The sequence below is a fragment of the Carassius auratus genome, unplaced genomic scaffold, assembly GCF_003368295.1.
Source record: "Carassius auratus strain Wakin unplaced genomic scaffold, ASM336829v1 scaf_tig00018464, whole genome shotgun sequence".
Lineage (NCBI taxonomy): Eukaryota > Metazoa > Chordata > Actinopteri > Cypriniformes > Cyprinidae > Carassius > Carassius auratus.
The window spans coordinates 128714-185079 of NW_020524892.1; the positions used below are offsets into that span (position 1 = coordinate 128714).

A 56366-nucleotide genomic window follows, 5' to 3' on the forward strand; every position below is an offset into this window, starting at 1 on the left:
CAGAAAAAAATGGTGAAAATGAGCTTGGGTGTCACATGTAACGAAATGTGCCGATTAAAAAAATAGTCCTTGAGACTTAGTGGAATGTATAGTTTGGGCTTTAGTTTCTTGTACAAGATAGGAAAAAATGTTTTGCAGTGTTACATTCTCACCTGAGATCCATTTCAGACAGATTCCTCATACAAATAGCTGTTTTCAAGCAGACGAGAACACGAAGGCTTTATGCTTCCTTTATTGATCAAGAATAAATGAAGTCACCTTTAAAAGTTGTCAAACCAATAACATTAAAACCACCCACTCCAAACAAATCTGCAGTAGGCAAAGACATTATACGAATCCCTTTTACAGACAATCGTGAAACATGAATACATTTGTGACATAAGTGCAGTGACTACAAAACGGTACAAGCAACAGAGACGAACTATTATTAGTAGACAATCATCACAAAGAGGAAAAATACAATATTTACACATAAATATAGACAGAAGGAAAGATTTACATATAGAAGTGATTCTGGAGAATAAATATGGCAGGCTTACCGCAATAACTCTCTTTAGACTTGTAGAAACCAATACCCTAAATCAACAATAAAAATCACTTCTAAAAGTATGCAAAAACATAAGGCCGCTTGTTTAAACCAGACCTTACTGTGGCAGCTTTTTGCATTTCCATTTAAATGCAACAGCTAGATGTGTATAGCTTTATAAAAGCTGAAAACTAGATTAGTTTAGATTAGGGCCTACCTTGTAAAACATTAAGAAATACTTTCAGTGGTTAATAACTGTGTGAAAACTCTACCCATCTAATAAACATCAGAACATGTCAGTCAGAAATGTCTCTTTTATGTTAATTAAATTGGACATCGACATCAACACAAGCCATCCTTCATTTGGTGGGTTCTGGACCTGTAAATTAAACCCAGATGGGGGGATTGGGCTGTAGGCGTCAGCCGGACGTGGTACCGTAGTGTGGAAATTAATTGCAACACTGGATGCAAAGTTCAGTACAGGTGAGTTGTGGACCGGCTGAAGGTATGATATTTCCTCTCAAAGGCAGAGGACAGGTTGATCATGGATGGCGAATGAACAGCCTGGAAAAAGAAATTGTAATATAGCGATGAAAAGAGAGTTTTAGGGTTATTCCAGGTTATTTCTATTCCAGTCTGTAATTAGTTTAAGACTCAAGAGTGCTGAATTGTAAATTGTGGATGTGTTAACCTTTGGTGCATTTTCATACCCAGAAGACCTTGTTAAAGATTCAATGCAGAGACGAAGTGTTGGTTAAAGCTGTAATGCACTTAGGAATAATATTTTTTACAAACTATTCATACTGCAGTCTAGAAGTTGGCGGTGTGAGCTTAATTTTATTTTATTTTATTAATCATGGTGAGTGATTTTATAACATAATTATACCATGATATAATTAAAATAGTTGTTACATTAAATACCCAAATGCTAATGCCTATATTCTTTATTCCAGCAAAAATAAAATAAAAAATGTAATCAATTTTTTAAAGCTTGGATGCAATTTTAAATGCTTATAAGAAATTAAAAACAATGTCACATTATGTAACATGAATTAAAAAACAACTAATAACAGTAAAACTAAAATTATAAAAACTGATCAATCCAACCCTAAATTCTGATTATTTGAGCGCAACAAGGTTTTGTAAAAGCAACCAAGAGTTGAACAAGATGAACTGAATTTATTGAATTTGCACATGAACTGAACATTTCTACCAATCACATGGAATTTATGTTACTTTATTTTTTAATTATCTTCTAGAGCAAAACATACTTTAAAGTGAATAAATTACAAAATATGTAATAAAACTAAAGTTAGTGTCATTTATATTGCTATGCAATGTTTTGCAATATGTTGGCAATAAACAGTTCTCACAAAAACATGGGGCAAATTTTTCAAAAAAAAAAAATTAACCTATGAATACATTAACCAGTGATTATACATGCATATATAACCTGTCAACCTTTCGGAATAATTAATTTTATATATTTTTAGATGTACATTTTTTTTAATATAATTTGCATAAACATTCTACATTGTAAGCACATTAATATCCATTACTTTTTTTACATTTCCAACCACAGTTTACTATGATGTGCCATTTACATCTAGTCTTCATTATCAAAATCTTTTTCCAACCAACATTTTATCAGTAAATTTGTTAAAGAGAATATATTTAGTGTCTACATAACTACAGCTCATCTTCATGGGTTTAGGGGTAGGAACTAATCAATAAACAGCGTTGAGATTTTCTGTCTTTTGACCAAAAGCCAGTGTTGGGCCTTTATTTCAATGCAAGCGTTCTCGCAGAACCCTGAGGTTTCACAGGTTTTTGTGATAGTTTATTCAAAAGGGGCGAGTAGAGGCGAGGAGAGAAATCCATGTTAATGATATTGACTTTACAAGCTCGCTGTGGTAACAATGCACACGGTTGACCCTTGTTAAGCGTTCACCATTCAGAACCGAAAGCGTTACCCGAAGGAGTGTTAACCTCCATGCAGAGAATAATACTGTATTCTTCCCTTTTAAACAAAGATGTGAGGGTGAAAAGGTTGTTTACAAAACCAATTTCTTTTGTTTTACCTTTACTCACAGATGTAACAAGCACCAGGCTGCTTTCAAACATGCACACCAATAATCCTATTACTTAGCATTGCTTAATAAGAGTTAAGGTGGCCTTGCACTGCCATTGGAGGCCTCGAGATCAATAAAAGGCGGCCAATTGCAATGAGGAGGAAAAAAGCAGTATGATGAATTGCCTCGAGTGTGCTAAACGAAACATTAAAACAAGACGAAACACAGGCTCCATAATACAGATGATAGTTAATGGGATCAAATTAGAAATAGGAGCCAATTTACGGCTGTCACGCCCATAGATCATGCCAGTACCACAGTAAAAATATGAGATTTATGAAGAAAAGAAAAATAAATTCACATCATACGTCACAGTAACAATTTTGTCTTTATATAAGAGCCATCATTATACTGAGAACTATAGAAAAAGCATCACAGATCTCATATTTCACCCAACATAAATGATCTGATGTCAGTGTTAAAGGGATGCTTCACCAAAAATAAGAATAATTGTGTCAGTCATATTATGTCACATTTTTTTGTTAAAGCAAATTGAAAAATATAGTTTTTATGCAATGGAAATCTGTTTTTTATCAGAATAAGTAGGATGACATTGGCCTTTTTTTTTTTTTTTTTTTTTTTTTACACCTGTAAAGCATGAATTATCTTTTTTTTTTTTATATAGATCGAAAAAAGACAAATTTTGAATGGAAAGTAGTATGATAAAAAATACTTCATTTGAACTGGACGGTTTCATAATTACTTATGCTACAGTTAAAATGAAGTAATATAATAGTTCTGAGCAAGAAACAGACAAAAAGTTAAGCCATCTTTACATTTTTTCCTCTGCTGTCCGAATGCCAGAGTTGATGTTAACTAAAACTATTAGAAATTGATTTAATTCATTTAAACAAAGCTGAAATTTAATTCTTTAATGAAAAGTAAAAAAAATTTCAGTTATCAATTCTCATTATTAACTACTTGCTTATTAGTATGACCATATTCTACATCCTTAATCCCACCCAATATCTAAACAACTACCTTAATTATTAATATGCAGCAAATTAAGAGTTTATCGCTTCAAAGGTCATAGTTAATGGTATGTTAATATAAGTTAAAATACTTAAAATTAAAATAAAAAATAGCTAAATCGAAACTATTAAAAAGAAAACCACACAGATCAAAATGTAAACTAAAAACTTATTCATAATAATAATAATAAAATGTATAATTTTACACAAACAATTGTAAAATAAAGCACATTCAGTCACAGCGTAGAAAGTGCGAATATGCAAAATTTCAATGAGATTATAGCGGTGTATATATTGGGTGAGGATAGATGGTCAATTTCATTTCAGTTACTATTATGGAGCTTTATTTGTCACTTGATGGATCCCCATTCACATTGGGAAAAATAGTGTATTAATAGTACACTTTTTCAACTTCCTTAAAGTCATTCTTAGAGGGTGAGTAAATGACTTTCTTTTCATTTTTAAGTGAATTCTCCCTTTCGAACCAGTCCTCAGATTATCTATAAATGAGTGCCACCATAGCCCATCCGTGCGGTAGTGAATTAGTGTCAACACCATCCCCAGATGTGAGTTAGTAAGTCACAGTTAGTCAAGAGACAGAACTGCTGTGCTCACATTTAAGAGTCCTACAGGAGGGTCTCCTGCCGCGGGGACCCAGGGAACCTGCGCTGCGGCTCGGGGGGCGCCAGCAGCTCTCGGCACAGAGCTACGGGCTGGGCCGCTGGGAGGGACAGGATGGATGGTCTGAGCTGGGTTTTGGGAGCCGCGGGTTCATCAGCCCTCTCTGGACTGCACGGAGTGCGGACACACACCGGGACCCTGGGCCGCGGGGCATGGTCCAGAGAGTTCGACCGCTGAACCACTGCGCTTTTAATAGAGCCCGTCAGACTGAACGTAGAGGCAGAACGAGACATCTACACTCACACGGAGGGAAGAGAAAAAGAGAGAGCGCATTAACCTCATCTTGCACCGCCTCTACCTCCCACGCCCTCAGAATCATTCACTTTAAAATTGAAAGAGGAAGTGACAAATTTGAGCGTGATCTCAGGATTTTTCAAATATTTAGAAGTGCATGAATCACCTTAAAGAGAAAGGTAAAATATCCTTTTTTAAACAGAGCACAGAGCACAAGACCCCTGATGCTGCAGGAAAGAAAAGCATGAGTTTAGGACCAAGGCAAACTGCGAGTCCTCTGAGAGGGAAATGCAAGCCAGCTGATTTTGCAAGTAATACTCCAAAAGGTAGAAAATAAGATTAAATGTGCATTTTGACTGTATGAGAGATCGGAATTCATGCAAATGCCGGTTTAGACCAAGTGTGATGTGAGTGAATGACAGAAGTACATATTTAAACAATTTGTGAGACAAAATTATTCTTTACAATTCAATGAATACAGTCATCGTTCTATGGGGCGGGTGGGGGTATAAAAGATGGATCATTGTAGTTTAATATTTTGTGGCTAACACCAAAAGTTACATTTTCCACAAAAAAAAAAAGGTTTTCAGTGGAAACAATGCACTCCCTTTGGACCTAAATGTTCATACTCTTACTGTTTTTACTGTATTTTTAAATCAATTAAATGCAGCCTTGGTTAAAATCAAAAAGTAAATGTTACTTATCCCAAACTTTTGAATGGTATTACACCATTTCTTTCAGTTATCAATACCAGTCACATTTCAATACCATTTGTTATTATGTACCAGTTCATGTTTTCTAAATTTTCCACATTACTTATTTTTTATTCATATTTAATTGTATACATAATAAATTAAATTAAAATCAAACAGCGCTATATATATATATATATATAAGACCAAAATAGCAATACTGTATTTTACTAAAAACATTAAATATAAAAAGATGGTGTCCAATCACAGCCATGCTGCTATTCAGAACAGCACTCTTGCTCATGTAACACTTCTATAAAAAGTTGATTGAAAATGGCCACTCTGCTCCACGCCAGCAGAAATACACACACCAAAAAAAGAGAAATTAAAACCTCACCCTCATGTCACTTGTAAAGCTGTCAAACTCAGACTTCTTCAGTTTATTCAAAGAGTGTACTGCACCCTGAAGGAGCACACAGACACATCCCGTATCATTGTGTGGTGAAAATGTGTGTGTAGACTCACAGCCAGTGTGGAGCTGCTGGACATTCGGCCCATGTGATCGCCATCTGGGCCAGGACTCTTGTCATCTGGGGTCCCATTGGCTAAAAAGGCCCTCTGGAGAACACGCTTGGGGGTTTTAGTGAAAGAAAATGCTCTTGTGACCTAAAACACAAATGTACAGAATTTGCCTGCGTTTTCTACTTTATGATGTCATTTTCAAAAAAGTGTCCTGAACGTTGACATCAAGACCAAATCAATACTTTCAAGTTCCTCTCTCTACCTTCTTTGATGTTTTTTTGAAGGCCCTGGACGCTCGGCTGAGCGTGCTGTCCATGTCCTTTGTGTTCACTTGGACGGAGTCAGGATCGGCGCTCTGAATGAGATCTTCCTGTTTAAAACAAGGGGAAATTAAATAAATACACAGCGATACTTCTGGCCTGTCAAAATGCACAGAGAAGCGTCACTGTTCAGGCTTCCAAACAGCTGGGGCTTCTTGATATTCACAGGAGCAGAGAGCGAGTGCAGCTACATTTCACGCCGGTGACGTGTGGGTAGGTTGCCACCTTATGGCCGCTGGATAAACCGCAGGTCAGGCCGAAATGCATTTAGCCACAGGGTTTGGTCTGGATGTTTGATTATAAAGGGAAATACATGCATCTGTCTGCCAGCACCAATTACATGTGCTGTTTCAGAAGGCCTGGGCGGGAACTGCGGTTCTGCAGCATGAAGATAAAGATGTCTACCTCTTAAGTGTAAAGTTCAAGTACAATTCCACTCTTAATTACATTAATCTGCCTCCCAGTTTAACCACACAGGAGCATCTAATAGGATTAGCAAACACCAAAAGGCCCACACGAACCTCTTAATTTATAGCCACAATAAAAAGAAAGCAGAGCTAATGAAATAAATAATTGAGTTCTGTTCCAGACCTGAGGGGGATGATCTGAGGAGGAAGTGGCTATGTTTTTATGTGTGTGTGTGTGTGTGTGTGTGTGTGTGTGTGTCCGCTCACCGCATCAGCTCGGCAAATCGTGTTGGCCACTTGACGACAGAGAGTTTTGAGCCAGGCAGATTTGAGCGTGTCTTCGGCCATCAGCTGGAAACTGAACAACAGGTTCTCCTGTTCTGTAGGAGGACGTACCACCAGGGCAAAAGCGTTCTGACACTCTGAAAGAGAGAGAGATAAACATGTGAGGTGTGAGGTCAGGGATGTGACCTGAAACTAAGGCCTAAATCTAAGTCCAAAGGCAAAAAATAAAAATAAACTGGTGGAGTTTGTAATATACAGTCAACTGGCCACTCATAAAATTATGCTCTACATGACCTTACCGTTTCAAATCCATGTTTTGTTATCGTCCTCTCATGGATTATTTTCTGATAATGACCAGCTGGCTATACATTAACACTTACATTTGGTTTGTGCAGAAACGGTAATAAATTAAATGAAATGTCTACGTAAAGAATATAAAACAAACATAAAAATGCCTATTTATGCTTAAACTTTTTTGAAAAAAAAAAAAAAGTTTAAAATGTTATGTAATACCATCCACCAATCCTATATGAAGTAAAACTGTATTAATATTTACTTATACAGATGTTGATTGGTTCAACATTCACGGGTTGTCTTGAATGTGTCGTGTTTCCAAGGGAAACAATATTCAATAGGAAACAATGTAGGGCAGGAGTTCGTTCCATCCACATTTGATCATATTTAAGTGCACTACAGGGAAATTAGTTGATTTGAAACATGAAATGGGTTCCAGTGCAAGGAGCTGCACAGATCTGAATCAGAGATAAATTTCCAGGCTTCAGAATGTGATCTTCATCAATAATGTGCTATTATAGCTTGAAAAATTATTGCCTTCCTGTGTCTTTAGCTCATCAAAATCCAGTAAAGCAGGTCTGAGTGCTATATTAAATATGCACAATGATTCTGCGGACAATATAAAATCATTCTGTGAATATTGCTAGCTAAGATATTATGGGCTTTTACGTGGCCATTGAATTTAGAAGACTAAGGAATCAGATTGGTTTTGTGATTCTTTCATTATCTTATTTGGCGTGAAAGTGGAAAGCCAGACGATTTAATAGCATATCAGCTCAAGACAATAACAAAAACCCTGCTGGACCTGTAAGTTTCATTCATTTCTGTGAATCGATTTCAAAGAGTCAAATCAAAAGTCTTGTTCAATGATATGTTTCCATTTTCATTCAAAATTCATTTCGTATGCTTTAATAAAACTACATAAAGGTAAATATTGCAGTTTATAATTATAGATTGCAACATGACGTGTAAAAATGTAATGCGATTTTTAAGACTTGTCATTTTTAAGCTGTTTAAACAAAAATACAATTCCTAAACTAGACTGAAAAGGCTTGAAAATTAAATAAAAATAAATAAATAAAAAAGTAGCTCTTCAATTTACAGTAAAAAGCTGTATTTTTCATTAACAGATATAATTTTGAAATAAAAACCTACTGAAATAATCCGTTTTGTGCCTTTATAATTACTGACAGCTACCAAAACGCAGATGGAAATGAGAAAACCACATGAAGAATCAGAGCTATGATAATATTATTAGTGCACAGGGTGCACAAGTGTCATGCATAACAATTCACAACACCATAATTATAACACACAATGCTAAAATCATGTAATAAATATTAATTTTAACAACAGATGTAACAAATGCACAAAACGGACTAAAAAAAGAAATTGGGTTATTTCAATGAAAAACCATCCAATGCTTTTTCAAAGGAATTCTGGTAATGCCAATTAAATTTTTGTTCCCCCACTGTAAATAATAAAATGACTTCTTATGTTTCAATTATAAATATTGTAAATGTTACAATATTTCATTAAATTATTGTTGCCGCTCCCAAATATGGTAAGGAGCATAACATTTCCGTCACACGCTTGAGGTATTCAGCCAATCACAACACATTGGATAGCTGGCCAATCAGAGCTCACCGCACTTTTCAGAACGATGATCTTCTTAAATAATTTCAGAAAGGCAGGGCAGAGAGGAGCAACAATAGTATACTGTATGTGGAAAATAATGTGTTTTTATAACCTTACACCATGTAAGCACATTGCAGTTCACAAAAAATACAAAATGTTATTTTAAGCGTCGTCATATGACCTCTTTAACCAATTAACAGGTTTTTACAATGGCATTTTTACAGTCTTTTACCTTTAAAATAGTGTTAGAACTTACTTACTGCATATCCTGGCCAGCTCTACAGTGAAGTGACACACTTTATACATAAACAGACTTCACCTCCCTCTCCAGGGTACTAATTCAGAACACAAAACTAAAATATGCACGAGTGCACTTGGTGGGATGCAGTGAGCCATGTGGTCCACTCACCTTCTGTGTCTTGGATGTCAAGGACTCTTCTGATCTGGGACAGAGGCATCAAGGCTATGTGTTTGAGATGGGCGGGCGGCCGTGTCTGACCCAGCGGACTCCGGAACGTGGTTATCACCTTGTGTCTCTTCCTTGCGATCTGTATATGAAGCCGAAGAAGGAAAAAGCACACACACATTAAACACTTAATACATGTAGCTTTCTTCATAATGCAGGAACGTAAAATGTTCTCTCCTGTACTCTGGTGGAGCAGAGGGGAGACCTTCAGGTGCTTTAGTGGAGCCAAAATATGTAATGCATATTGGGGTGACATATGCATGCAGAGGATTTCCTAAAATGAATAATTGATCACTCGGAGTCTTCTCTTCTCCCTTTTCTCATTACCAGGCCAGAACCAGCATTGGGCAAAGACGACCACAGCCACGTGCCGGCACATTCTAGCAACCTCCAAAGTGCTTAAACGCATCCCCTCTCTAATTGGGGAACAGGCCAGAGAGTTGAGTCAGCAAGCACAGATTGCACACCCATAAATTATTCACTTCTTTTTCCTTCAACGGTACCACTTGCCTATTAACTGAACAAACAATTGTTGAGGTTGCCGAAAATTTGGAGAAGACGACAAAAGCAAAATTTAAAAAAAAGAGATGTCCACTCAGGTCTATGACAAAGGGTAAAAAAATAAATAAAACACACCAAAACTTTGAAATCTAATTTAAATACATTAGCTAGTTTCTCAGACAGGAAATATTAAAAAATGTTCATAGATTTTCCAAAGTCATAACATTTTCCTGACATGTTGCATACTCGCAAACATTATAAAGTATTTTACAAATATTAATAATTTAATCATTAATTTTTTTGGGGTTATACTTGGTGCAGACCTGCCAACATCGGAAATTAGTTCTGAGTACCATCAGTGTGGTGAGCGTGGCAGGCGGGTGGTGGTTTGGTGGGGTGGAGTGGGGGTAAACAATTTACTGTTTTTTATGATATATATATATCATACTGTATAGGGCTGAACTATATATCGTTATCGTATCTATATCTAGATGTGAACTTTCAAGATATTTATATCGAAAAAAGCAACGATATAGACGATATAGATTTCCCCTCTCCGCGCTCGCCCTGCATACAACTCTGGCAGTCACAACAAACATCAGTTTTACGAGTCCCCTTGAATGCACCGCTAAAGCCAGTGCGCCCACACTACCAGTGGGAACTATATTGTGAGAGGGGGGCGGCATTTCCATGGTGACGCGTCATTGCGAATTATAATGGAAAGGATTATTATTACCTCTTCCATAGACATCAGTGTGTATTTAACAAACTCTAAATGTATTGTTTTTTAGTACTTATGTGAATTTATTTGTTTGAAAACTAAAATAAACAGTATGTGGTTGAAAACACTGAAAAGTTGTGATATATGACAGCTCTGAGTAGGGCTGTCACTTTTAGTTCGAAAATCGATTGCACAATCGATCGGACAAACCAAAAAAAGTTTTCCAAAATGAAAATAGGGAATCAATTTTAACCAAATATGTACACTATTAATTTAAAATAATTAAACAATAAAAAAAAAATAGATGTAACAAAACTCACAAACAAGCAGAAAAAGAAAAGGAAATCCGAAAGTGCAGAATGCCTTCCGAGAGCTAGACAGAAAATACCAGCAATTTTAAGCTCCTGTAAGACCCAATGACGTCGAAAGCGACCTCTTCGTCTGGCGCGAATGATTTCAATGTTAGTCAATGTAAAGACACGTTTACGCACGTCTGGAGGTCTCGCGGCGCAGTAGACGAGTTATGAAAAGGACAATTGCAAGCTGAGAGCAACCGGCTTTTGTGGTGGAAATTGGCAGTAATACCCCCACCTTGCGCAGCTGAGTGTCCCTGGGACATCAGTGCGGTCGGAGCGCATATTCTCGACATACAGTGAATAAAAAATGCTCTGCTCTGGACCCCGAAAATGTTGACTTGTTTTCCTGTCCAATAAATTTTTAATGGCCTTATTTTGCACCTTTTTGAGCATTACAATATGCCTGCCTAGTGTCGGTTACGTTCAATAAAAAACACACATTCTCAAGTCCATTTAAAGTTTCATTTTTTTAACAGTTTTTTTTAAATGGATTGAATCCTTGTTAAAAATAATCTTGGAGATTTTTGAATTGCCTAAATCATAAATGCAGCCTGGTTGAAGCCTGCAGTGATGTTTTTCTTTTGTTATGGCAGCCGTCCCCTCTGCATATGTATTTCTTCGAGAATGTTGCACTCATGACAATGAATAAGAAATATTGCTGACTTGTGCATTTCCAGCGCTCTCTTTACGTTCGTCTGTTATTTGACGTTGAAAAAGGAAACTTTTTTTTTTTTTTGACATGGAAAATCGATTTTACAATTGATTCAATGAACACTTATGTCATAAAAATCGAAAACGATTTTTTTCACAAAAGTGACCGCACTAGCTCTGAGCGCGCCTGTCTTTGGCCGTCCCCCCAGCCCCCCCTGTTCCAACGTCTATGCACACTGTACAGAGACAGCGGATAAATTAGAAAGAAAGAAATAAGTGTGTGAGATAATGCGCCCGGTGGCAGTGCAGAATCTGACTTGGTGCCAAAACATAAATCATCTTCCATAATTTGGAAGTGTTTTGGATTCAGAAAAGACGATGTAAACCAGAGTGACATGTTGTGCAGGTCGTGCTTAGCAAAAGAACACGTAGTCATATCGTATCGATATCTGGCATGAAAATCGAGATATGAAATTTTGTCCATATCGTTCAGCCCTACTACACTATATATCTTGGTATTTTGTATTTGGAGTAAACAAAGTGAATGCAAGCATGTAGGCATACAGTATATTATGTGCAAAATCAAATTACTTTGTAACACTGAAAATATATATATTTTTTGTTTTTATATTGCAAAGCAGAAGTTAAAAGTTACTAAACTAAAAATTAAAGTAATAAAAAGCACAGACTAATTGACTAAAAAACGCCATTTTGATTACCCCATTACATATCATACAAATACACTTACTTGTAGGGTTAAAATTCTACTTATGTCACATTTATTGTCCGACTACAAATATTTCAGAAAGAATATTTATATAGTATATATATATAGTAGTCAGAGTTACTGCGCTCCCATTTCATTGAGCTGTCTTTTTGGCGCTCTCGTTCTAAATGAAGTCTGTGTAGTTTAGCTGAGAAACACTAAAGCAAGAACTCATGCACTTCTGACAGCAAAATGGAAATATTTCCATGGCTTTTTTAACATTTACACATGGAGAAAATACCTGTAAAATGCAAGTTACACATTAAGGAAAACCGCACATCTCAAACACATTAAACAGTGTGCTCTGTCAGTCTTACATGGTGTTTGGGTTTTATTTATTTTTTTTATAGAAAATACTTTACGTTGGAAGAATAGGCAAAATATTAAAAAGGTGCAGGACTAAAACAAAAAACGTAACATAACCTAGATCATTTTAAATAGCCAAAAAGTATTTTAATGAAGGAAAACATGATTATCACTGGTGGGGTGTATTCAAATAGCTGTCAATTAATTAATTTTTTTTATTAAAATGTAAACTGAAATGACTGGAAAGATCCAGATACATAAACAAAAATAAATGCTAAATGTCAATTAATAGCTCCAAAAAACCAACTGTGCATAGCTCCAAAGTGCAGTCAATCTGATACTTGACATTCACTTAAATGAAATCAATTTAATCATTTATTCAAATGCAATGTGGGTGTAATAATAACAATATGGAGAAACTCTAGCTAGCTCATAAGGCTCATAATACCTCATAACGCTTTCATTAATCTAACACCATAAACAAGACCAGAAATCAAGATTAATGTCTTTCATATAGCGGCACTGCTTTGGGGAACCTGATGGAGCATTTGCATTATGAAGAAGTGATGGGTGGAGGGCAGAGATGTATATTAACGAAGTAGAACTACTTCACTACTGTACTTAAGTACTAAAAGGCGGTATCTGTACTTTACTAGAGTATTATTTTTTTCTCCTACTTCCACTTTTACTTCGGTACATATTTTAGCTGAGTTTAATACTTTTACTCCGATATTTTTTTTATGTGCTGCATCGTTACTCGTTACAATTATAATAATGTTACGAATCATTCCATTACAAACCACTGCCAGAACTGTAGATGGCAGGTTTGATGAAAGCTGGCACATCATTGAGCGAATCAAGCGAGACTGCGCGTGCTGACTGAACTGCTGTGAAGAGAGAAATGGACACCTAGCCGAGCCAGATAATGACTCGTTCACGAGTCAAGAACCGGTTGCATCGGTTTTCGGATGACCAGTAACGTTAGTTCTTTCTGACAGTTCGATTCAATAAACCAGTTGAAGAAAACAGTTCACCGATTCTTTTGCGCTCGATGCAATGGCGTCATTGGCGTTGACTGCACATGGGCTCATAACATTAACACAGAATCAGTTCAGAATCAATCACCAAAAGAATCAGTTCGGTTCCAGACGCTCTGTGTGTCTGTTTGCTTCACGCTAAATCACACATGCGCAGTATCATCAGCTCCTCGGTTCACGAATCGGACGCGTTTGACAGAAACTGTTCTTGACTCACGAACGAGTCATTATCTGGGTCGGCTCGTTGTTCATCTTCAGTTCTCTCTTCACATCAGTTCAGTCAGTGTACTGTTTGAGTCAATGAATTACTCCGGGATATTGGTTTGTTTTAACTCAGAGGGAGTGTCAGACACATTAAACAAGTTAACAGCTTAATTCATCTGTGGATTAATGCGTATTGGAGACGCGAACTGTTTAAAACGATTCAGTTCGATTTGGTGGACTGTTTCAAAAAGATCCGGTTAAATCGAATGATTCGTTCGCGAACCCGATATCACAAACTGCTTTGTTTTTAACTGTCTTACAACAGACACGGAAAAGAAGACAATGCTGAATAAAGTCGTAGTTTTTGCTATTTTTGGAGCAAAATGTATTTTCGATGCTTCAAAAAATTCTAAATGACCCTCTGATGTCTTAAAGGGGGGGGTGAAATGCTATTTCATGCATACTGAGTTTTTTACAGTTAAAGAGTTGGATTCCCATGCTAAATATGGACAAAGTTTAAAAAATTAAGTTGTATGATTGAAGGAGTATTTCTGTTCCAAAAATACTACTTCCGGGTTGTCACAAGTTTCGTAAAGTTTTTTTCGAGTATGGCTCTGTGTGACGTTAGATGGAGCGGAATTTCCGTATATGGGTCCTGAGGGCGCGTCTGCCGGAAGAGCGCGCGCTCTTAGAGAAGAAGAAGAGCGCGCGCTCCCGTATAGCACAGCACTGAGAGCACAACAGACTTCACTGATCAAAGCAAGAGCGTCGCGAAATCTCACAAAAGGAGTGTGTTTTTGGTTGCCAGGGCAAGACAACCCTGCACAGATTACCAAAAGAGAAACAGCATTAAGGGACCAGTGGATGGAGTTTATTTTTACAGAGCATCAACGGAGTTGTGCAAGTGTTTGTGTTTGTTCCCCTGCATTTCGAAGATGCAAAACAAACAAGGCCCAGTTTGACGACGGATTTCCACATCGTTTATTTCTTAAGGATAATGCAGTCCCAACGAAAAAGGGTCACAATCGTGTGTTGGAACCGCAGGCGGTGAGTAAAACTGCTTCAAATATCTCTGTGTTGTTAACTTAGCTATCGGCGCGTAAGCACATCAAGTAAACAACATGCGATGTTGTCATCAAACTGCACTTTCCACATGTACAGCTTAAAAAAAAAAAACGACAAAGTGGAACTTAATCATTTTCCAAATCCGCTAAGCAAATATATATACAGTTTCAGTACATACCACATAGAGCCGCTGTTGTTGCTGCTGCTCTTGTTAAATTTCAGCCTCTGGATCATAAATATACGCTGAATCTGACTGTTAGCCATGGTTTGTTTTTGGTTGGTTTTGTCCTCAAGCTTCCAAATGCTATCAGCGCAAAAGCCTACTGGCGCTCGTGATTCTTTAGCTCCGCCCACACGTCACGCCTACAGACGCTCGTGTTTTTCCGGAAAAAATCGGTACAGACTATCTTTCTCTTATGAATATAATAAAACTAAAGAATTTTTGGAGTTATGAAGGATGCAGTACTACTCTATAGATACTCAAGATTAACAGGATATTGAGTGAAAACGAGCATTTCACCCTCCCTTTAAGGGTTTGAAACAACATGAGGGTAAGTTATTAATGACATCATTTTGCAAATTGGGATAACTAACCCTAGTCACCGTTTTTTTGTTTACAAGAAGTTACAGTCAAAGGAATTGTGATTGTCCTTTAGGTTAATCATTTGAAATAGTAAAAACAATATATGTTCAAACTTTTGACTACTTTCTTTAATAGCTACATAACACAATACTTCTACTTTTACTTTCAGTACTTGAGTAGTAAATTTTAAAATAGACTACTTGCAATACTTAAGTACAAAAAATGTTGAATACTTTAGTACTTCTACTTAAGTGTGGTGCTTAAAGAGCACTTCTACTTCTACTCAAGTCACTTTTTTGATAGAGCACTTGTACTTTTACTCAAGTATGGTTCTCTAGTACTTTATACATCTCTGGTGGAGGGTTATGGTGCTGTGACCAAGAAAGACTGAGCTTTACCTCCAAACAGTCGTTGAACAGAAAGAGTGTGACATGTTCTCCCCGATCGCAGGGTTTGTCTCCCAGAGCAATGGTTTCCACCCTGTGAACCAGACTCCGGTGTGACGACAACAGATTGGCCTGCAGGCGCACACAAACATACAAAAATAAATAAATAAATAAGTTTCCATCCTGCAAAACATTTGCAAGCTTTTCAGCAAATGAATTAATTATAAGTGACTGGTGTGCAGAAGTTTGTTCTACCAAACACTACGGCCGATAAACACATTGCATTTCCTGTCCCTGAGCCTGCAGGTTCCTCAGAGTGCTGTTCCTGGATCAGACTCCGTTGTGTCCATGCAGCTTCAGTTCCCATGAGCTACAAAAGCCAAACTGATCCAGGAAAAGCACTCCCAACTGCATGCTCTTATTGGTTTGGCAGCCCCGTCTCTAGACGCAGCTGTTCTCTGACAGGAGACAACATGAGCTGACTCACTCGGATCCATTTAGTATTGAGAGAAAGTTTCAGACAGCACGTCTGCATCTCTCATTGCAGAGAAAAGAGGAACTGCAGCCAACGATACAGTGTCACACTTTACCATTTACTGTGAAAAAGCCACATTTGTAGCATTTAGACAAGGTTTCTAGCAGCAAAAACCGTCAAGTTAGTTTTATATGACTATTTAAAACCCGTCTGTTTCTGCTACTGTAGCTTTCAAATTTGAAATATACCTTTAAACAGACTTTGATCTCTCTCCTATGATTGGTTTCAAAATTTTGAATAATAAATGGGTATCAGGGTGAAAATGGACCGTGATGCGTTATGGTTCTGACTATGATGATTTGTGAATGACCCGTTTTCATGGTCGGGCTGGACTGGCGAGGGAGATTTGCTTGGTGAATGTTGAAGCATGCTTACATCATACTATTTAAAAAGGGCACGAAAAATTCCATTGGTCATAATATAGTCACTTCAGATCTTTTGGTTGAGGCGTAGAAATGATGTGAGGTTATTTGAGAGCTGTGACGACTTTCAGAACCTAACGTCTTTTATTGCAATTTGTTGGCTCAAAGACTTGGAAGATTGCACTGCTTGTGTAAAGGCAAGTAAATGACAGAACTGGGTGAAGGATTTCTTTGAACTCGACTGAGATGTGTGTAAATGCAAGACATTTCTAGAGAAGTGAAGACTAATTACTCACAGGGCAGCCGTCCACCTCATAAACAACATCAAAAATCTGCTTCTGTCCCTCGGTCTTCCTTTTATCTTCATTTATGTGGCTGTGAGAATTAAAAGAGAGCGGAACTTAAAGAAATCTTTGTATTAACGTCAGTTTTAGCACTATTTCAGCTAAAGCGGAAAATACATTTTCGGCCGAATCTTTTATTTTAAGGAAAACTTACGTCATCACTTCTTTGAGAGACTCGATGGCCTTTTCCAGGGTCACTTTATCAGGGTTGTCATCTGATGTGTGTTTCTTTATATCTATAAAGAACAAAATTCACTGTAATCGGGTTCTTTCATCAGCATACAGAGGTGAAGCATAACAAACCTTTTTTTAACGTAATGGGAAAACATTCATTTTTAAAACCGAATCGAACAAACTCCAAAGTATCTCTTTTCAACTACTGAAATCATCTGGATTCAGACAGATTTACTGAATTAGAAACAGCTCCAAGCTGTTTTATGTGAATTACCATTCAACAGGAGGGCAACACTCGGCAGTCTCTGCACAGGACGAATCAAAAGCTCAACAAGAGTCTGACGGCCACACTCAGGTTTAGACTGATTAATCTGGTTAACAAAATGAAAAAAAAAGATGTGAATAAACGGCATTCACAAAAAAATGCCCATACAAACCCACTCAAATACAGAGCAGAGACTTTTTCGTTTACGGTTAGCTCAAAAAAAAAGGTCAAGCTTCCATTAATTTGGCTATTTCTGGCCAATATATCAGTGTCTATATAAAACTGAAGCCTTTATGCACACTAAAAGGAGAAGATGGTACCTTGAGGAACGCATGAAACCTCGGCTTCTGTCTCTCGCATCTGACTATAGTCTCTTTGCTCATCTCAAAGAAGTTGACAAACGGCGGGTAGGCCTTCACCAGCTCTCTAGACTGAAAGAGAATTTGAAAAAATAAAGAGCGATCACAAAAGCTGCCGCTCAGTCTCTGACGGCGCTGCGAGCTTCACGCCGGAGGAGGTCGAGTTCAAAGCGTCATCACACTCACATATTTCAGGATAATGTCTCCTACGCTTCTCTCTTCAGACCAGTTCATCACCAACTCCTCGAGATCCGCCTGTCGAAGCACATTCATCAGCCAACGCTGCCTTTACTCAGCGTTTCGGAAAGATTATTGCCTACCTTTATTCTCATGTGCACTTCGTAGATGTCTGGAATACTGCCGAAGATGGTCTTGATCTCTTCCTGAGCTAGAATGGGGCCGCCCACCTGCCCCTCTTTATCCAGGGGGTATTTGAAGAGCTGGGGGGTGATGAACAAAGGAAATTAGATCACTAAGCAAGAATGGAGCCAGAGACTCTGTCCAGTGGTGCAGGACTCGACAGCAGAGGTCTGCATTCCTGCGGGATCACTAAAGGACCTGATTAGATTTGTTGCGGCGCAGAATTAAACCTCTGATTTGTAGGCATGGGAGGATGCTACTTCCAAGAGATATCAGCCAAAGCAGACAGTTTGATAGTAGAGTGGAATGGTAGTTTTTAGTATTTTTATGGAATGGTAGTTTTTAAGCATTATATCACCTTTAGAAACTACCCACAAAAGCTGGGACTGGTACGATTTTTTTTATGTTTTTGAAAGAGGTCTCTTATGTTCACCAAGACTGCATTTATTTGATCAAAAATAATCAAAACCGTAATATTGTGATTTTTTTATATGATCTATTTAAATTTATATATACACTTAAAAATGCCATTTATTCCTGGGATGAAAAAAGTTTAATTTATCCAATCAAAGCAGACATTTGTCCAATATTTAGTATGATGCAGCCTTAAAATTATTCTAATATGATTCTAATTATCCCTTATGAAACTGTAACAATGTTTATTTGAATTTTGTGTGTGTGTATGTATATATATATATATATATATATATATATATATATATATATATATATATATATATATACATACATACACACACACACAGTGGGTCCTCTGCCGAAGAAATTAAGGGTCTGTCATTTTTATTGTAGGTTTATTTTAACGTATAAAGACAGAATACCATCCAGAAATTTATTTGCATTTCAGTGATTAAAAAGTATTTGATCCCCTACCAACCAGTTAGAATTCTGGCTCCCACACACTGGTTATGTGACCATCTAGAACACATTAGTCTTGCCACTATTTATTTATTTAATTTTTTTTTTAAGTTTAATAATCTAAACTGTTGAGAACATTCAAAATGCAAACAAAGTACAGTTCTGCAGGAGTGGAAACTGGGAAAGTCAGTCTCGTACAGACCTCTATTTGACAGCTACTCCATAAACTTAATGAAGATCCAGTGGACCACAATGGAAAGGTCAGGCTATTCAGTATTGCCTGATGATCTGACTGTTCAGTGAAATTTGCTGGGCTCTGATTGCGGGCATATGATGTGGCATTTACTATGCAAGCAGACACAGAAGTATGCGTGTGCGTTCGCATGAGCTCCAAATGTAGGGGTACAAAGCAAAGCTCAAATGTCCATGGCACTGGTGTCCAAATCTAATTCATTTTCCCCCCTACTGGTCAGAGGCACTGGTTCAGTTTGATAAGGCCAGAAGGAGAAAGAGAACACGTAAGACACACACACACACACACACACACACAGAACACAAACCTGCAGGACCGTGGCCAGGATATCAACGTAGTTGCTTTCTGTTTGGTAGAGCTCCTTGGAGACCTGCCAGCGCGCTGACTGTTTAGGAAGGGCGGGAGTTGAGCTTTTGGGAAGTTTGGCATTCTCTGAAACGCATAAGCAGAGATGAGCAGCTGTAAATCACACACTGTTACTTCTTATCCTCAGATAGGTTTCATCCCTTTTCTCAAAAAATCTGCTCGAAAATCTGATAGAAAAAAATGAAATTGTAATATAAATCTCATGTGTTAAATTGTGCAAGGTTTCACGAACAAAGTATTGATAGAGGAATATAAAAAGCAATGTTCCATGTTAAAAAAATATATATTAAAAAAAATTTAATCAATCAATCAGAGCACATGGTAAAGAGTAAAATGCACTGATGGCATCAGTTAATCTTCATTCATTTCTGTTTTAAGACAAAAATCATATGCATGTTTAGTAAAGGTGATTCAATTCAATTAAACTATTTTTTTTGTTAATGTGTTTTTGTTATTTTCTGTGGTTATTCACATTATTCCATAAATGAAATATAATAAAAAAAATAACTAACTTTCTACATTTAGTAAAAAGACTATGTTAATGGCATAGATGAATGTTTGTATACATCCTAAACCCTGGGCTAAAGTTACCATGAATGTCCCCTGTCTGGTCTGTTTCCTTTCTGTACACAGGAGTGCTGATACGCTGCAGTAGCCTCTCTTTCTCTGATCTACTCTGTCTGGCACTCCTCCGTCTACCGCTGCTCCTCCTGCGCTTGCGTTCTGAAAGAAAGTGGCCTCACTCATCTAAAACACACTCTGACTGGGATCACCCTGGACCTCAGAGATCAACGTCTGGAGAGCTTTAGAACTCTCTCACACAATTTTGAATTTTATTTATTTTTTTAACATTCTTCTGCTTGTTTGTCTAACCCATGGAAGTCACGGGGCGTTTTATATTATTTGGTTTCTAGTCACATGTCATATCAGATCATTCGTTTCACCTCCGCTGGCTTTGCAGGTGTCAGGTGTGTTGGAGATGTCCAGCAGGGAGCCCATGGAGAGGGAGTGTTCAGCCGAGGGTCTTTTGCGCGGTGGGAAGGGAGAAATCTCGGTCTCCTTGGTGAGCTGAGCCAAAGTTTCTCTAAGACGGCGACGCTTCCGGCCACTGTTGGGTGTCGTGATAGACAGCAGAGACACGGCCTTCTTCATCGCAGGACTCTCAGGCTGAGAGGAAGACACAGTGACAACAGATATGAGTGCAGCGCTTTTTATGAAGCTGTTAAATCAATTACATTTCTTTACTAAATCTGATCACAAATTTGGAATGTATTCAGAAGACCAGCTACTGAAAACAAACAAATTATTTTTGGAGTGTGCAAATTATGTAGGAAACTAATCTGACATTAAAACTTTCCTTTTATTTTCGTATTTAATTCTTTAAAACCTTTTACTTGGTTTAAACTTGCAAAAAATCTTCTTTCGTGCTCAACAGAAGAAAAACTCACACAGGTTAAGTAAATGACAATATTCATTCCTGGCAGAATGATCCCTTTTACGAAATGCATTATGGGATACTTTTTAAACCATACTTAAAGAATAAGGTCCACTATTTTTTCTTTTTTAACTTTAATTAAAACTTAAGTTTTGCATTATTATGCAGAAAAAAAGTTAAATATAATTTTGAACTTTTTAGTACCTTTTCATAAGAGTACATGGTTTCCCCAGCACGGGCATCCATTTGTATACTGCCCCAAAACCACTGCAGAAAGACACAGAATGAGAAATAAATTACATTCATTTAAAATACTTCATCTGAACCTTTTATTAACGCCTTTAAATAAACACTGATGCATTCATGATCGTAACTCAGCTGAGATGTGCCAAAAAAAGACTCCCACTCCTCACAAGCTAACGTACTACAGACAGGAAGCGGTGTAAAATAACAGTGGGTTTTTAAACACTATTATTAAGGACCTGCACAAAGCCTAGTGTGTGTGCTTGTGAGACTTTAAGTCAAGTTCATACCTCCTGCTTCACTACATAGAGTCTTTTGGAGGGAGTAAAAGGTAGTTCTTTAATGGAGTTCTCCTCAACTACCAAGTGGGTGCATCTTTCATCACCCACCGCCTGGAACCGTCCACCTGGACAAAACAAACAGTGCACGCTCTTTAAAAAGCAGAAGTCAGGGGTCATTTGCTTTAACAGAGAAGGTCTAACAATAAAATACAGTATATCCTGTAGTATATCCTGAGGTCAACATCTCAGATGAATAAGAGTGAAAGGTTTTGCTTAATCGAGAATTATTTCAAAGCATGAAATTATGTTTGATAAAAAGACACTGATAGATTAGAGTTCAATACCATGTTTCTGCGTCCTCTCCTCCATGTTGCTTCTCTCTTCTTCAGAGAAGCCCAGAAAGCTCAGCACGCAATCCTGGAATGGAGGGACTTTAAACACGGTGCGGAACTCCTCGTTGCCTGCATGGAAGTTACTAAAGAAAAATAAAACAAAAAAAATCATCAGACATACCACAAGAGCAATCTTAAAATCTAAAGACGGCTTCATGTTCACAGATGCATTTATACTTATATAGCGTAATATTATTATTGTTAATTAATTAGCCAATTTTATTAACAGTTAATATTAGTTTATATCTGCATTCATAATATTAAGATGTGCTGTTTGCAAATTAAATTATTGGATCAATTAAATCATTACTGTTTTTAAGTAAGAACAAATTACTGAAAATACTAATTATGCATAACAATTGTTTTCTCTAATGATGTTAGATGTAGAAACATAACTTTGATGGCTCTAAAAAATTATTTTGTAAAAGTTATGGTGGACCCGCTGGAAAAATGCTTCCCAAACTTTTTGACTACAGTACCTGCCTTTGCCCAAGACAAGACTGACAATATTAGCGCTGCCAATATGTACCTTTAGTACATTTGTTGAAATAAAAATAAACTAAAAAGGGGGGTCCGGTTAATTTTAGACATCTTAAACAATTTTAGTAATTAAACATTTTAAAAATAATTTTATTTTCATTTTGACTTATAGATTCTCCTATGGAAGTCAGGTTTCATTTGAAAAGTCCTGGCAAAAAACCATAACCAAATAGATATCTGGCTTTTTCAGGGTTTCTGCAAGTTTTAAGATTTAAAGAACTTGGTAAAAGCAAGTAAAGAAACTGAAGAAATAAATTAAAGGGAACATTATACGTCATTATGTTCTCTAAATGTGAATGTCTAGGGAGCACACAATGAACTGTATATTAACAACATAAGTTTGAAAATACAACTTCCAATTTTTCCCCTACAGAATAGTGTGCGCTGATGCAGCATGGACAATGACAGCAGAAACAAGGACAGTACATGATCAATTTTGATTTCAAATTGAATAAATCTGTCTCCATTAAGTCTGGTGAGCGCAGAGGGGGTGAGAATGAAAGAACAATCCCTTCAGTCAACATCCAGCCAACGGTGGCAGGTCATTAATGTGAAAGGTCAGGTTCAGTGTTCAATAGATGTGTAGAAAATGTCACAACCCGTTGGAAGTGGGGAGGCGCGCGCACCAGCAGCTGTTGGACATTACAGCCTCATCATTCACACTGTGAGCGGGATTGACGCAAGAGAGATTTTTATGCCTCACACACACACACTCTCTTACATGTCATCTCTGTGCTCCCATGCCTTGTGTATCCACTCAGGGGTGAGGATGGGTGTGCCCATGCAGACTGCCAGCTGAAAGAAAAAAAGAGAAAAGAAAGCAGTGAATAGCATCTGGAGGGAAGAGATCCTCTCACCAAAGCCTGGTGCATGCATTATGCATGAGACTAATGAATGATTCAGCCCAATTCAGCACACTGTGAGGAGAGATACATGAGAACGGTTTTAATCAAACCCTCTCTAAATAACACAGACACGTCAGCTGCAGACAGTAGACCCTGTTACGGAGAGCACACCTGGGGTTGGAGGAACCACCAGGAAACAGTCATCACTGACTAAAAGACAAAAGACTCTTCAGCTAGACTGATTTTGAAGAATTGATATATTAATAATGAGAAAATGAAGGTCAATCATTTAACAGCTTTCTTCAAACAAGACTACAAAGGTTTCTGGGATTCGAAAAAGCGAGATGGAATTGACCAAACTCTACTGAAGCGGCCTGGTCGAGGTCTTTTTAGTATAGGGTTTAATATTTAAAAACATACATTCACATAATTGCATGCCAATATTACAGAAATGTACATAGACTATGTTTTAAGAATTTTTCTATTTCATTAATATATTTGAAAATGTCATTTAATCCTATGACTTTTCAGCATCATTACTCTAGTCTTCAGGGTCACATGATCCTTTAGGAATCGGTTTAATACGCTGCTTTACTACTCGAGAAACATTTATTATTATCTGCGCTGAAAACAGATGTGCTGCTTCATATTTTTGAGCCTTGAACCAAGATGCTCGCCATGAACATTATGAACGCATTTACAGTCACACTTGATTTCATGCATCCTTGCTGAATAAAAGTTTTTATTTCCAGTAAGATTAATAAATAAATAACCTTACTAACCCCTAAACTTTTAAACAGTACAAGCTCCCATGCTACAAGGACCTCAAACTAAACTCAGGACATCAGAATGTTCCATCAAGAGTTCCTTAAACTGCTTTCCATCCACAACATCAAAAACCACATTGGTGTATTGCATGCACATATACTGTCCTTACACTTATGCATATATATTTCGCTCTCCTGTGGAGCACAGAGTGAAGTCTTTAACTCATCTTTTACACTGGTGGATACGGTGGGGTAAATAAGTGATTTGATCTGATATGTGGCAGCATACATTTGTATTTATGAATTTAGCAGACACTTTTATCCAAAGCAACTTACAGTGCATTCAGGCTATACATATATTTTTTTGTTTTATTATCAGTATGCGTGTTCCCTGGGAATTGAACCCATGACCTTTTGCGCTGCCAACGCAATGCTCTACCATTGAGCCACAGGAACACAGCATATTAAAATACTATATATAGTATATATAGTAAGGATGATATGTATATACGTGTGGATGTGGTGGTACATACCCTGTACTTTTCACCATGTGTTGAACGGGCGATGAGGTGTGTGACTTTAGTACTGTCAAAGTCTTTTCGGATGATGCCACCCATGTGATGGACAAGATTTACCAGGGTAACCTGAAGAAAAGCACAGTTAATTAGAGCAAGTAACCTGACAGTGATACTATGGGCTGTTTTTGATTCAGACAAGTGGACATGCAGAACTCACCACTTCATCTTTTTTACGAAATCCGGTGAAGCAGAGAGACAAGTTGAGCATGGTCATAGAGTAGAGAGGCCTGGAGGAGAACGGCAGAGGCTACGGACGAGGACACGGAGAATACCATTAATATGCATCAAATCAGAGCACAAAAATGGGGATGCACATAAAAAAATAACCTGAAAAACAACATATCACCAAAAAAACACACCAGAGGACAGGTAGGTTTATCAATCAAAACAGAAGGTCATCTGCATTTAGAAGTCTTAAAGGTACAGTTGCAACCAACGTTCCAACAACCAATGTTGCCTCTCAGCAGATACTTATAGTTTTAATTATTTATTTGGTTTATTATATAGTTTTCTCTTATTATATAGCATTGTTTACACAATTAACACTGATAATTAGAACTAGTATTAATAATTGAGCAACAATAATAACTGAGCACCAAATCAGCATCACCAAATCAATGAACAAAACAAAAAATTATACACAAAAATATATTAATACATAAACACTTATTCATGAAACATACATTTAGTGTGTGTGTGTATGAATACTGTGTGTCTTTGTACAGTGGCAGCTAAGTTGAGCACCGCTAGATTTAACAATAATAAGACAAGCCTTCATTTCTCACTGGTTTGGAGTTTGTGTAGACATATCTATATTCTAGTGTTCGTCCGACTTAATCTTTCTGTCTGGTACCAATCGCTAGCCAGCCAAGTGTTCGTTTCACTTTGGAATATCTGAGGGAGTCAAGCAGACACTCCTGTGTACACTCAGATAAGCCAGCAACATTTTTCAGGCTTTACAGGAGCAATCAAAGCTGCTTACGAATCCGTTTCGGTTGGAAAAATAACTTTATTTCAACAGGCTTTTACTCAACCCGTGACGGCATAGTAGTATCAAACTATTTCACTGCCTCAGGAGAAAAAAAACCCTGCGTGATGGCTGTGATTCTGTGTGTGCTGGCGCAGTATTATTTCAGATTTTACCTCTCCCTTGCTGGCGCAGTGCATCACGGCAGGAGGCCCCAGGATACGGTTGTCATTCTTGTACAGGAAGCTGTATTCGGGAGCCTGGAAGTCTTTCAACACAAACACCGTCTCGAACTCGCAGTTCTCGCCGTCACCAAAATCTCTGACATTGTCAGTTTTGATATAGGGGGTGTTTATATCCTAACAGGGATGAAGAGAAATTCATAACTACCATAAAGAGGACAATGAGAATATCAGGAAACACATTAGCTGGACTGTGACTCGAATTTCTCTCCTTTCAGAGATCTCTCTTTTGGTAAAAGGGATCTCAGAGATGTTAAAGGGTTCTGACAGATGATACGCTGGAGAAAGACAGCAGTCATCTGTCAAATGTGGATGTAGCGTGTACAAACACAAGTGTCAGTTCAGGACGGTTCACACAGGACAGTTAGATGATACAGGATCAAATTAATCCCATTGTATCTGCCAATATCAGATATTTACTTGTACATGCTCATTTCTGCCAATTTCTATGTCTTATTTTCTTTGCCATTATCAATCACTCACTTATATGGAAGCCTGTGTCCACGATTGAATTAAAAAAAAAAAAAAAAAAATATATATATATATATATATATATATATATATATATATATATATATATATATATATATATATATATATATATATATATATATATATACTTACAATTCTGACTTTCTTGCATTTGAGAGTTTACATCTTTATAACACGCAATTGCGAGAGAAAGAGAAAACTGATGTGTTCTCGCAATTGCGAGTTTATTTTAATTTACATTTATGCATTTAGCATTTAATCAGTATATTACGCAACTCTGAGATTCTCAAAATTGCGATTTTATACCGTACAATTATGACTTTTTAACTCACAATTGCGAGTTTATATCACGCAATTATGAGAAAATTATTATGGGATAATTAAAAATGTTTTTACTTTTTATTCAGTGGCAGAAATGTTCTGAAGCCAATCAAAATTAGAACATTTTACATTTATTAAATATTTAAAATGTTATGTTTGTAATTTATAGAAATTAATCCTTCTATTTGGTTAAGAACACATTAAATTGATCAAAAGAGACAGTAAAGACATTTATAAGGTTACAAAAGATTTTTCTTTAAAATAAATGCTGGGGGGGGGTTCTATAATTTTCTATTTGAATTAAATTATTTTCCACAAAATTAAGCAGCAAAGCTATTTTCAACATTAATGAGAAATGTTTCTTATGCAGCAAATCAGCATATCAGACTGATTTCTGAAGAGTCATGTGACAAATTATAAATTATAGTAATTATATGTTACAATACTACTTTTTTAACTGCATTTTAATCAGTTCGAAAGAATACGTCCGCTGTGAACAGCCCGTGATGTTTTTTTTAAGGGAACTGAAGGGAGATGTTAGTGCAGAAATTTCCATTATTCCTGTCATTTGATTATAATTGCCATTTAAATGACTATTCCGTGACTTACCTGCATGTGAAAATAAAGATAAAAAAAATTAACAAGAAACTAAAGCCGTGCTGATTACATAACTGATTGAAATACGGTTACGGTAATTGTAATTCAATGGATTAAAGGCCACCTGCTGGACAAACACAGAACACATTGTTAGAACACACTGTTAGAATTTAGTCCAGACCACCAGTGTGAGTGAGCTTGATATTAAACAGCACAGTGCCACATCGAATCCCCCCTTAATAACCATGCTGCCAATCCCCCAGTGCTCTCAAGCATGCAAAGATTCCAGGTGCCGAGACGTACCATATTGACTATAGATTTTATCAATTTCTCACACGCCTCTGTGCCCGGCTGCCCTTCTTTAATCTTTACCACCGGGACTTCCATTATTGTGATGGCCTGTAAAAATGAAGAATTGATGTCAACCTGGCAACCCAAAGCTGATAAATTTCCCAGGCAGGAGGGCCTTACAACCTGTCAGAACCATGATGAGAACTTCAAACAAATGTCAAGAAAAGTCCAGGAGGAAGTTCTGCTATGTTAAGTTGCGTAAGAGCTGGGAGAACAGATTACTAAAAGAAGCAGCTACATCTGAAGTCTTCTCACATCATGTCAAGGGCAACGAGAGGAGACTTTCAGGAACATCCCAAGCCTCCCCTGAACACTACATGTGAAGTTTTCATCCCGAATCCACACACATTTATCCTCATTTAACAAGCTCTGAACCTAAATGCCCCATCACTGAGCTGCGTTCCCTCCAAACGCAACTGTCGGAGCAAACCAAGGAACATTCATAACCTTTCTTTCATCAGTTTACTCTAAACAGCCACATACCACATGTCAGTGTAAGAATGTGGAGTAAAATGTTCATCAGCATCGAATCCAGTTCAGAACCAGAGAACACGGTCCTCAAAAGCTGCTGTTCTACTGACACACTTGGCCAAATTCTGCATCTGTCCTGGACTCAAACAGCTCAATCAGATATTTCACAAAATGAAACAAAGACCTACCGTATGTCTACTTTAATCATAAAAACACACAAAGCATAATAATATTTATTTTCTTCTTTTTTTTTTGTGACAAGTGACATTTCATCATAAGGAGGAGCGCAATTCAATGATTTATCACTGCATGACAAAAACAAATAAATGAATAAAAAAATGGCAAAACAATTCCTTTGTCATACTAGGCACATATGGAAATATTTTTAATTAGAATTTGCCAAACATTCGCAGGTGCTATAGAAGAAATACATTAATGTCCAATTTTGGAGACACAAGGAGCTCTTTTTTTGGGGGGGAGGGGGGGGTTATTAGGCAAACATGCATTAAACTTATCAAAAGTAAAGACAGTAAAGACAAAGAAAGTTATTCTTTTGAACTTTCTATTCATTAAAGAAAAAAAAAAGTTTCCACAAGATATTATAATTGTTCAATATTAATATTAATATGTAATCACCAAATTAGCTTATTAGAGTGATTTTTGAGGAATTATGGGACACTCAAGACTGGAGTAATCATACAGAAAATTCAGCTTTGCGTCACATGAATAAAATATATTTTAAAATATTTCAAACAGAAAACAATTACTTTTAAATGTAAAATCTCACAATTATGTTTTCACTGTTTTTATCAAATAAATGTAGCCTTGGTGAGCATAAGAGGCTTATTCCAAAAACATTTTTTACATTTTATTTTATTTTAATTTTATTGAATAATTTTTATTATTTTTTAAAGCCATGTCAGAAGCCAGATTTCTGGCTTCAAGGCAAAAAGTCATACAATTATCATTCACATAGATATTTAAGGTTAATTAAACTACCGTTTTAATTCCATTTTAATTTTATTTTAAGAACACGCAAGCAAGAAGACATACAGATACTCTAGACCATCCTTAAAATTCAGTTAAGGCAAATGGAAGGTTTGCATTTGAATCTTTTTTTGTACTAAGCTGACCAACACAAAATGACTTCCTTCCTGTTAGCAAACTGATTACTTTTAATCAGATTAGAAGATTTAGAAACTTTTCTACTCCGGCTGAACTCACAATGAACTTGAAATACTTCAGAAGGGTCTGATATGTTATTTAACCTCAATAATGTAGCTGTTCTTTATAAAGCTCAATCTATATAAACTCAACTCTCTTCTTTGGTACCTGAAGAGCTTTATCAAGTTCTGCGATGTTGCCGGCCTCCCCCACCAACACCAGTCTCGTCTCAACTTTGGGCAGTACATCTGAAGAGAAGAAAAAGACCACAGGCAAAGGTGAATCTCTATGAAAATAGACTAAATAGAGTGGGAGAAAATAACCTCTTTTGTCATGTTTGTGCTCAGTAAAACGGTCCACCCTATGGAAACGTCCGCTGACACGAGGTTGATCGAGATGGAGAGCGGTTCTCTTACCCTCTGACTCGTCTGCGTGTAGACCCATGAAAAATTGCTCCTTTGAGGTCTCGGCCATCCGGGAGTCGTATACGGAGGAGTCCACCAGCAGGCTGCGGCCCGGCCCTAAAGTAACTATGCTGCTGTCAGCCATGGCACTGTGACGAGGGGTGGCGACCCAGTCCTGTCCAGAATATCAAAATCTGGAGGAGTGAACAAGGGCGGCACAGAAATAACAGACGAACAGTTGAGTTCCTAAAAAGGAATGATGAAGGTTAAAGGGAGGAGAAAATCAATATATATATATATATATATATATATATATATATATATATATATATATATATATATATATATATATATATATATATATACACACACACACACACCAAAATCTGTCAAAACTTACTTCTTAAGATCTTTAAAAAAAAAAAAAAAAAAAAACTATAAATGCAGCTAAATTACAGTAAGCAACATTGCATTAATAAAATGCAGTTGCAGCTCATTAGCGACCAAAAGAGTAAACAAAACATTAAATATGTCCATATGTATGGATTGAAATGTTAACATTTGAACAGGTAACGAAAAAAAGCATTGCATATAAAGATCTGTCAGGTTTTTACAGAGCAATGCGGTGACAGGCTGATTGGCAGCTGCTGCAGTGCACTATGGGCTCGCGCAAAAGCTAGCCAACTTCTAAACAAAATAAAATCTTTCCAACAGAGTCTTGTATTTCGAATTAAGCAGATGCATGATGGAAACTTACCGTATGTGGATGGGATACGTCCAGATATGTGCTGGAAAGGTTTTGATTAATGAAGAAACACTAAGAGTCCAGTTTAGCAATCTGGGTTTATGTTAGCCGAACTATCGATTAAAACTAAAGCGTAGGCACATGAACTACACTCTCCTCGCAATGACAGAAAAAGTTTATCTAAAGTGCAAAATAAAACGATTAAGTTAGGAAAATACGTTTTGATAGAATAGTAAGCCCATTGTATACGCTCTTTTGATAGGGTGGTTCCGTTCAGCTCACTCACTGAATTCAAAAAAGCATGCAAACATGAGAGCCCAACGCCGATTGGCTGAGAGTGAAGAGCTCGGCGGAAGTTCTGAGGCGACGCCTCTGATTGGCTGATGAATTCAAACGACGACGCATGGCACCATAGACATATAAATACCTAGACGCCTCATTGGCCGCTTTAAGCCGTTACCGCGATACGTCAACGCGTCCGCCATGTTAGTGAGGGCAAGACTGCCTTAAAATAAATGAAAGTAAAGGGGGGAGCTGCGGTTTTTACTGAATAAAAACACCATAACGTTCTCACTTACCAACCAATTTCAGAGGTTAAAAAAGAGTTAAAAAAAACTTTGCCTCCAGTTGTTTAGTAAGGTTTGGAAAATTATTAATTGAAAGCTCACATTTGTCTCACTTGATGATTTCGTTGATTTTTTCGGTTTACAAATCTGTTAATTTAGTATAACTGTGACATATTCATGTAATGTAATGTAATGTACATTACATTATATTTAGTTGTTTTATTTCTTTCTTTGCTGTTCAATCACAACATTTTTCTTTCTTTTTTTTCTCTCTTTCTTGTGTCTCAGGTCAGAACACAGCCCATTCCCTTTGAAGTACTGGGATAAAACCTAAATAATACATCTTTAAACACTAATAATTTACTATCGTTGAGAAAATTTAATAAAACAAGTAAATACAAATCACACACTTGAAGTCTGCTTTTCATTTTGATAGCACTTTAGCCTACAGAAGAATACAACAAATGATAACATGTAACTGATGAGGCTATGGATCCAGTGAAAATAAAAATATGCACTGATACAGTGCACAGTAGAAATATAGTAAAAGTGATATGTTATATTAAAAAGTATATGTAGTACAACTTAAAGTAAAGTGAATAATATGAAAAGCGAGTACAACGGTACAATAACATATATGATATATAATAGATTTATTAAATTCTATGTATAATATGAATAATACCATAAGAAATAACTGAACAACAATAGGTTAATAATAGCAAGAAGAATATGTAATATAAAGGGTGGAATAATACAGAATAGATAAAAATGAAGAATAATTTATAGTAAAATAAAGAGTAAAATAAAAGAAATTGAAATGTAATTTGAAATTGAAATGACACAACTAATGACACAACACAAAAATATTGTGGACATGAGTTCCAAATTGTGTTTAATTAATGAGCTCAATTATAATATATACATGTACTCACACACACACACACACACACACACACACACACACACATATATATATATATATATATATATATACATATAATAGAAAATCCTCTGATTCAATCTCAGCTCAAGAAACACATTTTATTTAAGTTTTCAGTTCTGTCTTTCTCTAAACATTAATTCCCCGCCGCTTCCCTCAAGATTTTCTTTTTTATTCAATTAATGAGTCAAATAATGTAAAATACTTGACGATGCTTGACATTTTGTTCTATAATGCATATTAAACACACTCATGCAGAAAACACACATTTTGAAACAGTGGTTTGTTTTTCCATGTATGTTGGGCGGCACTTTGAAGCCTGTTGGCGACTCTATTGATTCTGATCGGCACTTCGGAGCCTGTTCGCGACTCTGTTGATTCAGATCAGCACTTCGGAGTTTGTTCGCGACTCTGTTGATTCAGATCGTGACTTCGGAGCCTGTTCGCGACTCTGTTGATTCAGATCGGCACTTCGGAGCCTGTTCGCGACTCGGTTGATTCAGATCGGCACTTCGGAACCTGTTCGCGACTCGGTTGATTCAGATCGGCACTTCGGAGCCTGTTCGCGACTCGGTTGATTCAGATCGGCACTTCGGAGCCTGTTCGCGACTCTGTTGATTCAGATCGGGACTTCGGAGCCTGTTCGCGACTCGGTGGATTCAGATCGGCACTTCGGAGCCTGTTCGCTACTCGGTTGATTCAGATCGGCACTTCGGGGTCTGTTCGCGACTCGGTTGATTCAGATCGGCACATCGGAGTCTGTTCGCGACTCGGTTGATTCAAATCGGGACTTCGGAGCCTGTTCGCTACTCGGTTGAGTCAGATCGGGACTTCGGAGCCTGTTCGCGACTCTGTTGATTCAGATCGGCAATTCGGGGCCTGCTCGCGACTCTGTTGATTCAGATCGGCACTTCGGAGCCTGTTCGCGACTCTGTTGATTCAGATCGGCACTTCGGAGCCTGTTCGCGATTCGGTTGATTCAGATCGGCACTTCGGAGCCTGTTCGCGACTCGGTTGATTCAGATCGGGACTTCGGAGCCTGTTCGGTTGATTCAGATCGGGACTTCGGAGTCTGTTCGCGACTCTGTTGATTCAGATCAGCATTTCGGAGTCTGTTTTTATTATCGTGTGACGGTTTGTAGGTGTCCAATCTGTCGATGAGTCAGGTTTTCTTCTGTCCTGATGTGAGAGTTATGAGAGTTGCCCGCTCCAATATGGCGGCGACGTTGACGTGCGGTCGAGCGGCCAATGAGGCGTCTAGGTATTTATATGTTTTTGCATGGCACGCTGTGGAGTCAGCCCAGCGGTTCTGTCGTTGAATGAATGACATGAACATTGTGATTAAAACACAAGATACTGATACTGTAATCAGAGTGCTGCAATTAAACTCATAAAGCATCCAGGAAAAAGTTACGCACGAACTAAATGAGAACGTTTAACAATGAAACTCATTGTTCATCATCAACATTACGTTAAACATAGTTTCCATGGAAATGCAAATATTGTAAATCGTCATTAATATAATATAATATAATAATGGATTTTCAAGTGTAAAAGTATAAGTATTATATTATATTATGCTTCTACACTTTATAACCCCATGGTACTATATAATACAACATAATATGTGATTTTTAAGTGTAGAAGCATTATTATATTATATTATATTATATTATATCATATTATATCTTATTATATTATATTATATTATATTATATTATTATTATATCATGCTTCTACACTTGATAAACCTGTGGTATAACATAATATAATATAATAAACAAAAAAAGCTGTTATAAAAAATAAAACCCATCATCCTGCACTGTCCCGATGTGATGCCTCCCCATTAACTTCCTTTAACCCCGAGCAATGAGACTCAGCCTGCCCCTCCGCTCATCCCTTTCCTGCTGACCGCAGTCTCCTTCTTTCTTCTGCCCGGCCTGCTTTCAGGGGACAACGGCTCGTGATAAATAGACTGCCAGGTGTCTTCAAAATCTTTTGACACCTGAAGCTAAACCCAAGGACAAAGTGAAGGCAGCTTGAGTGCACTTTTTTAACATTCAGTTTCAATGCTCGTCACATCTCTCTGGGTCTTTGTGTCCCGCCCTCTCCATTCTCTTTCCTTCTCAGCCGCCCCTCAGGAGTTTTTGGGAGTTTGAAAGACGCCCTCTGTAGAACAAAGACCAGTGAATCTTGCCTGGCCCTCTCTCTCGTTAGATGCACACTTTAGTGTCACACACTCTCTTAAAAAGCTTACAAAAACACCCTGATGGACCAGTTTTCAACCTGAAGGTTCATGAAAGAAGTCATTCTTCATTATATCTTCATGACGTTTCTAACTTACATTTGGTTGGCTTTAATCGTCTCTATACGCAAAGTCACAGACATTGTTTTATAATGAATGTATTTCATTATGCATTTGGAAATGTACAGTTATGTAATACATATCGTCTGTAAGGAAGCTTTCAAAATGATGATGATACTACCAAGAATCACATCAGCATTCAATATCAAATCTTTGTGCTTAGATATTTACATTTAAGAAACTATCGGAAAGTAATGATCATCGTTAAATCGCAATCATATGTGGATATCTGCGGTTATGAGACAAAACTTTTGGCATCATTACGACATTCGCTGTCATCCAGTTCTTCATGTCAAAGCAGGAAGGATACAGTACATCTGATTTCTGTATTAGTTTTAGCACAAACTGACAACATTCATTAAAATAACAGTATCAGATGCTTTTACAGTACAGCTGGAATATTTATGCTACAACAATCATATTTCCTGAAATACATAGAAAAACATCTCCAGAGTAAATATCCCACATTTTTACTAGGTTTCCAGATTATATCTACAACCAGAACGTGATAACGATTGATTAGAGGCAAATATTTGAAGAGGATTAAAGATATTCAGCTTTACAAACAGCAGAGGAACGAAGCTTTACAGTAGGCTCATACAACTTTCATTTAATATAAAAGAGAGTATAAATATTGTACATTACATTAGAGAATAATAATTCATCAAAAGTGCTGTGTTTTTGACCGAAAGTCTCATAAGCAAACAAGCAATAAACAACGAAACAATCAAGTATATTTGAAGGAACTGGTAGTCATTGAAAAAAAAATATAATGGAAGTCAGTGGCTATTTCTTCAAAATATCTTCTTTAGCAGAAGAAAGATATTTATAGAAGTTTGGAGTAACATGAGTGAGTAAATTATTATTTTTTTTATTTTTTTGGGGGTGAACTATCCCATTAAGAAAGTTTCAGCAGGACAGAAAGGTCTAAAGTCTCTTCCTCTCAGTGTTTTCAAATGGCAGCCTCGTTGCAGATATCAGCGTTCACAGAGATCCGGATATTTCTTTTCAAATGCCCCTGCGTTTGCTGCTAAGGCACAGCAGAGGGAAAGAGTGAAGGCTTCATGCTGAGTTTCTGACTCACGATTACAGAATGTTGTCAATGTTATGTGGAATACGTTCTGATCGGTCAGTTCCTTCAGCGGAGCAGATGTCTGAGTAGTATAACAAAAGATGTCGAGCTGTTGTCGAGTATGGTGTATGAGCACTACGGAAGGCGAGGACACATCACGGTGCGTTTAGCATGCAAATCTGCCGTCCTGAGCGGGACGCGGCCCGGTGCTGTCATCTACCTCCTCTGTATCGGTGAGGGCAGCGGTGCAGAGGTCACTAAAGATATCTAAAAAGCAGAGAATGAGAAGATCGATGAGTGACATAATATACAGAACTTTTTTTTTTTTTTTTTTTTTTTTTTTTTTTTTGAGAGCAACAGGGAATGGGGGGCAAAATAAAACCAGACCTTGCAACAGCCTTCAATCACAGCAAGGACAAGATCCATACAAACAAGAAAACAGAAATGGCATGACAAGGATGCAAACCTCCAGAGTTATTCCTGTGCTATACTTCTTTTTAAACGGGATGAGGGTGTTTTGTTTCTGCCGGTAAGCAAAGGTGGAAAAGCATGAAGAGCAACATGAAGAGCATACAAACACAATATTACATCCAGCTTCAGATAACTGCAGGGCTCAACAGTAAGGATTCATCTATGAGATTAATGTATTCATATAACTATATATAATTCCTGTAATATTAAATGTCTGTATAATTCCATTTTAATAATTTATTTGATTTTGCAATTAGTTTTTAGTATCATATTTAGGGAGAAAATAATATAAATATATATCTCTCAATACGCATGCACGCACACACACAATTTATTATTTCAACATTATTATAATAACATATATGTATGCATGTATGTCTCAATATTATCACAATTTATACATTACTTTTCAAAACTTTTTTTTTTTTTTTTAGCATAGATAAATTTAACAAGGATGCATTAACATTTACATTATTACATAATATTTGTTTTTCTAAATAAATGCTGTTCTTTTGAAATTTCAGGGTTTACATAAAATATCAAGCATTTGAACAGTTTTCAACCTTATCAACACTGAAGACTGGAGTAACTGCTCTTTACAATTAAGCTTTGCAATCAAAGGAATAAATGACATTTTAAAACATATATAGAAAATGTAATTTCAATTGTAATAATACTTCACAGTATTACTTTTTGTGCTGTATGTTTATTTTATGTATATCTGTTGTATATGTAAAATGCCAGCAGTGTAAAAATCCTTATAGTTGAGTCCAGAGCCGCCTCTGCTCTTAGTCAAAGCTTTAAAGGAATAAGCAGTACATTGTTATTATAGGAGAGAAAGTGTATGAGAAAACCAGACAAACAAGATCAAAAGTGGCATTGTGAGCATGCCAAGTTTTCATGGAATGAAGTGCATGCCTGTGGAGGTGATGTCATGCACACCTCTTCAAAAAAAGCAGACTGCGCAAACAGGTGCCTCCGTCAGTCTCGCCGCCCACCGATCTATAGATCTCAAATTACAGCCGGCTTGTCTCAAAACAGTGCCATGTGTGCATTCACATGTAAGGTTTGTGTTTGAGTGAGAAGGGACTGAGTGACATCAGAGGTCAAAGTGTGGATGTAATCCACACAAAATACAGCAGCTAGCAGTGTATGTTTCCAATAGCTATGAATGAATTTTCTGGTGACCATCAGCCAGAGTGATGATGTCAGTCATGCCCTTCTGCTGCTCGTCCCGGGATTGGTGTGCGGTACCAGAGTTACTGTAAAGGTCTACTCCCTCTGCTGTGGACTGCAGGACAGTGGGCGGCACCAGTCCTGTCTTCTGAGTTCTAAGGTTCTTGACTAGCCTAGAACATGAGAGACAGTGTTCATCTTCAACGATGAGCAGCAAGAACTTCCAGCTTTGTGCTAGAGAACCTGGAGCTCAACAAGGGTTCAGTATATGATCGGCTGGCTGCTTGGAATTGTAATTCAGACAACAAAAAAAAAGGTTATTTGTGGTGGCCAAGAACACAAAACAATATATAGCCTTATTAGCCTACTAAACAAAAAAACTAAATTAAGCCGCAACTCAACTGGAATGCAGCCATCCTCAAAAAGAGTTGGTATGGATAATAGCAACCATATCTGATCCAATGGACAAACTAATCTATAAACTTTAATCTATAATACTGATTTTGCAAGTTGTGAAAAATCTTGATTTTCCAGGTTGACACTGCCCTCTGGTGGTCAGGAGCATTTCTGCTGTTAATTCTGTGGCTTAACTCCATTGAATTTTGAAAATCTCTTTGCTCTGTGGTGTTGTGTTGGGCACCATAGACCACCATAGTAACAGGTTTAGCTACATTAATGCAATTACGTTTTATTCACTTGTTGTGGAGCACCTAAATGGGCATGGTAATGGGAGAAATTAGATGAGAGGAAAAGTGACATTTCTAATTCTGTGCTATTGCGTTCCCTTCACTTGCAAAATATTCATGTTCCCCTAAGAAACGTCGCATTCGCTTGCAAATCTTCAGCATTTTCTTGCAAAACCTTCACATTCCTCTGAGAAACACTGCATTTGCTCGCAAAACTGTCATGTTTCCTCACAAAACTTTTGTTCCCCAAAAAACTTTACATTTCCTCGCAAACTTTTGCATTTACTTGCACAACTTTTACAATTTCTCACAAAACTTTTGCATTCCCACAAGAAACATTGTCTTCGCTTGCAAAATTATAAAAAAAAATTTGTTGTATTTTTCTCACAAAATTTCACACTCCCTAAAAGAATATTGCATTTGCTCAGAAAAAAGTGTTTCCTTTCACAAAACGTTTATATTTCCTTGCAAAACTTTGGCATTACCTGGAGACACTTTTGCATGAAGTGCTTGTAAAATTTCTGCTCTTTCTTTGCATTTTCTTGCAAAACCGCAACATTTTTTCATAGAACTTTTGCATTTTCCCTAGAAACTATGTTTTGCGAGTGACTGCAAAATTGCTGATGAAAATAAAGTGGGAGTCAAAAGTATATTTCAATGATTTTGAGTGAAGACAAAGTTTCTTTGTTTCAAATTCTATAATTACATTTGGGAGTTGATCATAAAACACCATGTCAATTAAAATAATTGCCGATATATTTCCTGAATTTTCGAACCGGATCTGAATAATTTTCCAGGACCACGGCAGATTGTTAATATACAGTAAGAACATGTCCTACTCTGGGCAAGTTTGGTGCACTGTGAAAGTTGAGCAAGTTTTTTGTAGAGGTTTATTGGTTATACTATGGGATGTTGGGATTACGTTGTGATACTGGTGATCAGTATCAATGCAGAAAAAAACATCACAACCACAACCAGTTTCTTGACTGTATATATTATATCTCATACACTCATGACACAACTGAGCAAACTCCAAAGCATCCAGTGGCTCAAGATGTGAAGTTAGCTACCTAAACTTTAGCTCAGCTCTGCACAATGCAAAAACATCCACATCCATGAAAGCTTGAAAACGTCTTATGAAGGGTTCGAAGGGGTTGATTGGTGAGCAAAGAAAACTTTCAAACACTTTACAAAGCGGAAACTCAAGTGCTGAAATTGACTGGAGAGAGTTTCCAAGATTAAATATGCATGAGATACTTCAGCATACTGCTGGCTTTTTCATTTCATTTTAGAAATGTTACTAAGTGCAGATTAGGTGGTATTCAGCACCAGCGGGCTGGGCATCAGACCCCTGTGAAACCACTTTTCCATCTTTGCCTTTGGAGACAATTGGGTAAATAAGTAAAAAAAAAAAAAGAAAAGAGTGTCCACGATGAAAAAAAAAAAAAAATAATAAAATAAATTACATGCCAAATTCTTAGAAATGCACTGGTTTCCTGTGTTTTTAAAAAACCTTTTCAATTTAACATCTAAAAATTTTTTTTTACATATATTTTTATAGACTTATATTATGAATTATTATTTCATAAATATCAAGTTTTTCAGAAAGTCTCACCACATGACATTTTACATTTACACTATAAACAACCTTGCCTTGACATAAAAAGGTCAAATTATATCTTAAAGGATGTCAGATGGTTTGCAGGGGTCGCTGTGATATAACTTCCTGTTTTATGTTTATTCCTGAGAAAGAATAAAGCATTATGCCTAACTACCCAATAAAGTTTCTTTTCAATAAATTAAGAAAATTATTCTTTTAATATGCCTTTTTTCCCCATCAGTATGACATCAGGACAGTTGTATCACCCTGACAAAAATTAGTTTTAATACATCAATAAAAAACATCCATTATAAAAGGGGTGAATTTAATTCCTTAATTTTTTTTGAATAAATTAAAAAGGAAAAAAGTGGCACAAGAAAAAAAATCACATCATTAACCCAATGTTGTCCAACAAGCCGTCTTTTTAAAGACTACATTTTTTTAAAGAAATCAACAAAATAACTGGTTCTGATCATGTTTTAATGAAATTATTTCCAAATTGCGGTGTTTTAAAGAAAAAACTTATAGGAACGATAACATATGTCAAACAATAGAGTTTCACTATTGACTGTCAGGTCTTTAGTGAAGGCCTCTGACTGCAGCATGGGACGTCTGCAGGAACATACAGTATCTGGATGGAGACTGTACTCATTACTCACCAGTGGCCGTTCTCCGACTCTTCTAGGAACTGTACTAAATCTCCTGCCTCGACGGAAAGTTCCTGAGCAGTACCTGACTCGTACGTCAGCTGCACCTGATAGCGATCATTATCCCCCTTAAGAGAAAGAAAGAAAAGCACGATTTATTTCAGGGTCATGGCACCAATTTTTAGCTTTACTTGTAAGTGGAAAGATAAAGGTAGAAAAGTTAGATTCAATCAGGGATGTGTGTGTGTTTAGTCAGTGGAAATCATATCTGTTGTTTATTCAAGGATGCCCTCTGGTGGTAGGAACCATGTATGTAACATTTAAGTCCCTCTGGTTGCTGTTAAAAAAGGTTCTGATTGACTCTGTCACTGAGCCTTTTTACTAAAGCAGATCTCCTTTCCTCATGCATCAAGCAGAAGGATTAAACAAAGAAACTCCTCTGGGTGTTTAAGAGTCTAAGATAATCTGACCTCCTTTCTGTGTTCATTGTGAAACATTGCGAGACCCTGTCTTTTATCGTAGATTCCTTACAATTAGTCAAATCTCTTTCTGTTTGTTAGTTTCTTACCTGAAAGGGACATTTTAACCAAAAGTAAAATTGTACCTTTTTTGGTCATTTTTCAAAATATCTTTTTTTTTTTTTCAAATGATTTAAAATGTATGATTTCAAACTATTGATTTATCCCCCCCCCCCTCCCCCCCAAAAAAAACCTTATTAAAGAAAACTTAATAGCCTATGAAAATATTTAGTTTTTGTGTGAAAAAGAATAAATAATAATGAAAAATAATTGTACAAATACATATTAAATGTTAAAATATATACTTTTTAAATGAAAATGTATAAATAAATAAAAAAACATTTTAAACGTTATTGAGGTTCAAAAGACATCAACATTTTTCCAAATATTTTATTTTTTTAACAAATTGTTTAAACTGCATAATGTCAATTAGGATGAATTATTATGAAAACATTACATGTGTGTGAAAAATAAGTAATCAAAAAATATTTTAAAATAATTGTACTTTTAAAATTAAAATGTTAATGTATAAATATAAAAACATTTAATAAAATGAGGTCCAAATGATGGTGGACCTAGAGACATTTTTCTAAATATCTTTACAAACTGTTCAAAATGTGTAATTTCAAATTATCAGTAAAGAAAACATACAATTCTAACAGAGTATTTAATGTGTGAATTAAATAATTTACAAATACATATGAAATAAATGTAAAGGTTTAAATAATTATTATTATGGCTATTATTTAGCATTCCACAGAAGAAAGAAAGTCATAGTTTGGGATGACATGAGAGAGTAAATAAGGACAGGCTTCTCATTTTAGGGTGAACTACCCCTTTAAGGACTATTTGACTGTTATTTTTCCCCTCCATACAAATTTGAAAGGTTTCAAGGGAATGAATGAAATATGTGGACAGAATGTGGATAAAGACATGGTAGACCCAGACACATACGTTTTTGTTATGTCCTTCATCCTCTCCATCTGAGGAAATGGAGAGATCTTCAGCACTTGAAGGAATGGTCTCAAAATCCTCAGCGTCCATTGATGGCAGACGCCGTTGACTCCATCCTGGAAAATAGTACACATGAGTTAATATGATTCAGTAAAAACCTTACGAGAGATGATGCTCAGGGAATAGTCTAGTGCTCGAGATTGCCAGAAAAAACTTCTGTGAAAGAGAGACAAGATGTTGAAGCACTCAATGAAAATAACTCTTGACAGATTCTGTCACCATCAGGCATCGAATGAGGAATGAAAATAGACGAAAACACCCGCGAGAACCCAATATGATTGGCATATCACTGCCTCTTTTCACATGATTACCTGGTTGAGACGCAGACCTCGGCACAGCGGGCTTGGTACCGGCAGTACCTTTACTTTTGCTCTCAGCAGGAAGTGCACCTCGCATGGTGTCTGTGTGGAAATTCACTGTCTTATCAAACATGACCTCTTTAATGGCAGCATTGCAGGTGAAACAGAACCTCACATTAGCATGCATGAATCAGTAACAGTCAACCGTCGAATAAAATAACCACAGGACCACTCTCACACCAATGGAAAACTACACACAACCTTATCTGAACAAGAGAGGGCATGACAAAACAAGGCACAGCACCAATTCAGAAAGCAGAGGGGAAGGAAACACGATAGATTTGGAGGATGATACACGCTTAAGATGAGCTGAAAACCACCACCACCGCAGTGCGAAAACGCACGTCGAAATCGGGACAGGTAAACAAAATAGGCATCAAATGAAATCTGGTAGCCTGATGGTTCAAATGAATGCAGGTTCAGCAACGCATGAGACTTTTTTCGAAATTGGTAAGAATGAGTCGGAAATGACAAATCAGTCATGTTTGGCCATGTATATCAATTTATGACTCTCTTGGAGTTTCTCTTAAAATTAAAATAATTGTGGAGTTATTTTTTTAATGAAAACCTAATATTCGGTGAAAGAAAAAATGATTAAAAAATTGTAAATATTAACAATGTTTTTCAAATTAAAAAGCATTTATATATTTTTTTCAAATAATATAATATAGTAATATTAATAATAAAATGATAAACACTTGCTAAACTAATTCACGTAAAATATAAACATTTCATTATTATTAAAAACATATTTAAAAAATATTTTGAGCAATGTTATGTTTGTATATATATATATAAATAAAGAAAGAAAAACCTATATTTACAAATTTAAAGAAATATTAATAAATGTCAAAACAATAACAATAATAAATTGATAAACACTTGCTAAATAAATGCATGTAAAGACATAAATATTCCATTATATATAATAATAATAATATTTGGTATTTAAATTATTTTTATTAACCTTACATTATGTGTTGAGCCCTGCTAAAGGAAGTAAATAAAAATATAATAACAAAAAGTAATATTTGCTAAATAATTTAAATTTAAAAAATAAATGCATGTGAATGTTTTAATTAATATCAACAACAATGCTAATACATAAACAACTAATAAATAAATGGATGTGTATATGTAAATATTTAATTATTCTTAATAATAATTATTATTTTTTTTAATAATAAACAACACATTAAATGCATGTAAAATAAATAAATATTAAATTATCAATAATAATTTTAAATAAACTAATTTTGTAAGATTACAAATTTGCATTGTACCCTTAACTCCAAGTTGATCCAGTCAGAACAATAATGTCCTTGCAAACAGTGTGCAGTCGCTTTGAATAAAAAACCATCTGGCCACTTATTATGAACAATAAATGAATAAAAACAAACCCACAAGCATCTTACAAGGACTATGTTCAACATGCAGCATGCCGTGCTTTCCACGTGGTACCTTCATAGCCGAACGGTGTAGGGTCGCTCTTGATCTGATGCCTCTTGCTCTTAAGGCTAGAGGAGAGAGGAACTAAGCACAAACATGCATTTCTTTTAGAAAAGAAGTCCAGCTCATCCATCACAATCTCTCAACCTATCCATCCAAGATTAATTATCACAATAATCTTTCATTATTCCCCTGCAGTGGCAACGCTTTCATTACAATAAAAGAGAATAATGGGGCCACAAGAAACAAAAGGCTCATGTGCATCTAAATTCTCATTTACATTCCCAGAGCTGTGCGGCGGGGCTACACTGCTAAATGTCACGCCACATCCCAAATGTCAGCTTATCAAGTCAGTATTTATTATTCAATGCAGCTGTCCCTTCATGTTTTTGGGGGGATTCATTTGCTGTGAAGTGCACAGTTTGATTTCGTACGAGCTGTAATGAAGAAGCCTTGGATGTCAAAGGTTCATAGTAAAATATGAAAAAATGTAACAATGCCAGTCTCTGTGTTAAAGGCCCAGGTGTAAGGTGCCCCCCACAGGACTTTCAGGTCAGACCAGAGAGCTGCTCAACTTCTGAATAAGCAAGACAGGCCCACCCAGCAGTACATTCAGTAAAGGTAGTACTGATAGAGTTGAACAGTGACAGGCGGCTGTTTTTGAATGATCACATGTACACTACTAACTGTCTAAGGTTTGGGGTCAGTATGAATATTTTAAAGAATTAATGCGTTTATTAAACAAGCATGCATTAAATTAATCCAAAGTGACAATAAATGCATGATGTCACAAAAGATTTCTATTTTAAATAATTGTTGCTCTTTCAAACTTTCTATTCATCAAAGAATCCTGGAAAATATCTGTTACAGTTTCTGCAAAAACATTAAGCATAACTATTAAATGCTGCAGCATATTAAAAAGATTGATAAAGGATTGCACGATATTAAGGAGTGGCGTAATGATGCTGAAAATGTCATTCAAATTCATATTCAGCTGAATACAATTAAAAAATATTTTTAATATGGCTATTTTAAATGGTAATCATATTTTACAACACAGTAAAACTGACTTGGTGAGTTTAAGAAACGTCTTTCAAAACTTTGTTACTGCATCATATACTGTATTGCATATATGAATAAAACAGCAATACTGATGATAAAAAGAGAACATTACTCTTAAACCACTCCTCTGAATTTATTTATTTTATAAAAAATGTGGTGGGGGGCTATGATGTCAACTGTTACGTTCATGAACTTTCTGTTTCCTTATTTGGTCATCTTCCTTTTCTTGTTTTGTTAATTGATTGATCCCCACCTGTCTCCAGTTCCCTAGTTGACTCTTTTAATTACCTTTTGTTTTCAGATACCCTGTCTGTTTAGTTCTTCTTCGTCCGTGATTAACCTAATGATGTTAATGTGATTTCAGCTGTTAGTTTATGTAGTAGTGTTGTATATTGTCTATATCTCCATCGATGTTCAGTAAACTCCTCTTTTGATTAAGACCCTCATCAAGCGCTTTATTCCTATGCTAGAGTACACCCAACTGTAACAAGAACTGGTATCAAATACTTTTTGGTCATTTTGTAATTGTTATGACAACAGAACAGGTTTTATCAAAGAGATTTAAAGCAGGATGATAATAACGCAGCAAGCAAACTATAATACGCAAACATTGCATGCTGATATTATAATGGGAGTGCTGTATTGTGTCGCTTGCAGGGGTTTTATGTCTTCTGACCCTGCTAAGACAATGCTTAGAGGTGATCCTGCACCAAATTAAAACCACAAGCAGTTTTTGTACCTTTATTGCGCGGTGCAGAGGAGGAGCTGACAGTCGAGGCTAAAGAAAAGCGGCGTGTGACCTCTGTTTCCTTAGGTGTGGGTTCTGAAGTGAAAGGCAGGGGTGGGTTAGTAGTTAGTCTGGTTAATAAACAAAACAGGATGAAGTGGTCAAATGAGAGACAGAAGGTTGCATGCGAAAACCTATTTGAGGTGGACTAATGTTAGCTATGTTTAGCAATGGTGCTCATATAGATAGATAGATAGATAGATAGATAGATAGATAGATAGATAGATAGATAGATAGATAGATAGATAGATAGATAGATAGATAGATAGATAGATAGATAGACTATGACGTTTGCTTAGGCTCTAAGTATCTCAGTTCTTCAGCTGTCTTCGGCAGATGCTAACCTGTTCTGCACACAATTCAGATTCTCTGAGAATGTAAATATTCTACGATGACAAAGCTCTTGAATGTCCCACGTTTCTTTCAAAAGTCACTCACGTCAGAAAAAAGGCTTGAGTGATCTCAGAGACGAGTGACAGAGTGATGACAATGAATTCAACAACAGGCACACCAGGATGAAATGACGGACGAGCCATGATGCTGTGCTGTTACCTGCGGGGAGAGACCTGCGGTTTGACAGGCCCTGTAAGGTGAAGCGCTTTCTAGCGAGAGCAGATCGCTCCGAGCCGAGGTTGGCCGAAGCGTTAGCTAGAAGAGGAGAGGACATGGCTGCAGTTAAAGCAGCAGGTAGAAAACGGTGGAGGGTGAGGTGAACAGCAGGGAAAAGGATCTGTCATGAAAAATAATCCTTTTGGATGTGATGGAGCGGCCCATGTTTGTGACCCTGGAGCACAAAACCAGTCTTAAATCACTTTATATTTGTAGCAATAGCCAAAAAAACATTGTATGGGTTAAAATTATCGATTTTTCTTTTATGCCAAATATCTTTAGGAAACTAAGTAAAGATCATGTTCCATGAAGATATTTTGCAAATTTCTTACCGTAAATATATCAAAACGTAATTTTTGATTTGTAATATGCATTGCTAAGAATTCATTTGGACAACTTTAATGATGATTTTCTCAGTATTTAGATTTTTTTGCACCCTCAGATTACAGATTTTAAAAGTTAAATAGTTGTATCTCGACCAAATATTGTCAGATACATCAATGGAAAGCTTATTTATTCAGCTTTCTGATGATGTATAAACCTCCGTTTTGAAAAATTGACACTTAATATTGTTTTTTTGTGGTCCAGGGTCAAATATGCATTTTTTGCTGCATTAACCCCTTCAGGTGATATTGGGTTTTATGTCTCCCCATTAATCCAAATGTTAGACCATCTTGGAAACAAAACAAATTTCAGGATCTTATAAATGTATAAGTCATGTCTTACTGTATACAAACATACAGCAGACACATATTTGACATACAAAAAAAAAAAGTTTCTGAGTTTGAGAGTCTGTGTTTGAATGATAAAACACAGTAAAAAGTAAAGACATTTATTATGCAACAAAAGTTTTTTTTTATTATTATAAATAAATAGTTCTTTTGAACTTTCTGCTCATATAAAATATAAATTATGGTTTCCGCAAAAATGTTAAGCAGCACAATTGTTGAATATGAAAATTGATAATAATAATAATAATAATAATAATAATAAACATGAGCAGCACATCAGTATATCAAAATTATTTCTAAAGAAACACATGACGGTGAAGACTGGCGTAATGACACTGAAAATTCAGCTTTGTCAAGACTGAATAAATTATATTTTAAAATTAAAAATAAAAACCAGTTAATAATATTTCACAATTTACCATTTTAATGCATTTTGATCAAATAAATGCAGTATTGGTGAGTGTAAAACACATTTTTTTCAAAAGCATTTTTAAAAATTACACTTTTAATAAACTAACTTTTATATTTTGATTTGCATATTTTGATTTTAAGGATTAGTAGCAAATAAATAGTACTTTGTCTAAAAGTACAATTATCCTAAAAAAAAAAAAAAAAATCCTAAATAAATATCTCATGTTCATTTAATTTGTGTGAATAAATTGTACAATATCTGCATTATATTAAATTATGCTCTCTAGATATTGCAATGGCAGCATCCTTTGAAAAAAAAGCATCAATCTATAGCATAATGGATGTATCAGAGGCATCAAAGACTACAGTGAGTCATGTTTAGAAGTGTAAAACATCTCCAGCTCAGGTCAGAGACTCGTAAACCTCTGCCTCCAGGCTGGGCTTGTCAGAGGCGCTGGGTCAGCACAGAGAGGACTTCTGTTCTCAGAGGAACTAAACACCTGTCACAATCCTTTACTCACTCAGAATCTGCAACCTGACGGGACAGTAAGAGCAAACCGAGCGATATTTACCCCAAACCACCTCCACAAGAGCAGTCCAGGTCAGACCGACCGACTGACACGGCAGAGGACTCAATACATTCAGCATTATAATGAAGCTTCATCTCAAAAATACCTTGCCATAGAGCTTTGAAGTGCTTACCAGTAACCAATTACCCACTGGCAATTTTACAGCCATTACAGCAGTGATTAGAGATAATGGCCTAATAAAGGAAAATGCACTAAATGGTTAAAAAGGAAGTAGGAGAAGAAGACACTCTACAACACTCTGTGATAAATAGCTTTTCACTACAAATGAGTAGTGAACATTAAAGTGCTTGTTGACCGCTGCAGGCTCTGAAGGACGAATATTTCTGCTTGTTTGGTTGATTAGAGAAACAGCTCTCACCTCGTTTTTGACGCATATTTGGGCCTGTATCTCCACGCCTGTAGCCTGTTTCAGGACTGGAAGAGTCAGACTGCCGGAGAGCTGTTTTGCGCATATTTCTGTCAATAAAAGCAAAGAAATCAGAACACAACGTTAAAAAACAGATGCAAATGAATATGCATATGCATGCATACAGTGGCCCCGTGCAGAAAGAGAGCACAAGCAATTTTCAATCAATTTTTTTTTTCCAAAAAGTTGGATTTAAAACTATAAAAACTATATAAGCATGTTCACAAGTTTGGGGTCAATGGGTATTTTTGTTTTTGTTTTTATAAATATTTTTATTCAGCAAGGATTTATTCAACTGATCTAAAGTTATGTGCATAGTAAACACATACATATTTTATTGCATATACATATTTCTCCTCTGAAATTTCTATGCATCAATGAATCCTGAAAAAAATGAGATTCCACAAAATATGAAGCAGCACAATTGAAATTTGAAATGCTTTTTGGGCAGCTAAACAGCAAATCAGGATGATTTCTGAAGGATCATGTGACCTTGAAGACTGGATTAATGATGCTGGAAATTCAGCTTTGCCATCACATTAATATATTATAACACATATATTAAAATAATAATTAAAAAAAAGACATAAAATCTTACAAACCCCAAACTTTTGATGTTTGGTTGACAAGGACAAGAATGTTTCGATATTAATGAGGATTTGGTCATATTCTTACATGATCAAGTAAACAGATTAGCCTCATTTCCATAAAACAATATTGTAGTTTGTAGAAATCGAAATAAGACAGATAAAGTGCTTAGTACAGCATTAATCAGAAGTTTGAGTCCCGAACACTCTATTACATCCACCATAAGTAAATATTCATATGTTTGCATGTACAAACAAAGAGTAATTTGGTTTGTTATTAGATGCAGACAGCTGTGAAAATAAAGCTACTGAATAAGGACATTTTAGGAGCGAGGAGGATATAAATCTACAGTATACTACAGAAAAACCATATGCTGTTCAAAATATACAATATAATATACAATATACCTTTTTATAATCTGAAGAAATGTTTTTCGCCACAAAGAACATTTTGTGAAACAGAAAGGTTCTTGAGATGTTAAAGGTTCTTTATGGATCAATTTAGACAAAAGTGTTCTTCCATGGCACTGTTTCGAAGCACCTTTATTTTTAAGAGTGTGCATCCACGAAACACTGTACTGGGGCCGGTTAAATAAAAGCAAAATAAAAAATGGCTATAAAAATACCTCATAGGAGCATGGTAGATGTTCTCTGTAATCTTCTGATGGAGTTGACTGGCTTCTATTCCATGTGTGTGTGTGTGTGTGTGAGAGAGAGAGAGAGATCATACAGAGGTTATTCAGTGTTCACATACACACAGCACACAAAACACCTCCAGGATTCGTTTGGTCTTTGATGTTGATTTTAGTGCTTTTACTAAGCAACCATGAAAACTAAAAGCTTCAGATAACATCGTGTCATCTCCATCTGATAGATCACAGCCCAATTCTCTCTTTAGGTGTTTCGAAGCGCTGTGTAAACATTTTTTTTATGCAAAGATGATGAGGTTGTTCCAGGTTGTCATTGTGAATTCACAATTAATTTTGGCTTTACGTGGTACTTGTCTCCAGGGTAGTTTGTAACAAGTTTCTTAGTGAACTGAGTTTGGGTGAAGGGAGAGTTTAAGGAGGTTTGCTCAGAAATACCTCGGCAGGCTTCCAGCTGGCTTGTTAAGACTTTGCGGATCTCTGACACCCAAGTGTTCTTCACTTCCATCGAAGGGGCCTGACAGAAAATGTAGGACACGTTTTAAAAATGGGAACCTTTCTGCTGTGGGACAACAGTTCCCTCTCATGGCCAATACTAGGAACAACATGGTGCTTTCAGAAACGATGCAGAATTATTTTCAGAAAATAAGAGAATAGAAAACTTTTTATATGTTTGGACCCCACATTGCATATGTTTTTAATAAAAAATAAATAAAAAATGTTGAGGCTTGTACCTGAACAATGTAAACTTCCTCTCTGCCATTGTACCAGATTTCAAACTTCTTGATGTCTCCTTTTACATTTTCTGTGATTCCCACTGAGCTCATCTAGAAGAAAAAAAAACACACAACTGATCAGTTTCTCAACTTATCAGATATAATATGATCTAAAATATATTTATTTTTAACCTGTCCCACAGATGATTCACTATGCATTATTTTGATACACTGATAATGATGATTAAGATGGAAATTATTGCTCTATAGTGAAGTCATGACTCAAAATCAGACGCAGATTTCTTATGACAGGGTCACATCAGCATGGAAAAAATGACAGTATAGTAAATAAATAGGCTTAACAACCAGCTGACGTCATCTACTAGGGATTTAGTTTTTAATTTCATTATCAAGATGTCAAATATTTGCTTTTGAAAATAAATGAGAAGTTGCCACTCAGTTCAAGGACAAAATATGCCTTCAGTGAAAGATATGAAGCTCATTCTGTATAGCCAGATGTTAACTATTTCATTACTTTCATGCAGAAATCTCTGATGGTGTCGTCCCACCTTTAATGAGTGCTTGAAACTGTAGGAGGGGGATTTCTCATGGCCATCTGATGTCTCCTCACGTTTCTTGCAGAACAAAAGCATTTTGTGGTAGAGGAAGAGATGTCTCTGCATGGGTTTGAAGCGTGCCAAGTCCTTCACTTTACTGTGACCTTTCTTGTGGTCTGTCCAAACATTAAATGACCCCTGCATGAGCAGTTTTCCCAAATCATTCAGATTGCCCTGAAATCACATATAAGACTTAAATTAGCACACACACACACAATAGCAGGTGCACACCATGCAAAATATTAACCTTCAAAATACAGTATCTCTTTAACATGCAAATTATTGTGATACACATAGTGTAATGTGCAGAAACCTCAAAACCAGTGATGGCGATCTGATGCATGGAGTCGTTGACTGATTTGATGATATCCAGCACTGTGGCCAGAGCTTCCTCCAGCTCTGCGGTGCCCTCTGAGTTCTTACTGCACTTCAGCATCTCCTGTACAATGAGTGGGTGGAGAAATGGTGGAGAAAATAAACAATGTCTGGGTTGAAAGTGAAGGGTTAGAATATTAGCGGAATTTAAGAGGATTTAAGAGGTCTCCACCTTGATATACAAACAAACATATGCCACAAACTGGAAAAAAGATGGGAAAAGACTTACCTTTAACATCAGCTGGTACTTGGTGATTCTCTGCACAGGCTTTAGCAGATACGCATCTAATGAAAGCTTGTGGTCCAACCTTTTTTGACACTCCTATGTTCAAAAATCATTAAAAACGCTTTTAAAATTTGAAAGGTAGCTAGTTCTCTTCTCTCTCTCTCTCTCTCTCTCTCTCTCTCTCTCTCTCTCTCTCTATATATACATATATATATATATATATATATATATATATATATATATATATATATATATAGATAGATATAGATATATAGCAAGGGCTTATCAAAAGTGACCAAATTTATAGAATACAGAAAAAAATTGTATCACTGTTTTCCACAAATAGATTATACAGCATAACCTTTTCCAATATTGACAATAATAATCTCTGTTACTGAATCCGCAAATGAACATAGCAGAATGAGGAAGAATGACGCTGAAAATGTAGCTTTGCGTAACAGAAATAAATTACATTTAAAAATTAATTAAAATAGTAAAAATGTTTTTCAAATTAAATTAATATTTCACAATATTACTGTATTTTTGATTACATAAAGACTTTTCTTATGTTCACCAAGGCTACATTTATTTCAAAAACATTAAGAAATCTCAAAGACCCCAAACTTTTAATAGCATATAGTGTGAGTGTGTGAATATATATATATATATATATATATATATATATATATATATATATATATATATATAAGCCTCACCTGAAAGAACATACTGTCCCCACACTGCCGCCACAAAGCCTCCGATCGTGGCTTATTCTGACAATATTTCTCATAAATTTGTAACTCTTCCTTCTGCAAGACAGCAGATGGAGACAAGTCTCAGGATCCCATTTCCAATACTGTAGTTGTACTGTATTTCACCGAAAACATCACCAATATTGTCACTCACCCGCTTCAAAAAACATGTTCCTACTAACTCCGGCTTCTCCGTAGAATTTTCTAGCTCTTTGAGAAAAGTCCTGTTAAAGTAGAACGGAACAAATGAGTAAATAAACAAATAAATGACTGAAGGTAATGAGTACACATCACTTCTCACTGCTCTTTTCCAGGACTAGACACTGTAAAGCGCCAAAAACCACAAAGAAGCACAATAAAAGCAATATAATATAATATTTTTAAATTCACTTTTTGGTCACCATTCAATTTCGTTATATGGAAAAGTGTAGCATTGACATTCTTCTAAACTTCACCTGTGATTTTACATGAAATGAAAATCATGCGAGAAATGCCCATTTTTGGGTGAACTATCTGTCTGCTCTCCTTTCCCTGAATCTTTATACGATTATTTAGAAGAAAAGCCTGTTTATAGATCATCTCTGTCAAACAAATCACTACAGAATATCCCATATCAGCAACAAACACAAAAGCCTTTGAGGACTTTTCATTACTGACGTGATGACATGTTTCAGTGACTGTGAAGGCAGAAGAACAAGGCTACAGCTGGGAATGATGGGCAATGATCAGCGGCTGTTTATCTGCATCCGATTGATGCGGTGGAAACAGGTGCTGAGGAAAGACATATGGGGAGACACACAAACCCGCTATGGGGGTTGTTACTGTCATAATCCTGGACTTTGCTGTAACTCAATGCCAGCTGGGAGACAATGAACTCTACAACTATTAGCGGTAGCATGAGGCCAGCCAAACAATGGGCCAGCCAACCCCTATGGATTTTTAATGACAATCCAATATCACAAGGCACAAAACCCACCACACCTTCGTTCCCGACAAACTATTGTTTGTCTCTGGCTCACTATACAAAAAGCCCTTGTGGATAAGAGGGTTTGGGTGTGAAGTTTACATTATAGGGAAGCATCAGAACAGAAACTAACCTAACCAGATGTCCTAAGAGTTTAGTCAGGAATGTGGGGTCACGTCGGGGGAGGGTCTGGCTCATTCTGGACATGGGCGCAGTCCAGTCTGGAAAATCCAGCTTGAGCTGCTAGCGAGTTTTGGAGCAAGGCAGCTGGTTTCTATGTAGCTGGTGGAAACTGATCAAGCAAGTGGTCCGATGGCAAGTTTGTTGCTTGCTCAAGGTGGTCTACCTTAGTCTCTAACCAGTTAGAAACTGCCTATAATGTCCTTAAGTTGGGAATTACGACCTGTCAAACAGTTTCCGTTTTACTTACTTCTGGTGAAACTCGTAAATTTCAGGCAGATTTCCAAAGAGAACTTCCTTCTTGTTTTCCAGAGAAGGTGGGATCAAATAGATCAGCTCGGGGTCATCCAGTGCAGCGGCATATCCCTGCACAAAAATATACATGACAAACAAAGCCACAGTCAAATATTTCAACACTGCACAACAGATGCTTAAATGATATAACTATAGCTGATGCACTTGTTTTGACATATATTTACATTACTTACAACTGAACTTCAGCAGATGCTAATCAATCTGACAAATCCTGGACTCTTTTTGTTGTGACTTGTGTGAGATTCTGAGTAATTTATTAAATTTTTAAAACATTATTACAACATTTCAATATGTTTTAAAAATGTAATTTTTTCCTGTGATGCAAAACTGAATTAATCTACTTTTAGCGTCTTGCTACTCAAGACACATTCTTATTATTATCAATGTTTAAAAATAAAAATTGTGCTGCTTCATATTTTCGTGGAAACTGTATTTTCTCAGAATACTTAGATGAAAAAAAAAAAAATATATATATATATATATATAATATATATATATATATATATATATAATATATATATATATATATATATATATATATATAGTAATTAAATGAGAAAATAATTTGAATTTATTTGCATTCATTTTGTAAAGTCTATACTGTTGCTAAATAAAAGCGTAAATTTCTGTATAAATAAGCAAAAACTATTTTGAACCAGTATGTGTATTTACGATGTGTGCATTTTTGCAAAAACAGTTTTTTATTTCACGTGTACCTCTATGATGCTCTGTAGCTCTTCCACGTACAGCCTCTCCGTCTCTATCAGTTCATTCATGATGTGGCTGTTGAGAAAGGGCATGCAAAAAAGCTTTCAGCATTTTGTCCAACAAAAGTCAGAACATCGGTGTGATGAGAGACACTGTTTACGATTGAAGCTTCAGTATGAGCACGACTCTCATAAAGCCATCCAACCTCCGCAGAAAGTAACTTTTGTAAAATACATTTAATCTGAAAATAAGCTAGACACTTAAACATTTTGGCAAATTTGGAGCACTGAAACATCATCTAGGAATAACGGACTCAGCTCAGCTCACTTTTCATTTCTGTGTCAGTTACTAGTCGTAAACATCCTAGCTACTACAACACCCTTAAACGGCCTTATTTGTCTTATCCACTCCTCCTTCACCGATGAATTGCATTTATTGTGCTGAGGTGTAGTCTGCTTATGTGAATCAGATGACCCAAATTCCACGAGTCTGTCAGAGAAGTTTTTCTTTTCACAGTTCGTTCGAATGATAAAGTTGGCCAATGTTTAAGAAGAGGCATGTACTGCCCGCCCCTCCATAAGGAAACCCTCCCGTTCAAATACAAGCTCCACCACACTACTGCTTTCAGTACAGCTGCCACACTCCAACGGAGGACCAGGGCTTAAGAAAACAAATACTTTCGCACATTTACTACATCATGGACGGGCCTCAGTGGTAAGTCATATGTTTTTGACTAAGCAGACTTTCTGTGTGGAGATCTTTCTGGAAAAAGAAAAATAAAAGCTAAGAGAATTTAACTTTTGGAAGAACAAAATGTTTTCCACTGGTGTGTCAAGCCTTTTAGAGACCTCATGCTAAATTTACACCGTTCCTGTGGAGTCCGAGTATTGAATGTGATTTTCGAAAAGAATGAAAATAAATAATAGCACCAATCCTAAAAGTATATTCTTTTAAACATGCTTTCATTATCATATGATGGACTTTAGTATTAAAACATGAACTATGAACTTTGCTTGGACTGGGTTTTCACTTAGGGAGTGTTTTATGATATTTAAAATGCAAATGAAATAGCTAACACACACAGCTAACAATACTTACTGATACCATGTCAAAAGAAAGAGACTGTGAACACTGAGATATAGTGGGCAAAACTGTGAGCTAAGGTGAGCTATATGAGCATATTATAAAGAGGAGTTGAACAGGTCATGAAGATTAAATGTACTTTTTAGAGGCATGTCAGCATGAAACAGTGTTGAAATTACTGAGAATGAGAAAATGAAAATGTAGTAGGTAACCAGTCACACTTTTAAAGCAAAGCAGAATGTATTCAAATCTACATTAGCAATCTTTTTACGTATATAAACTTTATCTGTAATACATAATGAAATATATCCCAGTTTTGATCAAAATGACTAAAAATGGGATGGACGGTCATGCAGATTAATGTGAAACTAATAATTGAGTGGCTGCTATGAGCAGTTGATCCAGTTTATCATACAATCCCTTCTGCTCCTGGCACTTGGCAGTTCAGGGTGTGGGACATCATGACATGCATAGCTGTTGTGCCTTTTGAGTGAATTTGCTGCTGTAATGATCTTTTCGCAGTCATGAATGTTTTGCACAGCACTCAGCACATCAGCGCGTACGCTGGTTTAAATCCTTTCATTCAGCGTAGCGCTGAGTCGACGATTGCTTTCATTTCACATGATCGATTCGTCGAGTCTCCCCACATGGTCAAGGTTTTCAATGAGCTCTCGCAAAACAAATGATGCGAACAGCCAGCATTTGTTAAAGAGGAATGTTGTTTTGAAAGCAAATGGTCTTTACGTGACTGCCATGAAATGTATCGTTTTTTGGTTTGTTTGTTAGTTTTTTAGCAAGGAAGCAAGTGTGTTTTTTAAGTTATTTTAAATTGTAATAATATTTACTATATGTTTTTACGGTATTTCTGATCAAATATAAGCAGCCCTGCATAGCATCTAAGAAGCTTACTGACCCCAGTTTTTCATTAATGGTAGTGTGTGTAAAATACACAGTGTTTGGAGTTTAAATATTTAATAAATATATTTTACATTTTATTATTAGTAGTAATTGTAGTTTTAAATCATTGTAATCCCTGTTTTTAAATTTTAAAAAATTATTCTTTCTTTACAGAACACAAATGAGGTTTAATGCCATACAGTGGATTTTCTCGACCGACTGACGTTTTGTGTAAAGTGTAAGGAAACTGGACACACAAATGTGGAAAATGTTTTGGGTTAACGCGTCCGGTAGGCTAGCACATCCGCACTGAGATGACTAAGATGGAATTCAGGCAAACCCAGTCGTGGAAAATCATCGAGAG

The 56366-nt window shown here is 36.4% G+C and overlaps 2 protein-coding genes across 13 annotated transcripts; both read right to left on the bottom strand.

Moving 5' to 3' along the window:
• Nucleotides 1-214: 214 nt before the first annotated feature.
• LOC113076052 (protein ECT2-like) lies at nt 215-30793 on the bottom strand. Of its 8 annotated transcripts, none has more exons than XM_026248704.1 (27): nt 30486-30793; nt 29741-29922; nt 29493-29572; nt 27642-27737; nt 25863-26045; nt 24877-24966; nt 24675-24785; nt 23251-23324; nt 21942-22072; nt 21607-21722; nt 21278-21340; nt 20583-20805; nt 20230-20361; nt 19580-19704; nt 18104-18223; nt 17970-18038; nt 17745-17855; nt 17434-17530; nt 17140-17221; nt 16938-17016; nt 15757-15876; nt 9112-9250; nt 6753-6907; nt 6021-6128; nt 5762-5902; nt 4245-4543; nt 215-1090 (listed from the first exon to the last, which is right to left on the bottom strand). In XM_026248704.1, exons 2-26 carry the CDS (start codon nt 29871-29873, stop codon nt 4256-4258), a joined length of 3066 nt encoding a protein of 1021 aa, XP_026104489.1. In that variant the 5' UTR covers nt 29874-29922; nt 30486-30793; the 3' UTR covers nt 215-1090; nt 4245-4255. The 8 variants fall into 8 exon arrangements, with proteins under 8 accessions (XP_026104489.1, XP_026104488.1, XP_026104490.1 ...); XM_026248703.1 differs by having other exon boundaries at nt 29741-29974; XM_026248705.1 differs by lacking the exon at nt 27642-27737 and having other exon boundaries at nt 29741-29974.
• Nucleotides 30794-34369: 3576 nt separating this feature from the next.
• LOC113076054 (guanine nucleotide exchange factor DBS-like) lies at nt 34370-54129 on the bottom strand. Of its 5 annotated transcripts, XM_026248712.1 has the most exons (19): nt 54031-54129; nt 53250-53365; nt 52010-52079; nt 51820-51912; nt 51107-51199; nt 50816-50941; nt 50455-50676; nt 49904-49996; nt 49608-49686; nt 49149-49203; nt 47888-47985; nt 45741-45836; nt 45141-45224; nt 43352-43423; nt 41843-41932; nt 41472-41587; nt 40012-40127; nt 37145-37239; nt 34370-35686 (listed from the first exon to the last, which is right to left on the bottom strand). In XM_026248712.1, the coding sequence occupies exons 1-19, from the start codon at nt 54112-54114 to the stop codon at nt 35586-35588; spliced, it is 1899 nt and encodes a 632-aa protein (XP_026104497.1). In that variant the 5' UTR covers nt 54115-54129; the 3' UTR covers nt 34370-35585. The 5 variants fall into 5 exon arrangements, with proteins under 5 accessions (XP_026104497.1, XP_026104498.1, XP_026104500.1 ...); XM_026248713.1 differs by lacking the exon at nt 45141-45224; XM_026248715.1 differs by lacking the exon at nt 37145-37239.
• Nucleotides 54130-56366: the final 2237 nt, after the last annotated feature.

Bases quoted from the DNA above. Each gene is read 5' to 3' on its own strand.
- LOC113076052 (XM_026248704.1), bottom strand. From the start codon at position 29,873: ATGGCTGACAGCAGCATAGTTACTTTAGGGCCGGGCCGCAGCCTGCTG. The intron at 27,738-29,492 runs GTACCAAAGAAG...TCATTTTTACAG, and splicing joins AACTTGATAAAGCTCTTCAG to GCCATCACAATAATGGAAGT. The intron at 15,877-16,937 runs GTGAGTAATTAG...GTGCGCCTGCAG, and splicing joins ATGAGGTGGACGGCTGCCCT to GCCAATCTGTTGTCGTCACA.
- LOC113076054 (XM_026248712.1), bottom strand. From the start codon at position 54,114: ATGCCCTTTCTCAACAGCCACATCATGAATGAACTGATAGAGACGGAG. The intron at 49,687-49,903 runs GTACAAGCCTCA...ATTTTCTGTCAG, and splicing joins AGGAAGTTTACATTGTTCAG to GCCCCTTCGATGGAAGTGAA. The intron at 43,424-45,140 runs GTACAAAAACTG...GTTTGTGCTTAG, and splicing joins CTCTGCACCGCGCAATAAAG to TTCCTCTCTCCTCTAGCCTT.